This window comes from Martes martes (assembly GCF_963455335.1).
Source record: "Martes martes genome assembly, contig: scaffold_253, whole genome shotgun sequence".
NCBI lineage: Eukaryota > Metazoa > Chordata > Mammalia > Carnivora > Mustelidae > Martes > Martes martes.
The window spans coordinates 1,202-73,290 of record NW_027666686.1 but is presented as its reverse complement, the minus strand read 5'-3'; the positions used below and the strand labels follow the sequence as shown (position 1 = coordinate 73,290).

Here is a 72,089-nt window from a genome sequence, read left to right as displayed (position 1 = left end):
ACATACTTGTAAAGCTCGTAGCTGTACCCTTCTACGTGGGAGAATTGCCTGAAATGAAGGGGGCGACCTAATCAGAGAGGTTAGACACTACCATCCCCCTTCCATCCACACCCTGGACAACCTGTTAGCTGATAACAGAATGTAAGGGCCTGCTTCCTTTCCTCAAGATGAGATGACTTCCTGGCAACATCCATACTCCAGAGCTCCTTGCGGGGTCAGACTGAGGATAAACTTCATCTGGAACCCACATCTATGGCTAGCCCTTCCTCCTACCCTGTTTTTTTCTTACTGCCCTACAGGTTTCTTCTTAACATCACTCTGTCAAAAAAGAAAAAAAAAGTCAGTGGAATCCTTGTCTCAGACTCTGCTTCTTAGGAAACTGGCGAAGACAATAAGCGTATAATTTTAAAACAGTCACACAAAGACAAAAGTGGAAAAGATCAGTAATAAAAGCAAAATTGGGGCACCCTGGGTGGCTCAGTCAGTTAAGCATCTGTCTGCCTTCGGCTCAGGTCTGATCTTAGAGTCCTGGCTTTGATCTCTGTGTGGTTTTGGGCTCCCTGCTCAGGGAGGAGTCTGCTTCTCCCTTGTCCTCTGCCATCTCCCCGCCCTTGTGCACATGGGTGTCTCTTTCTCCAAATAAGTAAAATTTTTAAAAATAATTAATTTTAAAAAATAAAAGCATAAGCAACAACAAAATAGAATTTTCTTCTAGTATGGTCTGTTCTTAGCCAAAATATGTGATAAAAATGGCAGTTTAATGGGATCAAACAAGAAGTCAGCTAAAAGAATTAGCAACTACAAAGAAGACTATTTGAAATATGGGCTTCTATTCACTTTTCTAGGAAGTGAATCTTGCCTTAGTGACTAAAATGGTTTGAGATATTACCTAATAAATAAAACACTGTTAGCAAGATACTTAAAAATCTATGCATCCAGAATGTGAAGCTAAATCCCAGCAATCTTTTCAGTGATGTTTAAAATTATGGGACATGTTGGGTGCCTGGGTGGCTCAGTTGATTAAGCATCTGACTCTTGATTAAAGGCTCAGGTCTTGATCTCAGGGTCATGAGTTCAAGCCCCACAATGGGCTCCACTCTGGGCATGAAGCCTACTTAAAAAATAAAATAAAAAAATAAAATTGTGTGACATGCAACACTTTATACAATTTCACATTAAATTAAGTGATAAATGTTTAGAATTCTAAGATATCTTCTGAGGTTTCTTAACAATGAGAGACAAAACAAAAATAACATTAAAAAGAAACGAATTTACCACAACACTTACATACTGTTCCTTCTTGCCACAGTTAAAATAGCTAAAATAATGTAAAGAATTTATAAAAAGAGACAACTAACACTCATTCTTTTAGGTAACGTACACTAAAAAGAATATGCATAGAAAATATGGTGGAGAATTGAAGAAACAAGGAAACAAGCATTAGAACAAATAGTGCAGTGTGGAAAATTCCTATTAATTTGGATGAAAATAAAAGTGTTTCTAGTATGTCTCAGCATATGCTATTTGTTAAATTCAGGGTCAATAATGAAATACAGGAAGCACTGTTTTCTTAAGCCATTGAAGGAAAGATATCCTAGAGAGAGTATGTTTTTAATAATAAATGACGTCTTTAATAAAAATTTTTATGGGAAAACAAAACTAATTTTTTAAAAGATTTTATTTATTAGAAAGAGAGAGAGAGCACTAATGGAGGGGAGAGGGGAAGAGGGAGAAGCAAACTCTCCACTGAGCAGGGAGCCCCATGCAGGGCTTGATCCTAATGACCTGAACTGTAGGCAGATGCTTAACTGACTGAGCCACCAAGGGGCCCCCAAAACTGATTTTTTTTTTTTTAAAGATTTTATTTATTTATTTGACAGAAGGAGATCACAAGAAGGCAGAGAGGCAGGCAGAGAGAGAGGAGGAAGCAGGCTCCCTGCTGAGCAGAGAGCCCGATGCGGGGCTCGATCCCAGGACCGTAGGATCATGACCTGAGCCGAAGGCAGAGGCTTTAACCCACTGAGCCACCCAGGCGCCCCCTTTTTTTTTTTTAAAGATTTTATTTCAAAACTGATTTTTTTAGTGGGGCAACTGACTTCACTAGAATAAATGAATTTTCTGGAATATGGATACAGTGCTGATAACACATATGAAATTAAATCACTGGATGCATCATTAGCAAGATATAATAACAAGAAAGTTGGAGCCAGACCATACAAATTTCTACAGGATATCATCAATCTAGTATTTTAATAAAACAAGACTTTAAAATTTTAGTGCAACCCTTCATAATACTTTTTAATTATATAGAATGAGTATAAAAAATTTGTATTTTTTATAAATAGGGAGAGGTTCACTGATTTTCCTGTGGCAAAATACTTAATAGAGTTGTCAAAGTGAAGAGAAATTACACGTTTTCTTTGTACCAAAAGGAAAGGGTTTTTAATTTCCTGTGTTTCTTGTGCTGACAAGGGACTTTCTGTAAAATGCAGTGTTGGGAAATATTTTGGGGAACAGAAAAAAGGAGCAGTTGATCTGATTATTTCAGGTAACAGTGATCTTTTAACAATGAATGGGAAAGTAATTTCTTATCAAAAGCATGTATAATTTGAAAATACGTGCTTGGAAATGTTTCTGTTGTGTGATTTTATTGCTGAAAATGAGTTTTCACCCATAAAACTTCAAATACACTGAAACTTAGAAATGATTGTCAAACTTTTTTGAAACTTTTCTAACTGAAGAGTTACAGTAGATTTTTAATCTATTTGTTAGATTTAAAAAATGCAGCATCTTCTGGTTGATGTTAGGGGAGGTGGGTATTTCTAGTGGAATTTCACAGGAATCTCCATAGTTAAGATATAAGATAGAATAAATGAGTATCCTTTTTTTGGTACTCATTCCCTTTGAATCTTACTACCTTTTTGAGGTATGTTTTTCATCTATAATAACATTAATACCAAGAAGTAAAATAAATTGAATGTAAACTCATACTCACAAGTATCTTCATATCCAAGATGTTAAACCAAGATTTTCAAAAGTAATGAAATTTTCTTTATTAATATATTTTGTTAGAGCAAAATATTTGAGAAACATTAATAAGTAAAAATTATTTTAAAGATCTCATTCTTTAAAAATCCTTATTCTGTGTGTATTTTATAATATGAAGAACATTGCCATATTACATATAATTTATTAAAGACCGAGAATGGACACTTAAACAGTTTTTTTTTAAGATTTTATTTATTTATTTGACAGAGAGAGACTCAGCGAGAGAGGGAACACAAGCAGGAGGAGTGAGAGAGGGAGAAGCAAGCTTCCCATGGAGCAGGGAGCCTGATGTGGGGCTCAATCCAGGACTCTGGGATCATGACCTGAGCTGAAGGCAGATGCTTAATGACTGAGCTACCCAGGCACCCCACTTATACATTTTTTATGGTGCATGTACAGTCCACAAAGTTTAGTGAATAGTAAGTACTGCATTGAAGAATGCTTCTTATTTTTTAATCAAACTCTCCAAGCTGATACAATTAACTATTTTAATTAAATTCTAAAATAGGTGAAATTCAAGATGTAAGAATGAAAGTATAATTTTCAGGTGTTTTCCTGGCCAAACAATCTGAAATTATGCATGGAGTAATGAGTGTGTGGAACTCAAACATCCTTTCTGCAGTGGGAGAATTACTTTTTTTTTTTTTAAGATTTTTTTTTTTTTTTTTTTGAGAGTGAGAGAGCATGTACATGCAAACAGGAAGAAGCAGAGGGAGAGGGGAGAGAGAATCCTCAAGCGGACTCCCTGCTGTGTGGGGAGCCTGATGCAGGGCTCAATCCCAGGACCCTGAGATTGCAACCTGAGCCAGATCGAGAGCTGGACTCTTAACCAACTGAGCCACCCAGGCACTGCAACATATTGCATGCTGCATGGTGGATTGGGATCTGCCTTACTTGTTGATTATAGAGAGCTAAAAGAAACAGGCCACATAAGAGCTGTGGCCTTTCACATGTTAATTCTACTCAGTACAGAAAGGTGATTCAATAAATGTCATAGTCTTATCATTTCATCAAGTAGCTAGATCACTCTTGCATTTGCAGAGATAGAGAGAAGTCCGCAGCATCTCCCCTAAAATCTTCTTCCCAAAGAATGGAAGCTTTCACAGACATTCTTTCTTACCTTATTGGCTGGGGCAAAATGTATAAGAATGAAAGAATGAGTTCCCTTAAAAACAGTCAAAATTCTAAAGGCAGCTGATTACAAATTTAATACTCTAAGATCAATAGTTTTTCCTTAAATTAGAAAGACCCAGTTAGAACATAAAATGAATAAAAGATTCCATATACTATTTAAAAAATTATATACTCAGGGACAAACCAAAGAAATATGCCAGGCCTGTGTGAAGCCAGCTGGAGGGCACTGAAGATGATTTGAGTATATTTTCCAGAGTCAGCTCACTGGTCATTCAGGAGGACTGCTCAGATCCCCTGGATTATATCAGATCACTTAATGTAAATCCACTGTGGGCCCATGTATCTATCCCTTAAAGCTTGGCAATTTATGTTTATATGTGCAATTTTTGCTTAATCTTTTACTTTGCCTTCTGAATTTCATAATAGCTTTAGAAACAGATACATTACCTTAGTTACATTTACATAACTCCAGTGTCTTGTATAATTCCTGGTGTAACAGGCATTCAGTAAAGTTTCTTGAGTGAGCGATGAATGAATGATCAACATGGAAAGACATACATTGTGTTTAGTAAGAAAGCAGTTGTAAAAATACTGTTCTATGTAAACCACACATTGAATATAATAACAATCAGAATATTGGCAGCATTACTTTTTGGAACCTGACAGTAGTTCATCTAGATTCTGGAGAAGGATGATGGTGATAGTTGCACAAAATGTGAGCATGCAACAAAATTGTACACTTAAAAATGGTTAAAATGGCACATTTTATGTATATTTTGCCACAATAAAAAAATCTGGCTGGCCAAAAAAAAAAAATCCCATCTAGAAATATAAGAAAAGATGGAAAAAACCTTTTAAATTAATTTATTTATTTACTCTTAAAGATGTAGAGAGAGAGAGAGAGAGCGCATGCACAAGCAGGATGAGGAAGAGAAAGAGAGAGAGAGAATCTCAAGCAGGCTTCACGCCCAATGTGGAGCCCAAAGTGGGGCTCTATCTCAGGACACTTAGTTCGTGACCTGAGCCAAAAACCAAGAGTCAGACACTCAACTGACTGAGCCACCCAGGCGATCTGGGAAAAAAACTTTTTAAAGAAGAACATTAGTAGAGGATTGACTTAATCTTCCTAGAAATTAAAACTTATTATAAAGGTGAAGTACTTGAAACACTTGCAATCAAATAAACAAATCAACGAATCTAAGTGAAGACTACAGAAAAAGATTAATATCTGTATGGGAATTTAGTACAGATAAAGATGACATTTCAGAATGAACACAAAGGCTATTCAACATTAGTTTTGGGAAAGTAGGATAGCCAACACAAAGAAATCTACAATTCCACTTTGAATTCATGTATAAAATGTATATACAAAGATGGTCACTATTTTTAAAAACCTAGCGATATCGGGGCCCCTGTGTGGCTCAGTCTTAAGCATCTGCCTTCGGATCAGGTCATAATCCCAGGGTCCTGGGATGGAGCCCCGCATCAGGCTCCCTGCACAGTGAGAAGCCTCTCCTCCTCCCTCTCCCACTCCCCCTGCTTGTGTTCCCTCTCTCGCTGTGTGTCAGATGAATAAATAAAATCTTCTAAAAAAATAGCCATATCTTAAATGTACAAATAGAATACTAGTTACTAGAATACAATAATGCGGTGGGGGGGGGGGGGCGTGCCTGGGTGGCTCAGTGGGTTAAGCCTCTGCCTTCGGCTCGGGTCATGATCCCAGGGTCCTGGGATCGAGCCCCGCATTGGGCTCTCTGCTCTGCAGGAAGCCTGCTTCCTCCTCTCTCTCTCTTTGCCTGACTCTCTGCCTACTTGTGATCTCTCTGTCAAATAAATAAATAAATAAAATCTTTAAAAAAAAAAAGAATACAATAATGGGTGTTAAAATTAAGTAGATCCTTATCATACACATTTTTAAATGAAGAAAATTGTACAGAACCATATATATAGCTCATTTTTAAATTGTAAAAGGATATATATGCTAGTGTATACATTTTATTTAGTTTTTAAAAGTTGGGTTTTTGTTGTTATTTTTGTTGTTTGTTTGTTTGAGAGAGAGAGAATGCAGGCAACCAGGGGGAGGGGCAGAGGCAGAACAAGTGGACTTCCCATTGGGTGCAGAGCCTGATGCAGGGCTGGATCCCAGGACTCTGAGATCAAGACCTGAGCTGAAATCAAGAGTCAGCTCGCTTAACCAACTGAGCCACCCAGGCACCCCTGAACTTTTTAAAATATATTCACTAGGAGCACCTGAGTGGCTCAGTCGGTTAAGCGGTCTGACTCTTGATTTCAGCTCAGGTCTTGATCTCAGGTTTGTGAGATTGAGGCCCACATCAGGGCTAGGGTCAGGGCTAGGCACTGAACACAGAGCCTGTTTAAGATTCTTCCTTCTCAACAACAACAAAAATATTCTCCCTTTCCCTCTGGCCCTCCCCCTCTTGCACTCACTCAAGAGTGCACACTCTCTCTCTAAAACAAATTTGTGAAATTAAAAAGATTTTCATCAAAAAGTTTTTTTTTTTAATACTCAACTGATTTTTAAGAAGCTAATTAAATGGTTCATCTCAAAGAATTCTGGTGAATTTTGTTTAACTGACATTTAGCTATAAATCAATACACTTTAAAGTATAGATAATATAAAATGTTCAAATTACTGCTGATCAGTTTAGGACTTCTCAGGACAGTGAAAGTAAGTTGTTAATGTTACTTCCTGATTTTATAAACCTCCAATATATTGCTTTGAATAGCTGCAAAGGAAGAGAGAAGTTATTTCTTTGGAAAAAACAACTACTGTTTTACTCTTATGTGGTTACACACATTACTAGATTTTCAAATAGCACAAATTTTGATTCTAGTGAGAATACACTCTTCATAAGATAAAAATATTCAGACTATCCTAGAAACACCATAAACAGAAATGGAACAAAATCTTTTTAAATGCCAACCTGTATCATCAGAATTTGTATTGAGAACTTATTTGAAACATTTATATATTGTGAACCTTGAAAAAGGTAGCATATGTAGGTTAAGGTTTCACCGATATTACTAATGATATATTTGCTATGTATATAATGTTGGATATTCCTATCACTGCATTAGTCATGCTCTTTTTTAAACATGGTAGAGAGGAAGATCTGTGTAAGTCTGGCAATGATTAATTTCCAGTCTGGTAATACATAGTAGCCTTTTATACTTTGAACTGATTTATTAATTACAAAGTCTTCATCCTCTTGTTAGTTTTAGAACTAGAAAAGTGTTCCCTACGTCTCCTCAGTCCTTAATCAGATGAGATTTTTTTTACTCGAGTCTTAAACTCCAGTAACATAAGAGAGAGATGCATTTTTTTCCAATTGTTTTATTGTTTTATAATTATTAGGGTACTGATTTGTGGGATTTTTTTTTCCGGCAATACAAATGTCCTTAAATTGAAGTATTTTTTTTTATGCTTTATTTATTTATTTGAGAGAGACCAAAAGCAAGAGAGATCACAGAGAGGGAGGGAGAAGCCGACTTGCCGCTGAGCAGAGAGCCCGATGCGGGGCTAGATTCTAGGACCCTAATATCATGACCTGAGCTGAAGGCAGACACTCAACCAGCTGAGCCACCCAGGCGCCCCTGAAATGAAGTTCAGGACTTTCAAGTTCAGGACTTTCTGCTTGCACAGCAGAAAATAAAATGCTGATTTGAAATATCTGCATAAAAATAGGGAGAAGTCAAAAACTTCAGTTTGTTCAGTTTACTCTAGAAAAAACTGAAGTTATTAAATATACGTTATTGAATGCATTAGAGGTAGGTTTATATGAACTTTTGTAAACATTCTTCCTTTCTCTTTTCTTTTAAACCTATGATTTATAAGGATTATTATTTCTGAGGCAAGAGAAATTATTTTATATTTATGGTATTTCAATAAAATAATGTCAATTTAGAGCGCCTGGCTGGCTCAGTTGGTTAAGCATCTGTCTTCCACTCAGCTCATGATCCCGTCCGTGGTCCTAGGATGGAGCCCACATTGGGCTCCCTGCTCAGCGGGAGCCTACTTCTCCCTCAGCCCCTCCCCCTACTTGGGCCTCTCTCTCTCTCTCTCTCTCTCTCAAATAAATAAAATCTTTAAAAAAAAATACTGTCGGGCGCCTGGGTGGCTCAGTGGTTAAGCCGCTGCCTTCGGCTCAGGTCATGATCTCAGGGTCCTGGGATGGAGTCCCGTATCGGGCTCTCTGCTCAGCAGGGAGCCTGCTTCCTCCTCTCTCTCTGCCTGCCTCTCTGCCTACTTGTGATCTCTGTCAAATAAATAAATAAAATCTTAAAAAAATAAAAAAATAAAAATAAAAAAAATACTGTCAAGTTAAATGTTGATAAATGAAGGTTATTTGAAACACAGTAGTTTATGCTGTTGCATGATTATTAGTAAACATTAGTGATACATGATTTTTGTTGTACTAAGTGGAATGAATTGGATGTACTAATTGAAATGAAATGAATTGTTAATGATTTATTTTCAGTTCAGAAAGAGAGTTCAGAAAGTTCAGAAAGAGAAAGATGTCACTCTTAAGGTTGTTATAAACAGTGCCTTGAAACTGATGGTGCAGGTATCTATTGAACCCATAGTAGAATTTTTATTATAAATCTTGATCACTAATGGGCATTTTCTTTTTTTTTTTAAGATTTTTAATATTTATTTCAGAGAGTGTGAGCAGGGAGAGGGACAGAGGGAGGCACCCCTTTCAGTGTTGTTGTTGTTTTTTTTTAATAGGAGATTGAAAATGCCTGTTAATGGGGCGCTTGGGTGGCTCAGTCGGTTGAGCATCTAACTCTTGGTTTCAGCTCAGTTCATGATCTCAGGGTTGTGAGACTGAGCCATGAGTCGGGCTCTGCCGTGGCATGAAGCCTGCTTGGGATTCTCTCTCTGCCACCACCCCTTCTCTTTCTTTCTCTGTCCTTTTCTGAAACAAAACAAAACAAAACACTGAAAAATAAATGTTCCTTACTAGTTTTACAAATATGAATCACAAAATTATAGCTCTAAATTGTGAGGTTCTTCTATCTTAGACCTCCTTTCCTGGCATACATAGTGTTTGTAGGTGTGACATTGCCATAAAAGCCTCATGCCCGTAGCACACAGACTGACCAGTGAAGTAATCAGGATCGGTGGAAATAACCAAATCACAGTCAACAGAGAAAAGTAAGAAAGCCTTGCATAGTGAGCACAGGTTCAGCTGAGTCAGCCCTATGACGTGTAAAGACTGGCTAGATAATCGGTTTTCTGACACTAGGTTGGTATCATATGAGGAAGCCAGATTTTAATTACTTTAGGTAAAGACCTTAGATAATCACAAGACTGAAAGGGAGAACTTGGCAAGAGAAGCATGCTTTTTTAGATGGCGGGATCTTCATAAGGGATCTATTTTGAAATGCAGTATAATGTTTAATAGAGCTGTAATAGATGCACAAATAAATTGTTGTAAAAGGGAAGAATTTTTGTAGGACATGTAAATGGGTAGTGAATCAAAAATTGAAAACTGTTCCTCACAGATGAATGTGTCAAAAATTACTGTATGGAGTTTTGGTGTGTCAGGAATTGGCTCAGGGTGCCTGAGACTTCTGAGCTCAAGCCATGGGGAGTTAGGGAGAGGGCATTGGAGAGAGGAAGTTCCCTTACTTGTGGGGATTGCTGTCTCCCCCCCCCCCCCCCCCCAGTAATCATATTTCCTCCAGCTCAGAGCTTGCTTGTTTGTTTGTTTGTTTTCTCCAATGCTTCTTAATAGACCACAGCTGGTCAATAGACCACAGTACCCTTAAAAGACTTAGTTGGCTCTAACCCCTTGAAAGAGTTTGGCAGGACAGAATCTAGGTCAGGCGCACCAAGTCGATTAGTAACTTAGTAACTATGTGGCTTCTTTAATGAGAAAGTGCTGTTACAGTGCAGTAACTGGAGTGTGCATCCAAATCACCTGGTGGGCTTGTTAAGCAAATTGTTGGGTCCTGGTCCTCAAGTTTTGAATTCACAAAGCCAGAGACGGGAGCCAGGAATTTGCCTTTCCACCTGGTTCCCAGCTGCTGCTGCTGCTGCTGCTGCTGCTGGTCAGGAGACTGCGCATTGAGAATCACAGCTTCACATTGAGAATCACAGCTTTGGGGAGTTGAGCTGATCCCCTTGATGTGGTTCCCTAATGTTTTCTCTTTGTTTGACAAATGTAAAAAGCTTACTTTATCGCTTATGATCAGGTGCTACAAAGTCATTTGATGGATATTGTTAGCTTTAGGTTTTACATTCTTACTGATTCATATACAGTCTAATCTTAAGATTTAATGTAGACTTTTTAAAACTGTATGTAATATAATCAGTTCTAGCATGGAGCCTCCACCAATTTCACAAATCTGTAAACCCCAGAAATGTATTTATTGCCTCATTTCCCAGTTCCTTTTCTCCATTTAAAATAAATCATTTGGGGCGCCTGGGTGGCTTAGTGGGTTAAGCCTCTGCCTTCTGCCTGCCTCTCTGCCTACTTGTGATCTCTCTCTGTCAAAATAAATAAATAAAATTAAAAAAATAAAATAAATATTTAATCAATTATTAAAATTTGACTACTGACCCTCCCACATAACACTATTAAAATTTCTTTTGTAAAGGTAAACAATCGCTTCTCGGCCTTTTGGCTTAGATCAAGTGTGAAGGTAAACAAGACATCCATGGCTTTTTTTCCTGCCATCATCCTGAATCCTTCTAGTAGCGTTAGACACTGTCGACCTCTTTGTTCTTCTGGGAACTCTCTGCTCCTTTTCAGTCTAGATTTTAGTGTTTCTTGCGTTGGCTTCGTCTCTTCTACCTCCTCTCTCCTTTGCCCTTGGTAGACATTGACTATAGCATTCTGTTAAAAAAGCAAACCGCGGCCCCAGAGTGGTGTCACTTAGACCAGGTTCTCAAACCCGGGCTTAATTCCCGGTCTAACTGCAGTTTGAATCTCCCCCAGAAATGTGGCCTTAACTGGGCAGTCAGGAAATTTTTCTTTGTATCAGCACCAATTGAGTCTGTCACCTGGGTCCTCTCCATCCCCCAAAGAAAGATGAGGTAATCTGTTTAAGACAGTTTGCTTTTTCCCTTAGCAAGCAGCCTCCTCCGAAATAATCCTTTTCTTTTGCTAATCGATTTCTTGCCACCTCCCCCCACCTTGATCTATAAAAACACATTTTGTACAACTTCTGGAGGGCCTCTCTATGTGCTAGATGGAGTGCTGCCCAAATCATGAATTGTTTAATAAAGCCAATTAGATCTTCAAACTTACTTGGTTGAATCTTGTTATTTATCAACTCCTATCAACAGAATTTTTTTTTTTTTAAGATTTTATTTGGTAGAGAGGGAGAGAGACAGAGAAAGCAGGGGCAGGGGGGAAGGGCAGAGGGAGAAGCAGACTCCCTGCTGAGCAGGGAGCCTGAGGCGGCCTCAATCCCAGGGTCCTGAGATCATGATCTGAGATCCTGATCAAGCCTCTGAAAACAGAGGCTTAACCGACTGAGCCACCCAGGCGCCCCCTATCGACAGAATTTAAATAATTCTTCACATAGCCCTTCAGCAAAATACTTAGTTGATTGGTGTTTGTCTTTGAGATGAAACATGTTGTGAAGATTGCTCCAGAAGCAATTATATCTATTTCCATGGCTTTAGATTTCACTGGGTCAAACGTGGCCTGGAGCCCACTACTTCTAAACATTCAGTTAAACGAGACAATTACTTTTTTTTTTTTGAGATTTTATTTATTTATTCGACAGATCACAAGTAGGCAGAGAGGCAGGCAGAGAGAGAGGAAGGGAAGCAGGCTCCCCGTTGAGCAGAGATTCCAATGCGATAAGGGGCTAGATCCAAGGCCCTGGGATCATGACCTGAGCCAAAGGCAGAAGCTTTAACCCACTGAGCCACCCAGGCACCCCAATTATCTTTTTTTTTAAACTTTTTTTTTTTTTAAGATTTTATATATGTATTTGACAGATCACAAGTAGGCAGAGAGGCAGGCAGGTGGTGGGGGGGAGCAGGCTCCCTGCTGAGCAGAGAGCCCGATGCGGGGCTCCATCCCAGGACCCTGGGATCATGACCTGAGCCAAAGGCAGAGGCTGAACCCCCTGAGCCACTCAGGGTCCCCGCAATTACTTTTATTTTTAAGACCATTTTGGGATGCTAGGGGGAAAAGAGTAAGGACTACAAGAACTTACTGGCCATGAAGAACAATAGTAGCAGATCTGTTGTCTTTTAGTTCTTGCTATTATTTTTCTTAAAATGGATCATACATTTTTTTCAGTATAGTAAGTTTTTAAATATAAAAATTAATATAAAGAAGGAAAAAAATTAATGTAAATAGCAATAAATATTTAAAATGATAGTTGCACAATGTTCAGCATAGTACTTTTTAACATTCTAGTATAAATTGCTGTAGATATATAAGGCAGAGAACCAAGAGAGATGATTAAGACCATGAGATGATGAAAGATCAAACTTAAGATTATTTGCAGAGGTAATTTTAAAAGTCCTGTTCTTGGGACGCCTGGGTGGCTCAGTGGGTTAAAGCCTCTGCCTTCGGCTTAGGTCATGATCCCAGAGTCCTGGGATCAAGTCCCACATCGGGCTCCTTGCTCAGCGGGGAGCCTGCTTCTCCCTCTGCCTGCCTCTCTGTCTGCCTGTGCTCACTCTCTCTGACAAATAAATAAAATCTTAAAAATAAATAAATAAATAAATAAATAATAAAAGTCCTGTTCTTTCTTCTTATAGTCCCATGGTGATTTTTGTGATATGAGACAATTTGAAATCTAACTAGATTGGAACAGAGAATACATTTTTTTTAAAGATTTTATTTATTTATTTGACAGAACACAAGTAGACAGAGAGGCAAACAGAGAGAGAGAGGAGGAAGCAGGCTCCCCGCCGAGCAGAGAGCCTGATGCGGGGCTCGATCCCAGGACCCTGGGATGATGACCTGAGCCGAAGGCAGAGGCTTAACCCACTGAGCCACCCAGGCGCCCCTACATTCTTGATTTAAGAATGCAAGACCTTCTCTTTGGGTCTGAGCTATTAAAAAAAAACCAAACTTGTTTTATGTTTAAAATTTTGTTTGTGTATTAATGGCCCTGGGTGGGTTAAGTGTCTGATTCTTGATTGAAGCTCACATCCTAATCTCAGGGTTGTGAGTTCAAACCTGTGTTGGGCTCCATACTAGGCATGGAGCCTACTTAAAAAAATAAATAAATAAAATACATAAAAATTGTATATGAGAGCTCTTTAAATTTTTGTGAGGAAAGGAAACAAATGATGTTGGGGAAGAAGACAGCATATCATCTTATTTACTCATCTTTTGTTGGCTCCCTGCCTATATGTAGTCACGTGCAATTACAAAAAGACACAAGAAGGGGTGGCTGGGTAGCTCAGTCAGTTAAGCATTGGACTCTTGATTTTGGCCCAGGTCATGAACTCAGGGTCATGAGATGGAGCCCTGCACCCGGCTGTGTGCTGAGCACGGAGTCTCCTTGAGATTCTCCCTCTCCCTCTGCCTCCCCCCTGCTCTCATGCACATGTGCTCCCTCTCTCTCTCTCTCTCTCTAAAATAAAATTGAAAAGAAAGACACAAGAATATTCAGAGTAGCATTATTATAGCAAAAAATTAGCAGCAACCTGAAAGTCCATTAATAGCATGATGGTTAAATAAACTGTGGTAGAATTAGGTAATTATACCATGCAGCACTTTAAAATAATAAGGCAGATCCATTCAGTCATTCATAAACAAATGTGTTGAGTCCCCATGAAATCTAGGTGCTGGGAATAAAGCATAGAGTATGATAGATATGGTCTCTGCCCTCACAGAGCTTCCATGCTAGTGGGAAAAAAAATATAAAAAGCAAATAAATAAACATGGTAATTTCAGTGCTATGAACAAAAGGCAAGATGATGTGATAAAAACATGCAGGAGATGGGGGGGGGGTCTCCATTAGATAAGATGACCAAGGAGCACTTTATTGAGAAGATGCTGTTTAACTGATTGAAGAGGGGAAGGCATCCATATGAAGAGTTAAGGGGTACAGATATTCCAGGCAAGGGAGATGGCAGTGGCAAAGTCTGTGATGCTTGAGTTAGATAAATAGGCTGTTGTGATTAGAATAGAGTTTGAGTCAAAGAGGTAGATAGGGCCAGATTAGGTAGGGCCTTGATGACATTCTGAAGGTATTAGGATTTAATTTCAGTGATAGATCTTCCTTCACTTAACACAGGTTTATGTCCTGGTAAAACCCATTGTTAAGCTGAAAATATCGAAGTAAAAAATACATTTAATACACCTTACCCACTGAACATAGTTTAGCATAGCCTACCTTAAATGCGCTCAGAACATATTAGTCTCCGTTGGGCAAGATCATCCCACACAAAGCTTATTTTATAATAAAGTGGTGAATATATCATGTAAAATATTGAATACTGTACTGAAAGTGAAACACAGAATGGGTGTCTGTGGTATGTATTATCCACATCATCACTTGGCTGACTGGGAGGAATGTCTCCTGCCACTGCCCAGCATCACAAGAGTATGGTACCACCTATCAATAGCCAGAAAAGATAAAAATTCAAAATTCCATGTACAGTTTCTAATGAATAAATATCACTTTTGCTCCATCACAAAGTTGAGAAGTTGTAAGTAGAGCCATCATAAGAAAATCACTGAATGATATTCAGGAATAACGTCATGTTTTCTAACAGAACTTAGATTTTTAAAAATGCCTTTCTGCAGTAAGCATTATTAAATTTTAGAAATGTTCTGGTGAACATTTTATGGGGGGATTTTGGCTTACTTTACTTTAAAAAATTTTTATGGGGCCCCTTGGTGGCTCAGTGGGTTAAGCATCAGCCTTTATCTCAGGTCATGATCCCAGGGTCGGGGATCCAGCCCTACATCCCATCCGTGCTCAGCAGGGAGTCTGCTTCTCCCTCACCCTCTGTCTCTCACCACCACTTGTTCTCTCTCTCTTGCTCTGCTCTCTTTCTCTCAAATAAATAAAATCTTAAGGAAAATTTATAACTTGATACTGTGCTCTACAATTTTAAAATGTTTTATATTACAGGGGTCTTATTTTCAGAAATGCAGCATGAATCTTCAAGGGTCATACCAGGTTTATGCTTTAATAAGGTCATTTAACATGCCTTATCCAGCATTCTCTTCTGTTTGTTTAGTTCTGAATGAGATTCCCAAAGATTTTTTTTTTCCTTTTTCATTTACACATCCATCCCCATAGCTAGCAACATTTTTTCAAAGTATTATAGAATTACTGAGCTCTTTTGTGTCTACCGTTTCCCCCTACTTTTATTTTTTAATGAAGAACTGTTTAGGGTGATTACAATTCAGAACTATTTGGAGAATAAGTTGAATTAGGTAGTACTTCAAAGTCGCTTTAAACCTTGCCATTCAAACCAATATTATGTCCCGTGTAAAGCAATTAACTCATTGTTTCTTTTTTGAGACACTTTAACTTTTTAAAGGGGTGTATGCAAACTTTTTGTGGACAAAACAAGATATGCTCCCTCAACTCTATTTCCTTAATGGAAATGGATTAAAAGTTGTGTTTTTTTCCTTTAAATTTTAGTAGTACACACAGTAGAAATATTCCCTTTGTTTTTACTTGGTCTAATATAGTTTAATTTTAGTGTTGAAAGGGTTCGTAGAGAATATCAAGTCTGACCTCTTCATTTTATATGTGAGGCAATTGTGTCTCATAGAAGACAGAGCTAGTGCCTAAAGGTATAGCAAATTAGAGTCAAAGTCCAAAATAAAGTAAAAATAAAACTTCTGGTCTTCTGATTTCTTCATCTGTAACATACTGGCTTGAATGTGTTGCTTTTATTCCACATACATGTTTTATCACTGTGTTTTAGAGAGAACAGATGCAGAATGGGAACATGAAAGTCAATTCCAGTTTCGTACTAGCATCTTCACACAAAAGTGGAATTCATACACAACAGTTTTCACAAGAATGGACAAAAGAGGGGCGCCTGGGTGGCTCAGTGGGTTAAAGCCTCTGCCTTTGGCTCAGGTCATGATCCCAGGATCCTGGGATCGAGCCCCGCATCGGGCTCTCTGCTCAGTGGGGAGCTTGCTTCCCTCTCTCTCTCTGCCTGCCTCTCTGCCTACTTGTGATCTCTTGTCAAATAAATAAATAAAATCTTTAAAAAAAAAATGGACAAAAGAGTTCTCTGTAAAGTGTCAGAGTCAGGATTTGAGCAAAACTGCTGCTTGCAAGCCCAAAATCTGAAATGAGCTTTATGAGACATTAACATATCATGACGTGGAATGCATTAAAGTCCCCCAAAACAGAAGCCTATGATCTTTCCTTTCTACTTATAAAACCATCCCATGGAACAGTCAGCCAAGTTTCTTTGGAATGAGAACTTCAGGTGAATGATGTATATGGAATGCCTGTACTTAGAGAGCTGCAATTGTTAGTCACGCGTTGGAGGGCTAACTGTAAGGTAAATATGTCTTTTTAAAATAAGTCACAAATACCCTTAATGATAAGTCAAGAGCCTTCTTGAACAACAGTGTTGAATCAGGAAAATTAGGTGGTCATGGGTGTTGTGGGGATTACCTCATACATGGGGAACATATTTTGGTGTCTGTGATTCTACTAGCAAACACACTTTCTACACTCACCTTTCACAAGCTTCATGTCTCAAGCAGTTGGGGTTAGTCATACATGTGATAGGTTCTGACCTCAATCCATAGAAGAAATGTTACAGTCTCAGTATGATGGGATAAGAAATAAGTTGAAAAACAGCAACATTATTCCCAGAACATGGCTGGAAATCCCAGAGTGAGTCCCCTGGGGGGCAGTTCTCACTATAGAACACATAAAGGCTGCTTGTAGCTGGTGCAGCCTCGTCCTTGTCCTCATGACCCAATTCCTCATGGTCTGTTAGCAGGTTTCTGGGTATAACAGTTTGTTTTATATCCCTATAGTATAGGGATACTATAGCATATAGGCTCTCTGTCTCTCTCTGACAAATGAATAAAATCTTTTTTAAAAAGAAAAGAAAAGAAAAAACAGGGCATTGTAGGGGCCACTTGGTGGCTCAGTTGGTTAAGCAACTGTCTTCAGCTCAGGTCATGTCCTGCAGTCCTGGGATTGATTCCCACATTGGGCTCCTTGCTCAGCAGGGAGTCTGCTTCTCCCTCTGACCCTCTCCCCTCTCATGCTCTCTCTCTCACTCTTCTCCTCTCTCAAATAAATAAAACTTAAAAAACAAACAAACAAACAGGGCATTGTAATAATTACAGGCAAAACATTTCAAGAATCTAAATTATCTTTTTTTTTTTTTAAGTTTTTATTTATTTATTTGTCAGAGAGAGATTGAGAGAAAGCAGGCAGAGTGGCAGACAAAGTCAGAGGGAGAAGCAGGTTTCCTGCCAAGCAAGGACCCCGAGGCGGAACTCCATCCCAGCACCCTGTGTTCATGACTTGAGCTGAAGGCAGCGGCTTAGCCGACTGAGCCACCAAGGCCTCCCGAGAATCTAAATTATACTTTAAATATTTGCATGAGAAGTGAGAAAATTCCTAGGAGATAAGTTGGAAGCATTTATTTACAACCTGAACTTTTAAAACAGCTAAACCTTTTACAGGTAGGCTATTATGTAATTTTTATCTTTTTTTAGATCATTGATGTCTTTGAGCATCTGGTGGAAGTTGTAGAAATTTTTTCCCCCAGAAAAGTGCAAATACTGAAGCCTGTGTAGGGACTGAGTATTCATTCAACATGTATTAATTGAATGCCTCTTGTGTCCCATGTACCCAGAAGTAAACAGAAGTACAAGCTACTTTTTTATACTTTTAGTGTAGTACATAAAGCAGTTTTACAATTCATTGGCTTTCAGAAAATCAGGGGCAACCTCCTAAAGTGCAAATATATTCTGTCATATCCTATTGCTTGCAGTGCTAGGGGCTGGGCTTTTTAAACTTATCTATGGAAACTGCACCAAGACTAAAGATGATGAAAGAAAAAAGACAAAAATTAAATACCCAGTAGTTGAGTATTAAACTAGTGTTTCTGTAAATGCTTTTACTTTTAAAAATGTTTCTTCTGTTTTTCTTTGAGTTTTCCCTCCTGTGAATCTCACAAGGAAGGCATTTGTTTATAAAGATCTGTAGTGATTTGGTAGGCTGAAAAATGAAGAGTTTTCTAAAATGTCCTTTACAGTTAGCATGTTAAACTCATTTTTATTGTGCTATTTACAGCTTATGTAACCACACTTAAAATTCAAATGTAAAGAGATTTCTTTTTAACTTATGTCTACTACAGAAGAAACTGGAAGAACATGATCAGAATTTGACAAAATATCCTGCATGGTACCATCCACTATATCCAATTACAGTACTCTTCTCAAACTACTGCTTGTTCCCTTTCTCAAAAAATCCTTAGCAAACAAAAGCTCTCTTGAGAAAAACTAATTCAGCTATAAAGCTGAATCTTATTTTTTTTAAAGATTTATTTATTTTAGAGAGAGAATGCACATGCAGGTGTGGGGAAGAGCAGAGGCAGAGGGCGAGAAGCCAACTCCCCAACTTGGGCTTCATCTCAGTAACCTGAGAGAATGACTCCAGCCAAAACCAAGAGTCAGACGCTTAATAGACTGACCCACCCAGATGCCCCTAAAGCTGAATTTAAAAAATTGGTTCTTACTCATGTCTAGATTAAACAGGTTTTTAAATCTAGAGAAGACATTCTTTGTTAACAAGAATGAAATTGTTTTGCCAATAAAAAATCTTTGCTGTATAAAACTGTGTTATCATATACTCAACAACATTCTAGAATTTACTCATCCTTATAGAATTTTTTTTTTGAAATTTTCTTTTAAATTATACTTGTATCTGGCGCACCTGGGTGGCTCAGTGGGTTAAGCCTCTGCCTTCGGCTCGGGTCATGATCTCAGGGTCCTGGGATCAAGCCCCACATCCCATCAGGCTCTGCTTGGCAGGGAGCCTGCTTCCCCCTCTCTCTCTGCCTGCCTCTCTACCTACTTGTGATTTCTCTCTCAAATAAGTAAATAAAACCTTTAAATAAAATAAATTATACTTGTATCACTTTATGTTGTCTTTGAAATATTTAATAAAGATTACATATAAAGAAAGCTAATAAATAAAAATAATTATGTAAATCTACTGTAGTAGCATTGTTTTATATTAGATCTTAACGTGAGTTTCTGGCAGACCTAGTTTTGCAATTCACATTATCATGACATTTTATCTTTTTTTTTCTAATTAGGCTCCACCCCCAATGTGGGGCTTGAACTAACAACCCCGACATTAAGAGTGCTCTACCTACTGAGTCAGCCAGGCGCCCCATCACAGCATTTAAAAATTACAGAATGAAATATCCTTATGTTTATAAGCTTGGAAAAAATACCTATTCCTAATATTATGTTTAATTCCTGAAACAATGAATTAGCAGTCAACTACCTATAATACTATTGAGGCCATAGGGTACTGAAACTTATTTTATTTCTAAGTTTGTTTTTAAAAAAAAAAATTTCATTTATTTATTTATTTTTAGAGAGCAAGTGAGCATGAGTGAGTGGAGGGAGTGGGAGAGAGACAGAATCTCAAGCAGACTCCCCACTGAGCACAGGGCTGAAGGTGGGTCTTGATCTTATGACCCTGAGATGATGACCTGAGCTGAAAGAAAGAATCAGATGCTTAACCATCTGAGCCATCCGGGCACCCCTATTCATTAAGTTTCTTAAAGAGATATTATGAAACTTCTCACTAAGAGTACAGCGTCAGAATGATCATAATTGGAGCCCAAAATCAGTTGGAACCCTAAAGAACTTCTTCAGTGTCTTCTATTACTGAAAACAGTACTCTGATTTTAAATAAAATGCTTCAGAGGAAAAGCCTGCTAAGCATGAAAATCCTAGGCATATTTTATAAATCTCTATCAGATAATACAGACACAAATGCATACAAGGCAAACAAAACACCTTCAATTCTGAATTTGGCTTTTATTTTAAAATACACTTAGCATGAACTATTATAGGACAGAAAATAATAAACCACAAAGAAATGGAATATTTTCAAATACCTTTTAAGCTAGATATAAAAATTAATAAGATAGCATAGACCCAAATTATGGGCAATAGTCCCCAAAATTCGATTCATTAAACACATTTTGAAAGAAAAGTTCTTTGCACATTTTCCAATGTACCAATATGTTCCTAAGTGCCTTGGTTTCCTACTAATAGGTAAAGGTCCCAAATGTAGTTGCTTTATTTAAAATTATCAGATTCCATGTTGGTAAAAATTACCATGTCCCTAAATTCTCAATCAGAATTATAAAAATATGAGCTCAAATAGTTACGCTGTCCAAAATAGAAACATCTTAAGTGATAATTCTGGATAATCAGACAGATATTGCACTAAAGTCAGTAATTCCATACCTGATGCTCGTTTGTATGGAAAGTTAATTCTCTTCTTTATGAAAAACTTACTACAAGTAAACTTAATGTTAACCTAACTACAATTACACTTCAAAATATAAAGGCACAGACAGAAGAATAAAGAATAGTTTAATACGATACCCAAATTTTCCACTGTGAAAATAATAAAAATTGAAAAAAAAAAAGGATCTGAAATACTGATACTTTTAGATTTTATAATCTACCTTAAGTAGCTAATAAATGGGTATTAAAAGTTAACACTGCTAAATCCAATCCTTTCTAAATAATTTAGAAAAACGGTTTGTTTACAAATGAAGCATGTGCATTGTCCCATCTATAAATTTCAATTACATTTCCATTCATTGGAAATATCTACCTGCAGTATAAACAATCAAGACAATGTACAAAAAATATATCTTGTTCCTATAACTTACAATGCACAGAAAAATACCTACAAAAATGGAAATATTTATCCATTCAGCTTCCCAATAAATTAGTGAGAAAGTTTAGCCCATTCCACATTTCTTTCCAAGCAAAGGCTGAAGAATTGGGGGTGGCTTACTTCTAGCCCTGTTAGTTTGACATGTATTTTAAAAATATTTGCCTGATTATATGTAACTTAAGATAGAGTTAGCATCTTATTTTTATATCACAGTATACATGGCATTTCTTAATTCAGCAACAGAAAGGCACAATTAGCAAGCAATAAAATTCAGTACCTGAATTATTAAACTGATGTCCAGAACAACTGCAAATAAAGTACATTCAACACAGTATACAGAACTTAAAAAAAAAAAAAGGAATAAAAAACTAATTTTTCTGAAAATTTGGTCCATTAAAAATGCCTCCCATGTCCAACATCATGGGTAACATGAAAGGTGATGGCAGTGTAAAAAGAGGCAGTAAATCATTATGTGGTGGCATATGAATTCTGGCCTAGTAATTATGCAATTCAATTAGGAAATGGCTCCCATAGTAAATAAATGTTAAATATATCTGTTAATAACAACGTGCCTGTATTAAGTCAAGATATACAGGTACACTGTTTGCATATTATTATTGACTTTATAATACAGCCCCACAGTTTAAAATAACTTAGGTATATTATTTCATATATAACATATATTTGATACATAACTGTACATTATGTATCTTAATACATATTATATATAACTCCAATTCATAACAGCATAAAACTTTCCAAACATTACATGAACATTCTAAATGGCTACTTATCATTTTCTCCCTGTTAAAATAGCTCAGCTCATCTAAAACGATATCTGGATGTGCAATGAAAAAATGCACTGACTCTTACGAATTTACTTAAATAATTATTTAAGTTAAATTCCTGCAAAAGCCTAACTCTGATTTGGCTTTTAACTAGAATATATTTTTAGATATCGGAAACTGATACCCTCCTTTCTTACAAACAATATTTCTCCATCAAGAGATACCAATAAAGAAAAATATGTAAGGAACCAAAAATGTGATAGAGAAACCAACCATTCCATAGGTAATATACCGATAAGGAAGTTCAACTTCCATGTGTTGTCTTGCTTTTCGAACATCATCACATGGTATACTGAAGATTTTACAGGCTAAAGGAATTGTGATTTTTTTCATTATATCTCTGACTATTAGTACAAATACCATCCCGATGAGGATCCGCAATATGGCTTTTCCACACAGAGTCACTGTAATGGGGGGCCTAGCTAATGGTAGAACATCCAGAGAAGGATCTAATATTAGACCTATGTTATAGGTAACATGAGATCCACATGCAATTCCAGCACCACTTCCTAGAATCTCAGCTGTGTCTCCTCGGGATGTACTCCAGGTGTCAAGAGTGAAAGAAAAGATCCCCAAGGCTAAGTGAAGCCCGATGATGATGAATGGAGCATATTTGTGAGTTTGATTGAAGTTGTCAATCAGGTCCACAAATGGATAGAAGATAGCTAAGATTAAAATGGTATATAGGAATCCAGCAATAATATCCTGGGAAAAGAGAAGAGTAGAGTTGTTTACATTTTAAATGTTAATAAATATAAATTTTAAAAATGTCACAATTTCAAAATAAACTTTACTAATTGACCATATAATAAGTAATAAAACTTTTAGTGATAATAAAAAGATTAATTTGACAATACTAATGAAAGTATTGCTTTCATAATTCTACCTTTTTATAAATTATATATATATACTATACAAAAATTTATATTTAAATCCCCAATAATAAACTATGCCTAAATCACGTAGTTTTGATTTCTAGGAAAAACAAGACTACACAGCTCCTTAAACAATGTAAGGATTAGGGTCACCAATCCCAACACAGTGGAAAATTCACATAAATTCACATATTACCAGTATGAATCTTCTGGTATGCTGTCTCCCAATTCTATTACTCTGTATCCTCCAAAAAGGCATTTAGAAACCTGAGTTTTGGCTAAGTACCTGTTTTTAAAACCTTTTATCACATACTTCCAAAAAAAAAAAATCTGCTTTTCTTCTTTCTGAGCTTTAGAAAAATATTATGTAGTTTTTGGTCTCCTTTGACTTCCTTTATACAGAAGTTAACATTAAACCTTCAAGCTTCATTCATTATATGTAGTAGGTCATTCACTTTCACAACAGTGTCATACTTTGCTGTGTGATTATAAAGTTTATCCATTTTCCCACTGATGGTCATTTAAGTTGTTTATAGGTTTTGGATTAGTTTATTGGTTATGGTTGAGCTCCAGTGCTTTCTTAATTGGTATCTATTCTTAAACCAACCAGGGATACTATAAACAGTGCTACTATGTTTCTTTGTTTCAGTGTTGACTGGTCTGGGCCTGTGAGAGTTTCCTAGGAACAAAATGGCAGAATCATAGGATATATGCATGTTCAATTTTACAAGACAATAAAAAAATTTCCAAAATGTTTATGAAAGTTTACATCCCATCAACTGTTGGCATTTACTGATGTTTAACTTAGGTTTTCCTGATTATTAAGTATCTTTTCATAAGTTTATAGGTTATTCTCTGTGTAATGTATATTTGTCTTTTTGCAGCTGTTCTCTATTTTTTTTTTAAGGATTTTATTTATTTGACAGAAAGAGAAAGAGAGCACAAGGGAGAGCACAAGCAGGGGGAGTGGCAGGCAGAGGGAGAAGCAGGCTCCCCGCTGAGCAAGGAGCCCATTGTGAGACGTGATGCCAGGACCCTGGGATCATGACTTAAGGTGAAGGTGGACACTTAACCAACTGAGCCACCCAGGTGCCCCTTTTTGCAGCTGTTCTTTTATATTTTCTTTTTCCTTGCTAATTTACATGATTTTTTCATATGGCCTTCATATAAATCATTTATATAAAATCTTTTATCAATAATGTGTTCTGTAAACATCTTTTTTGGATTTTGTGGCCTGCCTTTTCATTTTCTTTATGGCATCTTTTGGTGAACAGAAGATCTAAATTTTAATATCATATTTATCATTATTTCTTGTTTAAGAAAGCCTTCCTTGCCACAAGATCATAAAGGTATGTTATTCAAAAGTTTTGAAGTTATAAAGTTTGCCTTTTATACTTAAGACTTCAGTATACTCCCCCCAAATTCCTGCCATTGTACTCACTGTGCAGCAGTTCTCTAAAAACTCTACCAAGGATCAGCAAAGTCAACAGTACAATGCATTGTTCTAAACAATATGAAATTCTACATCAGAATACAATGAAATGTAAGAATAGCTAAGGATAGAGACAATTGCTAGAGTAAGAACTGCATATGCAGCTAAAAATTTTGAGGAAATTATCCTCTTTAACCACCACCTTCCTAGGAAGCTTAGTACATTGTAGACATGCAGATATTTATTGGATGAATGAATAAATCCTTTACAGAATTTATCTGTTCTAACAAAATCTACTAAATTACTTGAAAGTGAGTATCTTTACTCTGTTTTTCAACAATTACAACTATCTTTAGGAAAGCATTTAAAAATTTTATTTCCATATAGAACAAGTTTTTGTGGCTATTTTCTGATTCTAAAATATGAAATGAGATAATTTAAAAGTAACTGTGTTCTCTTTATAGAGTGGCTGCTTTGATAGTAGGTCAAAGAAAGATATAATCACTTAGCAAAATGTTTATGAAAATATGAACTAAGGCAATAAATATCACTTGTATATTCAAACTCCTTAGAAGAACACATAGGGCATTTCACATCTGGCTTCTGTCTAGCATAATGCTCTGGTGGAGCATGTGACTCTTGATCTCAGGGTTTTGAATTTGAGCCCCACACTGGGTGCAGAGATTACTTAAAAATAAAAAACCTTAAGAGAAAAAATAACACTTCAAGGCCAGATCCCATAATGAATTTATAGACTCCATTTTCTGTCATCTCGGAATTACCTTCCCTTCTATATTTTAGGCAAACCATTACATATCCTTTGAGAGTCTGCTCAGGCACCTATCTCCTTCATAAATATTCTCTTCCAACCCCCATAATGAGGAATTTCCTCCTCTTTACCTCCATGGCATCTCCAACAAACCTGCTACTACAGTTACCACATTTCTTTGCTTTCTATTTCTGCCAGAAAACCGAGAAGGTTCACAACTCTTGTGCCCTTTAAAAATCACTCAGGAACTTGACCAATATTGAGCCTGGGCCAATCCTTAGAAAAAAAAATTTTTTTAAATGTCCTCGGACCACTTGCCAATGACTTTTTTTTTTTTTTAACATTTTATTTATTTATTTGACAGACAGAGATCACAAGTAGGCAGAGAGGCAGGCGGGGGTACCCCCCCCCCCCGCCCCGTGCCGAGAAGCAGGCTCCCTGCTGAGCAGAGAGCCCAATGCTGGGCTCGATCCCAGAAACCCGAGATCACGACCTGAACCTAATGCAGAGGCTTAACCCACTAAGCCACCCAGGTGCCCCAATCCTTAGAAATTTTGATTGAACTAAATTGAAGTAGGAGTAGGACACCAATTTTTCTTTTCTTTTTTTTTAAGCTCCCCAGTGATTCCATTTTGCAGCCCCAATTGAGAATCACTGCATTACATATTTATATTACATATTACCTATTTAGTGATTTCTCAAAGGCAAAGACTTTATCTTATTTATACATATATACCCAACGGCTGGCACATGGTAAGCAGGCAATAAACATTTGGTTAGTTAAACTGAGACAGAGTATTTCTTTAGATTCATCATATTGATTATATAATCCTGCTTGATAAGAACTCTGTAAGAGAAATAGAAGAAACTTTTCAACTTATTTCAAAAACTAGATGAAACTAATTTTTTTTAACTTAGGCTAAAGACATTTTCAGGGAATAGTATTTTCTGTACTGAAAGCACTGTTGTAATGCTTTACATTTAGTGCCATATTTGATCCTCACAAACACCCTGATATGGCTCACCTGGAACAACCTCATTTTGCTCTTTTGTCCCCTTTCAAGGAGTGTCCAAATTTGATAAAAATGTATGGTTACCTTAATTTCCATTTTTTTAATAAAGAAAACTGGACTACTATCATAGAGCTATGTATTTAATCTCATAGTTTGAAGGTGCTCAATACATTTGTTTTAAAAAATGAGTATTCTCAGCATTAGGAATTAAATACTGGAGTGAAAAACTAAATTTCCAACATTTTTTTTTGAATATGAAGTCTTCCATGAATATTCACTGATACTACTAAAAGTTACCTAAGAATTCTTATCAATTGAATTTTACTTCAGGTACTCAAAGATTCCAAAAGTGGCCTAAATTGTAACCATGCTTTTGGATATGCAGCTGTCAAATTATATGACTGTCAAACCTCTAGCCTTCATATTTCAAATCCCTAATTGACATATATTACACTTTTATGAGATCATGTTCCTTTGGTTGCTATCTTACCCTTTCTTCCCCACATAAAGGCATAGGTCTTGCGAAATAACTACAGGATTTTGGCTACCAGGATAAAAGCTGTTGGTTTATTTCTTATTAAATTTCATGACTGATTCAAAATATTCAGAATATGCTAATGTGGAAGTGTTCTGAGCCTTGTAAATCTCACAAAGAATGTGTACCAAGTTAGAAGTTTTAAATAAATAACAATGAGTTTTTTACATAAAACCATATATAATACATTTACTGTAAGGTTAAGTGAAAGGAAGAAGGGTTAAGAGCTCTGAAGTCATCTATTTTTTTAAATTATAGTTTCCATACCATACATATAAGTCCATATTCATTCCTAGAAAATGTTTTTTACAGTACCTTAAAAAATGAAAAAATAAATAAATCAATCAATCAAATGACTTTGAGACTTTTTTGCATTTGATCACTTTTTATATTATTATTACTTACTTAAGTTTTTATTTATTCATTTATTTAAGTAATCTCCACATCCAGTGTGGGGTTTAAGCTCACAACCCCAAGATCAAGAGTCACACACTCCTCTGACTGAACCAGCCAGGTGCCCCTACATTTGATCACTTTAAGAATTCCTTAAAATAATTCATAAAATTTAATTCTAGAAATATATTTCAGTACAACACAAAATACCCAGTATTTATTATCCTCTACTTTTTTTGTAGAGCTCCAGGAATATTAAACTTAGATTGTTACAAGACTCTCTATACAAATCTACCTCCTTTTCAGATTGAATTATTAATTATTTATGTAATTATTACCCTGCGTAGTTAAGGACAAACTGAACTTCCAGGCAACAGAAACAGAAGTAAGGAACAAAATGTAATTAATTCAGGACATAAACATGATGGTTATCAGTGTGATATCAATTTAATGTATAACATTAAAATGTATAGTAGGTGCTTTTAAGCATTATAGCACAAAGTATGCAATAAAGAAAAAATGTTAAAGGTAACAAAAAGAACTTAGAGTAGCAAATTTTCCAAATAAACCTTAGCAAATAATTTTAGATACCAAGTAGTTACAGATAAGTTATCTATAATAATAGATATCTATAACATAGATATCTATAATAATCTATAATAATAGTTACTATAATAATGCCCTCAAGTTAATAGATCACATTTGAATGGAATATTCAAGGTTATCAAATTTATGGTAGAAAATAGAAAATATAAAAATTCAATAAAGATTAATTACTTATTAAATCTAAAGTTTTATCCTTTTCATTTCTCCTGATCAGGAAATAGACCTAGAGAGGCTGGTGATTTGCTGAGATTAGAATTCAGGACTCCTGTCATGTCCTAGTGTGTTGTTGGGTTTTTTCAATTATAACATATTTTAGGTGTCCTACTTCTAATTTCAAAATGCCAGTGATGCCAGCAGTTTCAAACAACAAAATGTATTGTTGGAATGCATTTTATTTTATTATAAAGGGACTATTAAGGATAGATTTTGGAATGTTTTTCTTTAATAAAAATTCAAATTTAATGGAAACGCCTGGGTGGCTTGGTCGTTGGCTCAGGTCATGATCCCAGGGTCTAGGATGGAGCCCCTCAATTGGGCTCCCTGCTTGGCAGGGAGCCTGCTTCTCCCTCTCCCCCTCCCTGCTTGTGTTCCCTCTCTCACTGTATCTCTCTCTGTAAAATAAATATTTTTTTAAAAATTCAAATTTAATATGTAATTATAGAAAATACAGATTAACAATAACAAGTACTTATTACCCAGGAATAGCCACTATTAAGACTCTCAATGTTGACTGTTCTAGAACTTTCTTTATGTTTCTGGGTTTTGGGGGGTTTTTGTTTGGTTGGTTTGATGTTTATTTCTTGTTACAAAAGTGGGTTTGAGGAGTACATACTACTTTATAATCTGGTAGTATCTTTCTAAAAAGATTTTCCACATATAGACGTATAACCTTTCAGTACAATTTTGGGTTAGTGAATTTACAACACATTCATAATCTTACTAATGTAGAAACATATTAGTAGTTTGACAAGTACCCATTCTAGTAACTTAAAATGGCCTCCATTTTTATGAATTTAAATTTTGAGAGCTAGGTTTTAATAATAAAAAACAGATGTAGTAACTCCTCTATATTTTTCATGGAATTAAAATCAATTTATGAAAGTAGGTAGATGTTGAAAACAAACTAAGCTGTTAGTCTTTGTGTTGTAACAATAACAAAGATTACGGCAAATACTGAATGAAGTGTTCATTATAAATTATTTAGAACATGATCAGGACTCTTTTCTTATGTTAATGAAGACATCCGCTTAGATAATGTGGTATCTAAGCACCTATTGGAAATTCATAGGCCACATACTGCCTATAGTTCCATACTAATTTCACAATAAATAGTAAAGATACAAATTATGACTAAGAAAATTGTTCAAAACACAGGTAATTGGCTGAAACATTAAAATATAGGAAAAAGCAAAAATTGTGGGAAAACTTTAGATCCATTATGTAAAAAAAGTGGGGTTCATTATAGGTTTAATTTCATACATCAAATAGCAAATGATTAGAAGCAATGTACTATTGATTAGGAAAAACTGTGGTCATAACACAGGGCATTATTTACATGTTTGCAACTTACCCGTGATTTTACTTTTTTAAAAGGAAAACAAAAATTTATAATACTACATGTAATAAAATTCAGTAGCTAGTCAGAATAAAACTGATGAAACATTCCATAGGACAAGAAGGTTTTTGAATAAAGGACTAGCGTTATCAGATGCATGATCTGAAAAATACAACATCAATATTGTTTTCACATCAGCTGATTCAAAAACAGGGGCATCCAGTATGTAAAAACTGAACTGAACTCAGCTTGAATATTTGACCAATCCACTAAACATCTGTTTTTTTAAGAACACATCTTTTAGATTATGTATTCAATATAATCAGATGCTTACTACTCTTTTTATTATGATAATGAATCTATGGGTACTATTATCTAACATCTTTTCCTCCAAGAAATATCAGGGATCCATTTTTTATCATTCAAAGATTCATAACCATTTGGTAGTTTTTTAGGAGTAATATTACTAACTTTTGGGATTAGAAGGGAATAACTAACAAGGCAAAGAGCTGGATAACATTTTCTCTTGACAAATATTAGATCTGACTTAAAAATATGATACTTGTCTCATTATAAAATTAGTAGATATCAATCAGAATTATGTGTAAATTCACAATTTGTAATTAATACCAATAGTTATAAAATTATTGAACACAAATAATGTGCTTGCTAATTTACAACTTCTGGAAATTTACTAGTGAAGGGGCGGCTACTGAAGGTAAGCAATCTAAGTAAAAAATAGAAACCCAATATTTCTACAGCTATGAAACAGTTAAGTAGATATTTATGAGTAGAAAATTCTAAAAGGATAAGAAGAATTTGTTACCAGTTATAAATTTTTTGATTCCATGAGTTAGTTCATATTTACTTTTTTTTCTGATCCTTTATCTACAAAATACATAATACATTCAGTGTACTATGAGACACCAGACTTGATGCAAGGGACAGAGAGAAAACATAGTTACTTTTCTTCTGTTGCTTATTGTCTAGAGGGGGTGACAGATTTAAAAAAAAAAAAAAAAAGCAACTGTAGTTTAGCATTAAGTGCTACGCTAGATTTACGCTCAGGATGCTCTGGAGAAAGGTCACTTAACCAGTCTAGAGACAGGAAAGATGGGGAATGTTACAAGGCTTTTAAGAGATAAGAATGTTTTTTGTCTTTGAGGAATGGATAAGATAGTTAGCTAGACAAAGAAAAAAGGTATTCCAAGCACAAGTTACAGCATTCTTAAAGGTATAGAGATAAGGAATACAATTTACCTTTGAGTAAACATGAGTCATTCAGTATGGCCTCACATTCGTGTTTTGGGAGTAAACTATAACAGGAGACTAAACACTGTAGAGTGGTGTCAGACTGGAAGTAGGGCTACTAACGAAGCTATTACTGTAATCTGGTGAAGAGATGATACAAGCTAGAATTAAAGAAATGCCGATGGGAAGGGGAGGAGAACAGGTGAGGCAAGGCTAAAGAGTACAGGGTCCCTGTGCCACTACTTTTTAAACTGAATAGCATTCTCAAAATAAAATAACTGGTGTAAGCACTAAAATACTGTTGGGGGAAAAAAGAAAACTAGAGTTTAATATGTAAATATAAGTGATTTTTTACTAATAAGTAGAACTCTCCCTGATTTCTGTATTGCTGGCTTTCACTCAGTGGTAGAAGAGGCATAGAAAAGAATGAGAAGGAAAATCAAACTGAGACTGGAAGGAGGGAGAAATCTTATCCTGAGCATAGTATCTGGTTATTTGTGATTGCTGGGAACCGTTTTCTATAAAATACATGATTACTAAGTTAAATGTTCTTAATACATCATGTTTATATATATATACACACATTTATATATATTTTTTGCAAAGTAAGATTTAGAATAATATTTTCTCAAGTTTCCTATAAGCTTGAAAATGATTATAAAAACTATAAAACTGCCTGTCAATTTCAGAAAAAAACATAAAGCACAATGAACACAAAGTTTTCCTTACCAGAATGGAGTGCATTCCCATGTAAATTCTACTTAGGCAAACTAGAGAACACCAGCAGGGAATAAGAATCAGTCCATATATAAGAGGATACTGAAGGGGAAAAAAAGTAAAAATCAGTTAAATAAATTAGGTTAAATTTAAACAAGGAAATAAATCACTATACCACAAAACTCCACAAAAACAAGAACTGTGTCTTTACTTCCCATTGTATTCCTTGCACCTAAATCCAAGCATGGCACACAGCAGACATTTAAGAAAAACTTTTGCAGGGGTGCCTGGGTGACTCAGTTGGTTTAATGTCTGACTTTTAATTTTGGCTCAAGCCATGATCTCAGGGTTGTGACACTGAGCCCCACTTAAGATTCTCTTTGCCTCTCCCTCTGCCCCTCCTCCTTCCCCCGCCCCTCAGCTCCTCCTCCCCGGCCCCTCACTTCTCCCTCTGCCCCTCCTTCTAACCTCTGCCCCTCCTCCCCCGCCCCTCAGCTCATTGTGGAGCACGTGCTCTCTTATCAGGGGGAAAAAAAATACTTTTGCATGAGTGAACAAATGAATGAAATCTGGGGTTTCTACACTCTTCATTGTGAGAACTGGCTCGTTTTTGTTTCTATAGTAAAGACGATCACTGGCATGCTGCAGAAGAAAAACAAGTAGGAGACATTTTTCATGTAGCTCCAAAATGAAATATCTCTGGGATAGTGCTTGAATCTGATCCATGTAAGCATCCTTGCTTCCCTGGGGAGGAAGACTGAGCATTATCTCCCTCTCAGTTCTATCACTGACTGCTATTTGTAGTTTTTCTTGGTACTTCCCTATCTTGTATTCAGTATTCAACACCCTGTAATTGGTTTTCCACTTCTGCCCCTCCACTAAAATTTCAAATGGTAACCTTTTTGAGAAAAATTGTGGGGGGAAACTGGGATCACAAAGTCATAAAAATAGAAAAAAAACAAAGTGTAGATAACTCTTGGTATCAGGCACTAGCGTGACTTGGCTTTGAATCTCCTTGTGTTAGAGGGAAAGAGGAAATGATGGATGGACACAGTAGCAAGTTTGTAAAGGAGTAAGGAAGGGGACACAATTAATGCCCTATAACTTCAAATCTCTCCATGAAACTGAAGCCAAGGTGGTTCAATTTAATCAGAAATCAATGTGGTTCAATAAGAAGTGAAGTTGAAAGAAGTGAGTTAGTAGGGCTTCAAGAAGCGTGGTCAAGATTTACTACACAGTTGTTTTGATTTGACTTACCTACTGTATTTAACATGGCCACCACTTTCTTAAAAGTCTAAATACCCTGATTTCTCTAGTACCACATTCTGTTTCCTCTTTCACCATGTATTTTTTTCTGTGTTTCCCACACAAGGGCCTATCTTCTTCTTGTTCCTTAAACAGTGCATAAATAAATAAGGATTCTGCCCTTAGCAGTTCTCGGTACTCTCAGCTTTTCTTATTTTTTAACTACTTCACATGCCAAAGACCTACCTATCATTTCCTTGCGTTAAGAATCATATGGCCAATGCCTGCACTTGCACCTTCTACTGCACATCTCTCTCTCTGGAGTTAATTAAACCTACTATATTTCAAACCAATGTCATCATCCTATCACCCAAACTTGTTCCTCTTCTCATATTACTATTTCATTTAGAAACCTCATAACCCACATAATAATCTAACTGAGAAACATGAATTATCCTTGATTCCTTCCTTATCCCTCATATTCAACCAATAATCACATCTTGCTGATTTTACCTTCTAAATCCTTTTTGATTCTGTCAACTCTTTTCCACTCTTCTTAAACTGTCCTTACTCAGATCCTCATCATTTCTTTTCCAGGCTCTACCTGTTTCTCCAGTGTTCTTCCACATGCATGAGAAACTTGTTTAAGGGGGCAGACAGACACGTAACTATATAGTGAGGTAAGTGCTATGAGAATACCCTAAAAATTCCGAGGGATTCTAAGGGATGGGAACCTAATTTAAAGACGTTAACCCGGATTAAATAATATCCAAGTTGTCCTGGGAGATGAGTAGGATTTAATCTTTATAAAAAAGGAGTACAGGGCAAAAAAGATAAAAGGCATTATAAACAGCAGGAACACCATGAACAAAGGCTTGCGGGCAAGAAACTGTAAGCAGTATGGTTTTCTAGGAGAATAAGCTTACACTTTAGCTGGCGGAAGGCACTACATAGTGAACATAAAATATGCAAGTTATATGATATTTAAAGATATATAAATTATATAAGATGTGTTAAATACTATGTGTTCAAGTGTGTTAAGTGCTATGGAAAAATAAGAAGAGAACAGGTGTTGAAACAGTAATGTTCATCAAATACTCCTTATGCTCCTCCACATTTTTAGGTTCACTTGCAGTTAGATTGGGACTATGTGACTAGTTTAGCCAATGAGCTGGGTAAAAGTGATTTATGCCACTTTTAATCATTCTATGAGCTCTCTCTTCCTTATAGATGTAACCCTGGAAGCCACATGCTGACATGTACACAGGACAGGCAAACTTCCATCAGTCTGGGTCCCTGAAGTCCAGTTGGTTTCACTGGTGAATTTTACCAAACTTTTTTTTTAAGTTTTTAAAAAAGATTTTATTTATTTATTTGACAGAGAAAGATCACAAGTAGGCAGAGAGGCAGGCAGAGAGAATGGGGGAAGCAGGTTCCCTGCCGAGCAGAGAGCCCAATGTGGGGCTCAATCCCAGGACCCTGAGATCATGAACTGAGCGAGCAGAGAGCCCAATGCAGGGCTCGATCCCAGGACCCTGAGATCATGACCTGAGCCGAAGGCAGAGGCTTAACCCATTGAGCCACCCAGGCGCCCTTTACCAAACATTTATAAAAGATTTAATATCCACCTTTCTCAAGCTCTTACAAAAACAACAACAACAACAACAAAACCCAGAAGTGAACACTTCCTAACTCTGTGAAGCCACTATTACCCTGATACCAAAACCAGACAAAGACATCACAAAAAAACTACAGATCAATATCCCCTGTAAGTACAGGTGCAAAAAGCTCCTACAAAATATTAGCAAGCCAAATCCAAGAGCTCGTTAAAAGTATTATACACCACGATGTATGATACAGGATTTATCCCAGAAACGCAAGGGTGGTTCAACAAAGAAAAATTAATGTAATATATCACATTAACAGAATTAAGAAAAAAATACCCATGATCATCCTTCATAATAAAAGCACTAAAAAGGGGCACCTGGGTGGCTCAGTGGGTTAAAGCCTCTGCCTTCAGCTCAGGTCATGATCCCAGGGTCCTGGGATTGAGCCCCGCATCAGACTCTCTGCTCAGCAGGGAGCCTGCTTCCCTTCCTCTCTCTCTGCCCACCTCTCTCTCTGCCCGCCTCTCTCTGCCCACCTCTCGGCCTACTTGTGACCTCTGCCTGTCAAATAAATAAATAAAATCTTTAAAAAAAAAAAAGGCACTAAAAAACTAGGAAAGAAGGGAATTTCTTCAGCATGATAAAGTGCATTTATGAACTACCTACAGATAACACACTTAATGATGACAGACTGAAAGGTTTCTCCCCAAGATGAGAAAGACGTCTACCTCTCACCACTGCTATCTAACACTGTGTAAGTTCTAGCCAGAACAATTAGGCAAGAAAAAGAAAAGACATCTAAATTGGAAAGGACAAAGTAAAACTATCTCTACTCACAGATAACATGATTTTAAGAAAAAAGAAAAAAAAGAAAAAAAGAAAAAGAAAATCCCTTAAGAATCCACAAAAAACTAGTAGAGTTAATAAATGAATTCAGCAAAGTTGCAGGGTACAAGATCAAAACACACAAATCAGTTCTGTTTCTATACACCAGCACTTAACAATCTAAAAAGGAATTTAAGAAAATTCAATTTATGATAGCACCCAAAAGGATAAAATAACCTAGGAATAAATTTAATCAAGTAAGTAAAAGACTGGGACACTGAAAGCTACAAAACATTAATGGAAGAACTTACAGACCTTGTCTTTGACATAGGATATATTTATATATTAGGATATAATAGATATTATGTATATCTCTATATGTATGTGTGTGTGTGTATATATATGTACATATATAAAAAATCATAGTATTTATTTTAATTATTGTCTCTTTCCTCAAGAATTTAAGTTCCAGGGGCACCTGGGTGGCTCAGTGGGTTAAAGCTTCTGCCTTTGGCTCGGGTCATGATCTCAGGGTCCTGGGATTGAGCCCACATTGGGCTCTCTGCTTAGCAGGGAGCCTGCTTCCCTCTCTCTCTCTCTGCCTGCCTCTGTCTGCTTGTGATCTCTGTCAAATAAATAAATAAAATATTAAAAAAAAAATTTAAGTTCCATGGGGGCAGGAACTTGAATCTGTTTTGTTCACTACTGTATTATCAGTGACTACAACAGTGTCTACATATAGTAGCCAGTCAATAAATACTTGATAAATAAAGTAAACATAAGCCTTCAGCCACAGGAGGGTATCAGTCTTACCTTATCACATTCATGGTAACCTTAGGGTCACAGGCCCATCAGTTCCTGGCCTCAAACCTGGGCCACCTTAACCTTTAGTTCTAAGAGCATCTCCGGAATCCATCACAATAAATTGGAATCTGAAAATCCTTTTGAGTAAACTTAGGGAATTTCCAATGCTTGTTTTAGAATAATCATTGTTAGGTAAGGATTCTGTAACTTTTTTTTTTTTTTTAAGATTTATTTATTTATTTATTTGACAGAGATCACAAGTAGGTAGAGAAGAGAGGGGGATGCAGGCTCCCCACTCAGCAGAGAGCCGGATGCGGAGCTCTATCCCAGGGGATCACGACCTGAGCCGAAGGCAGAGGCTTTAACCCACTGAGCCACCCAGGCGCCCCTAACTTGAGCTTTTAAAACTAATATACACTTTCTAAAACAAAGTAACCAAATTGTATAGAAATAAAAACAATTTCCTACAATAGCACATTATGAACTGTATTTTGTATACTAAAAGTAAAACAAAGCGAAAAACTTAATCACAACAGCCTGTTTTCTTTCATAGTACTTTCCACACTGGCAGGCTAGTATAGTATATAATAATATATGGGTTCAAAAAGGTAAAATAACAAAAACTGACCCATATGCAGTCATTTAATATACACATTAAGACAAATATGTGAACTAAAGCATTTTCAACTCAATCTGTCCTTTTGACCTATTCATATCTGGTGTCATCTTACTGTTTCTTTTGAATTCTGAAGTTACAAAGTATCAATTTAGCAACAGAACTCATCAAGTAACTATTATAATTTAAGTATATTTTTTATTAAAAACCACAATAAGGAAAGTATTATTTAGGGCACCTGGGTGGCTCAGTCCATCTTCCCCTCAAGGTCATGATCCCAGGGTCCTAGGATCAAGTCCTGCATGGGCTCAACTGGAAGACTGCTTCTCCCTCTCCCACTAACCCTTACCCCACTGCATTCCCTCTCTTGCTGTCTCTGTCAAATAAATAAATAAAATCTTAAAAAAAAAAAAAAGGAAAGTACTGTTTATTACCATCTTATCTGATGTAGACTTAGGTTAACAAAATAGGATCTCTTTCCCAATTTCTGTTACAGGGAAGGGATTTGTGAAAAGGAAAGAAAAGGACTACACGTTTTAGCTTGTATCATTTTACAGCTGCAGGCAGGCAGACCACAGCTTTCCAGACAGTTAGGATGAACAAGAAATTCCTGATTCTCTCTGTGAAAACCAGAGTAGAAACAAGAGGAACTTAGTAAATTCAATCCTTCAGGCAGTTACCCATTCATTCATTCATTCATTCATTCCAATTCTAATGTATCAAAGAAATTTTTATATAACCATCTGTTGGATAATCAAGCCCTATCTGCTACAAGGCCCCAGAGAATTTCTCCAGTGTCTAATACGGATCCCATGGGGATCTGTTTCTTAAAAAATCCCTATTCAAATCTCCAGGGTTGGGAGCAAATTTAGCCTGGGGTATGAATAGCTCTTACAGAGCCGCTTCAGCACTTGGGAGGGTAAGTGGAAGAGGAGCAACTAAGTACAGTAATTTTAAAAATGGGAAGAGCATTGCAACAGAAAACTCAAACTGTCTTCTCCACATTGGCAAATTTAGCAATTCTGTAAGAGCCCTAGTTTCTATTTTTATATAAGTCCTCTTCCTCTTTTCCTCTGCAATAACAATCTAACCAACCTTTTTCTCACTTCTGATGCACACGTATTTGCAACTGTTCTGTCCTCCCCTTGACTGTCACACTCTACTAATTCCTAACCATCCCAGTCCTTTACTTGACAAATAAACTGGCTGGATTTTTTAAAGCCACAGTTCATTTCTAGGAAGATGTTACAAGAAGTAAATGTGGATTTGTTCTTTATTGAAGGGTTAACAGATTAAATAATTTTACTTGACTTACAATTTACTGTGTACCAGGCACTGTTTTAAGACCTTTGGAAATATTAGCTCATTTAATCATCAGAACAACCCTATAGGGTAGATATTCTAATTCAAATGAAACTGAGTCAAAGAGAGGTCCAGAATTAAACAGGCATTAAGTAATGGAGCTGAGATTCAAACACTGAAAGTCTAATTCCCAAATCTAAGCTCTTAACCACTATACTAAGCTGTCATTCATTAATAGCGTGTTGTTTAATTAATTCCTTGTATCCTTGTATCAAGCAGATTATCTCTCAGATCTTTTTTATTTAGGTTTTTCTTAAAATGGAGGCTAGGTACAAACTTAATTAGAGGTAGAAGGGATCTTAAAGATATTAATTCCACTCTCCTTTCTTTACAGATGAAGAAACGACCCAGGGACGCTTATTCTTCCAGTGGCCTATCCTGATGCCTTTTCCAATTTACCATGCTTGTTACTTTACACTTTTATCACTATACAAATAGGTAATAATTTTAAGTTTGGTAGGAGTTTCTAGTTTTATTTTTTTTCTTAGAGAATGTTGAGCTTTACTTGCTGAATTTATGTTATGTCCTCTAATAAGAAAGTTTTACTTAAATCTTTAGGTCTTATCAAAAAAGCGAAAGAAAAATTTATAAGTCCTTCACATTATTTTCAAATTAGAAAAAATTTACCAAACTGAGAACAGATCATATGACCTCCTAGATGCTTTTAATTTCACACCACAATCTAATCTTTTCATTGCACAGCCTATTACAGGAACACTTATCTAAACATTCCCTTCAGTTATTCTACTAAACGGTTTTATTCCTACTGATATGCTTTCCTTAACTCTTTACCACACATAATCAGAATTGGTTTTTATATTGTGTCATTTGTCATTTGCATTCATTGAGGTTAGTAAAAAAGTCAATAAAATGACCTGCAATTAAAGCAATGACAAAAACTGTCTTCAATAGAATTTAGAATTTTCATAGTAATTTAAATATGGGACAAAGTCAGGCACCAGAAAAAAACTGTATTTTGAACTCAAGAAATGGATAGTGTATATGTAAACAACAGATGACAAGGATACCACATTAATGATATATCTGCCTTGTTTTCATACCATGCTACTCGAATAAAAATTGATGCAACCTTTCTGAAAAGCATTTTGTCCATACATAAAAAAGCTCTAAGTGTTCATATACATTGACACAGTGGTCTCTCTCCTAAAAAGGCATAGAAATGTGGACCAAGGATTCATATATAAAAATGTTTATCATGCAATTATATATACCATACAATGATGAACAAATCAGTATTTATTATAATGTAGTAGTTTAAAATAAAAATGTAGATAATAGGAATTGAATTATGTAGAGAAAAAAAAGTATTGTAAGGATACAGAATATTTCACTGAGCCCTAAGGCAAAAGGAAGCTAAGGCTTAAAGAAGAAACTGGAGCTATCAACTAGACAGTCACAGGATCCTCTCTTCTTCCATATCCACTTCATCTTTTTCTGTGTGGCAGCTTTTCCGCTCTTTAGTCCACATGGTACATGTAGATTTTTTTAATTCTTCAGTGGAGAAACCTGCCCAAACTCAGTACCTGTTCTCAATTTCTTTTCTTTTTTTTAAGATTTTATTTGTCAGAGAGAGAGCGAGCACAAGCAGTGGGAGCGGCAGGGAGAGAGAGAGAAGCAGACTCCCCGCCAAGCAGGGAGCCAGACGCAGGACTCCATTCCAGGACCTCCGGATCATGACCTGAGCTGAAGGCAGATGGCTTAACCAGCAGAGCCACCCAGGTATCCCCTGTTATCAATTTCTGAGGGACAAGATTGCATAGACAAAATATTTGCCCTAAAGGTGAGGGACTCTTAGGGGGTTGTTGATGAAGTTTTAGACGATAGGTGAGGTTCAGTGGGGTGGAGGTCCAGAGCCGATGACCAAGAAAGAATTCTTGAGACATCTGTGATGCAGAATGGTGGTTTATTAAAGTATGGGGACAGGACCCGTGGGCAGAAAGAGCTGCTGCTGTGGGGTTGTGAGGGGTGGTAGGTTATGTAGGATGGGGTTGGGTAGGTAAGGAAAAGGGAGGTTTCAATAGAACTTTCATATGCTAAAGAGGACCTGTAAGATACAGGAGGCATTGAAGCCTTGCCATTGTGAAGGTCATTTTTCCCTCTAGCAAGGTATTAATATTAAGATAGGTGGGAGATTCCTAAAGAATGTCACATATGTCCCACCCAGGAGTGGGGGTGGGGGAAGGTTGCAGGGTGTCAGTTTTTGCTTTGTCCTCAGCCAGCCTTCTGTTCCCTCATCATTGTAAGCTAGGCTGACTCCCCAAAGGTGCCTACTTCTTCAGGTGTGGGACAATGGGCTAGTTTCATAATCTCTTTGTATCAGTTTCCTCATCTATAAATGGAGATAACAGTATCTATAGTAAGTACAGTCCTATAATATAAAAATTATTTTGCAAGAATATGAAAGTGTTTCATTCATTAAGAATATTTTCTAGAGGGGTGCCTGGGTAGTTCAGTTGGTTAGGTATCCAACTCTTGACTTTGGTTTAGGTCATACTCTCGGGGTCGTGGGATCAAGCCCCGCATGGGGCTCCCCACTCTGCAGGGAATCTCCTTCTCTCCATCTCCCCACTCTCCTTTTGCCTCTCCCCCACACTTGCACACACTCTCTCTCTCTCTCTCTCTCAAATGAATCAATCAATCTTAACCAAAAAAAAAAAAAAAAAAGTTTTCTGGGAATTTTTACTGATAGAGAAAAAATATTAGAGTTCTCTAGAGAAATAAAACCAGTAAGATATACACATACACACACACACACACACACACACAAATGGAGAGAGAGTCACTGCAAGGAATTGGCTTTATTACTGGATTTATTTTAAGGATCATGGAGGCTACAAATACAAAATCTGCAGGGTAGGCCAGTGGACTGGAGATCCAGGAAAAAGTTGATGTAGCTCAAGTCCACAGATAGTAGGTGAACAGAATCCCCTCTTCCTCGGGGGAAACAGTCTTTTTTTCTCTTAAGGCTTTCAATTGATTAGATAAAGCCCCACCAATATTATGTAAGATAATCTCCTCAAAATCTACTGATTGAAATGTTAATAACCACCTAAAAAATATCTTTTTTTTCCAAAGATTTTCAAATTTGTCAGAGCGTACACACAAGCAGGGGGAGTGGCAGGTAGAGGGAGAAGCAGGGTACCCAGTGAGCAAGAAGCCTGATGTGGGACTCAATCCCAGGACCCTAGCTTCATGACTGAGCTGAAGGCAGATGCTTAATTAACCTACTAAGCCCACCCAGGCATCCCTAAAAAATATCTTCACAGAAACATCTACAATAGTGTGTGCCCCAAAATCTGGGTATCGTGGCCTAGCCAAGTGTCATATAAAATTAAGTATCACACATTATATTAAATAAAAAAATAAACACCATATACAATATGGTTGAAATTATTTTCAAATTGTAAGGAAATACCAAAAAAGTTAACATTAGGTTTTTTCTATTTTTATTTTACAAGTCTTCTATAAAGCTCAGTACTTAGCTTGTCTGTCCTTTTAGCAGCATTTTACAATATTAATTAGGGTGCCTGGGTGGTTCAGCCAGGTAAGCAGCTGACTTTGGCTCAAGTCATGGTCTCAGGGTCTTGAGATCAAGCCCTGAGTCCTGCTACCCACTCGGCAGGGAGTCTGCTTGTCCTTCTTCCCCTGCCCCTAACCCCCGTTCATGTTCTCTCAACTAAATAAAATCTTCAAAACAAACAAAAAATATTACTAGCCTTTTCTAGAAACACTCTTCTACTTGTAGCTTCCCTTTATAGTATATTCTTTTTATGATACTGTCCAATTTATACTCCTGCATATATCACTGCTTAAGCCCCCCTGCAGTGTGGCCCTGGAAACATGCTAATACTGTTGTTGATCCTACTTTTTTGACTACAACTATTGGATCAGGTATGGACGCTTGGTCCTAGAGGAGCAAATCCATTGGCTGGAATGAGCTGATTAGATTGTTTTTCCTAATTGTAATTTGAATGAAAGTCAGTCATGACTCTCTGTTGTATGCTTGAAACTGAAATAATGTAGAAGTAGGGGTAAGGCTGACATGCATGCCAAAGCAGAGAGAGAAGAAAACAAATGAGAGGCCATGTAACCCCAAGAAACAGATGGACAGCACTGCTTTAGTTCTGATAGCATTCCAGGGGCCTGGCTCCATTCCCTCAGGAAGCCTGACAGCACTTTCTTGATTTTGACTTCCATAAGAAGATACTCCTTCTAGTCCTCAAATAAATTTCCTTTTTTAAATTTAAGCTGGTAGAAAGAACCACCCCCCCACACACACAGCCTTAGTTAGATAATCCCTAAGATATCTTCTTACCTCTCAAACCGCTACTTGTCAGATTCTGTTTCATTTTCTTTTTACCCTATCCATTCCTTAAATATTAATGTATTTTAAGGTTTTTTTCCTTAGACCCTCTGTTCTTCTCACTATATGTACTCTCCAAGGGCAGTACCACCCACTCTCATCATTCATTCTGCATATATATGCTGATGATACTAAACCTGTCTAGGTCTCTTTGCTTTGCTGTGCTTTTTAATTAAAAGTCAGTTCGGGGTGACTGGGTGGCTATGTTAAGCGTCTGCCTTTAGCTGATGAGGTCATGATCCCAGGATACTGGGATAGAGCCCCACATTGGGCTCCCCATTCAGTGGGAAGCCTGTTTCTCCCTCTCCCACTCCCCCTGCTTGTGTTCCCTCTCTAGGGGTATCTATCAAATAAATAAAATCTTTTAGGAAAAAAAAAGTCAATTAGCCAACATATAGTACATCAGTAGTTTCAGATGTGTTCTATTATTAGTCAGTTGCATGTAACACCCAGTGCTCATTGCATCACATGCCCTCCTTAATGCCCATCCCCCAGCTACCTCATCCCCCCACACACCTCCCCTTCAGCAACCCTCAGTTTGTTTCCTAGAGTTAAGAATCTCTCATGGTGGGCGCCTGGGTGGCTCAGTTGGTTAAGTCACTGACTTCAGCTCAAGTCAGGATCCCTGCTCAGCGAGGAGTCTGCTTCTCCCTCTCGTGCTTTCTTACTCTCTCTCTCTCAAATAAATAAAATATTAAAAAAAAAAAAAGTCTCTCATGGTTTTTCTTCACTGATGAGTTTCCATTCCATTTTCCCTCTCTTCCCCTATGATGCTCTGCAGTGTTTCTTATTTTCCACATATGAGTGAAATCATATAATTATCCTTCTCTGATTGACTTATTTCACCCAGCATAATACCCTCCAGTTCCACCCACATAGATATAAATAGTAAGTATTCATCCCTTCTGATGGCTGAGTAATACTCCATTCTATATAGGTATACCACAACTTCTTTATTCATTCATCTGTCAATGGGTATCTCAGCTCTTTCCACAGTTTGGCTATTGTGGACATTGCTGTTATAAACATTGGGGTGCCCATGTCCCTTTGGATCAATACATTTGTATCTTTGTGGTAAATATGTCTAGGTCTCTTTCATATGTAGACCTGCCTCCCAGATAGTTCTGTCTTAAAGACACCTCAAATTCAATAAAACTAAAATGGAATTCTCCTCCTGCTTTCCAGATTTTCTATTTCTATAAATTAAACTACTATTTCTGAACTTTCCAAATAGGAAATCTGGGAATAATCCTTTACTCCTGTTATTCTTCCTTACTGCCATCTGGAATTAATCACCACGTCTTGTCAATTCTACCTCTAAATATCTCTTAAAGGTATCCATTTCTTTCTACTCTCACTAGACACTATCTAGGTCAGGGGCCAGTAGAGTTTTTAAATAAAGAGCCAGATAGTAACTATTTTGGGCTTTGCGGATTATGTAGTCAGTGTCACAGTTATTCAGCTCTATTGCTGTAACACAAAAGCATCACACACAATCTAGGTATATATGAATAGATATGGCTGTGTTTCAATAAGGTTTAAGGAATCCCCACTAAAATTATTAATTTCATATAATTTGCACCTGTCATAAAATATTCTTCTTGTGGCTTTTTTCAACTATTTAAAATGTAAAAAAATCATTCACAGTTCACAAGTCATATAAAATCAGGCAGCTGGCTGCTGTTCGTATTCTCCTGAACTAGGCCTCCCATCTTTCCTCCCTTGAACTGGTGGAGTAACATCTTAGTTGGTCTGGTTTCCCTGCCTCCAGTCTTACTGCTCTCTGGTCCATTTTCTATACTATAGACACAATAGTCTTCCTAAAACAGCAATCTAATCTCCCCCAGGCAAACAGACCATATTTTGAGGTTTTTGCCCTGTTATCTGTAGGGCTTGTGATACTGGCTAGTACTTACTAAAAATGAAATGATTATATTTGTGGAATTTAATATCGTTACCTTTATTAAAGCTTTTTAGTCAAGAAAAAAGGTACACTTGCAACAGAAGAAATAAATGTCCTAATTCTCATTTGATGCGATTTTTTTCTATGAAGAACAAATGAGATTATACATATAAATTATTAAATTAAAGGAGAGTTTAAAAAAGTTGCTGTTTATCTGATCAATGCATAAATCAAGCATGTTTCTGTCTTCCAGCCCCAAAGTTAGAATATTTGATTTTTAACAAGACATCATTATAACATATAACATGTTATATATATATATACACATATAACATATAACAATAACAAAAAATATAAAGTAACTACAAATCTAACAGAATTTATACTTGATTTATATGGAGGTTATAAGACTCCATTGAAATAAGAAAACCTAAATATATAAGATTCACCATATTCACAGATACATTCAATATTGTTAGGCTATCAATTCTCTCTACATTCATTTATAAATTCACTGCAATTTCAATAAAAGTACAGAGTTTTTTATAGAAATTAAAGAACTCATTCTAAAATGTATATTGAAAGCAAATACTCAAAAACAGCCAAGACAATCTTGAAGAATATGGTAGAGAACTTTCATAAATAAGACTTACTCTAAAGCAATTAATAAGACTTACTCTAAAGCATAAATTAAATAAGACTAAAGCAATTAATAATTACTCTGAAGCAATTTCATAAATAAGATGATAAGACTTACTCTAAAGCATGACAATGATAAAGAGATAGACCAAAAAAACAGTGAGACACAACAAAGAACCCCAGAATCACACCCATACACATATGGAAACTTGATATATAACCTAAGTGGCATTACAGATAAGTGGAGAAAGGATGAATTATTCAAAAATAGTATTAGGTCAATTAATTATCAGTGTGAAAAAAATTATATCAGATCCATATCTCACAATATATACAAAACTAAAGTTAGATCAAATTTTTTAAACATGAAAGTAGTATTTTATCTTTCCTATAAAAAAATAGCAAAAGGATTTTTCTTTTAGAGCTAGAAAAACAGGGGCGCCTGAATGGCTCAGTGGGTTAAAGCCTCTGCCTTCAGCTCAGGTCATGGTCTCAGGATCCTGGGACTGAACCCTCATTGGCCTCTCTGCTCAGCAGGGGAGCCTCTTCCTCCTCTCTTTCTGCCTCTCTCTGCCTACTTGTGATCTCTGTCTGTCAAATAAATAAATAAACTTAAAGAAAAAAAAAACCTAGAAAAACAAAACCTAAAGTACATACAGAAAACTGTATAAACAAGTGAAAACAGCAAGAATAAGTAAAAAAATATTATAAAGCTACAATAAATGTAATAGTATGGAACTTGCACACAAATATCAGATGTATCAATTCTAAGTAAAAAATATGGATATAGACCCAAGTATATACCTATATTTAATATATGATAAAAGTGACAGTTCAGGTCAGTAGGGGAAAATGAGCTATTGATGCTATTGGGGAATATCAAGTGAGATTCCTTCCTCAAAGAAAGAGATGGCTAGGGGCACCTGGGTGGCTCAGTGGGTTAGGCCTCTCTGCCTTCGGCTCAGGTCATGATCCCAGAGTCCTGGGATCCAGCCCCGCATCGGGCTCTCTGCTCAGCAGGGAGCCTGCTTCTCCCTTCCTATCTGCCTGCCTCTCTGCCTACTTGTGATTTCTCTCTCTGTCAAATAAAAAAAAAAAAAGAAAGAGATGGCTAAAAGATTTAAGCATAGGGTGCCTGAGTGGCTCAGTGGGTTAAACCTCTGCCTTCCACTCAGGTCATGATCTTAGGGTCCTCAGATGGAGTCCCACATCGGGCTCTCTGTCAACAGGGAGCCTGTTCCCCCCGCCCCTGCCCACCCCTCTTCCTGCCTCTCTACTTGTGATCTCTGTTGAATAAATAAATAAAATCTTAAAAAAAAAAAAAAAGATTTAAGCATAAAAAAAAACCACAGAAGTACTGTAAGAAACAACAGTAGAAGGCTATTCTATGTATGATACAAAACCCAGAAACTATGAAACAAAAGATACCTAAAAAAAAATAATTCTGGGGCGCCTGGGTGGCTCAATGGGTTAAGCCTCTGCCTTCGGCTCAGGTCATGATCTCAGGGTCCTGGGATCGAGCCCCACATTGGGCTTTCTGCTCAGAAGGGAGCCTGCTTTCCTCTCTCTCTCTGCCTGCCTCTCTGCATACTTTGTGATCTCTGTCAAATGAATAAATAAAATCTTTAAAAAATTAATTCTGCTTGGAAAAAATGGTAAGAAGAAAATAGGAAAGCACATTTCTAAATCGTACATGGACAAAAAGCTAATTTGACCACAATATAAAGGGCTTCAAAAACCAATCAGTAACCCAAGAGAAACAAAAACATATGTCCGTGAAAAAACTTAAACAAAACTATCCGCAGCAACATTATTCAAAATAACCAAAACGTAAAACCAAATGTCCATCAACAGATGAAAGGATAAATAAAATGTATATCCATCTGATGGAATAGTACACTTCACAATAAAAAGGAATGAAAGGAATAAAGCACTGATACATGCTATAATATGGATGACTCTTAAAACATGCTAAGTGAAAGAAACCAGCCAACAGACTATATACTGTATGCTTCCATTTACATGATATGTCCAGAGTAGGCAAATCCATAGAGACAAAGTGGATTAGTGATTGTCTAGGGTTGGGGGCGGGGGGGGGGGGGGGGGGTGGATGAAGAGTGACTACTATGAGTATCGGGTTCCTTTGGGTGGTGATGAAAATTCTAAAGTTGATTGTAGTGGTGGTTGCACAACTCTATGAATATATCAGAAGCCACTGAACTGCATATTTTTTTTTAAGATTTTATTTATTTATTTGATAGAGATTACAAGTAGACAGAGAGGCAAGCAGAGAGAGAGAAGGAAGCAGGTTCCCCGCTGAGCAGAGAGCCCCCTGCAGGGCTCGATCCTAGGACCCTGAGACCATGACCTGAGCCGAAGGCAGAGGCTTCAACCTACTGAGCCACCCAAGCGCCCCTGAACTGCATATTTTAAATGGGTGAATTATATATGAATTACTTATCAGTAAGTTTTTTGTAATCTAAAAAACAAAGTAAGTAAAGGTGAGAGGATTTGTTTCTGTCCATAAAGGAGTAACAGCTATAACAACAGCCATTCCATTATAAACAGCCAGAAAACTTGACAAATTATATAAAACAACCATTTTCATATACTGGAAAACAAGCAGCACAGAACTGTAACTCAGGAGAAAAGGGAAATAAATGAAATGAGCCCTATGATTGCCCTAACTTGCTGCTGGAGGCAGTTTCCAGGCTGTAGCATGGGAGGAGGAACCAAAACAAAGGCTAGCAGTCTCACTGGGTTAAGGGAAGGAGAGTGGAACTCGCAGAGGCCAAAGCAGCCATTAATTTGCAGCACAGAGCACAAGAGAGAGGAATCCACACAGAGAATGAGCCCCAAAGATCTGTAGGGGGTCTCTGCAAATTGTTTGCTGAGTACTAATGTGTGCATGCATGGGGTGAAAATCCACCTGTCTGGGGAAAATAGTAGGCCAAACAATTCCCAAAGCTCACATAGGACTGGAATTGCTTTCCCATTAGGCAGAATACTAAGGGAATTGGGCAGTCTTTGTAAGGTTATCACCTGGAGAGCCTGGCTGCCTTAATAGAGCATGTGATTTTTTTTTTTAAAGATTTTATTTATTTATTTATTTGACAGACAGAGATTGCAACTAGTTAGAGAGGCAGGCAGGGAGAGAGAGGAGGAAGCAGGCTCCCTGCTGAGCAGAGAGCCCGATGTGGGGCTCAATCCCAGGACCCTGAGATCATGACCTGAGCCGAAGGCAGAGGCTTTAACCCACTGAGCCACCCAGGCGCCCCGAGCATGTGATTCTTGATCTCAGGGTTGTAAATTCAAGTCCCACACTGAGTGTAGAGATTACTAAAAAGTAAAATATTTTTTAAAAAGGTTATGACCTTAGCAGTGAGGCCAAATTAGCTCTAGACTAAGGTTATTCTGGACGCTCTCAGCTTAAATTGACAAGTAATTTAACTGTAACAACGATCAAGTCCAGCACTATTTAAAGGAATAAACACAATCTAAAACTATAAAAATTACTAAGCAAAGAAGCCGGAGAACATGATCCAGGAGAAATACTAGAATCACACAAAGATGACAAGGATGATGGTTAGTGGATAAGAATCTTTAAACAGCTATTAAAATCTTATACTCAAGGATGTAGAAGAAAATAGGAACATAATGAGTGGAGAAATGGAAGACTTAAAAAACACACAATTGGAGCTTCTAGATATAAAATAAACAGTATCTGAAACTATATCCCATCCTACTTGAGGAGTCTACCAGAAAATCAGACACTGCAGAAGAAAAAAATCAATGAACCTGAAGTCATAGCAATAGAAACGATCCAAAATTAATCAGAGAGCAAAAACACTGCAATCATCATCATCACATCAGTGATCTGTGAGTGACCAGTGTAAACAATTTAACATACATGAAACTGAAGTTCCAGAACAGAAGGAGATGATAGAAGAGGGGAGAAAAAAAATTTTCTAGAAATGCTGGAACATTATACAAAAATAATAATGTATTACTGTGAGTTTTATAACATGTAGATGTAAAATGTATGACAATAATATAAAGGAGGGGAGAGGGAAAAATGGAAGTATAGTCTTGAGGTTCTTAAGGTATACTCGAAGTGGTATAACATTACTTGAAGGTAGAGTAACAGTTTTTTAAAAAATCCCAAAAAGAATAGTTTCGAAAAAGGGGTGCCTGGGTGGCTCAGTGGTTAAGCATCTGCTCAGGTCATGATTCCAGGGTCCTGGATCCAGCCCCACATGGTACTTGCTCCCTGCTCAGCAGGGAATCTGCTTCCCCCTCTCCCCCTGCTTGTGTTCCCTCTCTGGCTGTCTCTCTCTCTGTCAAATAAATAAATAAAATCTTAAAAAAAAAAAAAAAAAGAGGAGCACCTGGGTGGCTCAGTGGGTTAAAGCCTCTGCCTTCGGCTCAGGTCATGATTCCAGGGTTCTGGGATCGAGCCCAAAATCGGGCTCTCTGCTCAGCAGGGAGCCTGCTTCCTCTTCTCTCTCTCCCTGCCTCTCTGCCTACTTGTGATCTCTGTCTGGCAAATAAATAAATAAAATAAAATCTTAAAAAAAAAAAAAAGAATAGTTTCAAAAAAAAAGAATCAGTAAGTAAAATGCCAGTAATCTAATGAAAAAAAAAATATGAGAAAGGTTTGAATAGGCAGTACTGGAATAGTCAACTTACCAAATAAATTATGCTACGTTAATATATTGGTGCAGGGGTGCCTGGGTGGCTCAGTTGGTTAAGCATTCAACCCTTGATTTCAGCCCAGGTTACGATCCCAGGGTTCTCGGATCAAGCCCTGTGTTGGGCTCCCTGCTCAGCTGCTTGAGCCTACTTTTCCCTCTCCTGCCCTTGCTTGTGCACTCTCTCTGTCAAATAAATAAGTAAAATCTTTAAATAAATACATACATAAATCTTTAAAAATACATATGTGTATTGGAACATAATGTAAAATGTGAAAAAATTACACAACTCTATATAATATGGAAAGTGCTGATATGGAAAGGCAATATAATATAGTAGCATAATGTAATTTTGCAGCCAAACCGGGTTTGAATCCAGGCTCTGTTATGTACTTGCAGTCATCTGGACCAAATTACTTAAGTTCCCACCACCTCAGTTTCTTCTTCTGCTAACCAGTGATAATACTCAGAGGATTTTATGGGAATCAAAAAGAATTAAGTCATGTAAAGCATTTAAAACAATTGTTAAATACAAAGTTAGTATTCACTAACTGTTGGGTAAAAGAAAAGGAAAATCTTTCTGCAATATACTTCTAAATGAGAAAAGCAGGGTCCAGAACAGTATAGTATGTTACCATTTGTATGAAAAAATAAACTATACAGATACATGTCTACAATAGTAAAGACTTTCTAGAAGGCTAAAAAAGAAACTTCTAAGAGTGAATCCCCATGGAATAGAAAAAGAAGAGAAATGCCCTCTCCTCTTCATATTTTCATGTAAATACTAAATTTTCTATGCATTCCCCATTCAAACAAATAAATTTAATTAATTTTAAATCAAGAATTAATAATAAGCACTTATAAAATAAGGGAAATATGCATTAAAAACATAAGTATGCCACTACATAAAAAGAAATCAAAGAGCAAACGAATTTGATTTTTTTTTTAATAAACTGTTTCTTGGGGCGCCTGGGTGGCTCAGTGGGTTAAAGCCTCTGCCTTCAGCTCGGGTCATGGTCCCGGGGTCTCCGGATGGAGCCCGGCATTGGGCTCTCCGCTCAGCGGGGAGCCTGCTTTCTCCTCTCTCTCTCTGCCTGCCTCTCTGCCTACTTGTGATCTTTGTCTGTCAAATAAATAAATAAATCTTAAAAAGAAATTTTTATTAAAAAATTTTTAGGGGCGCCTGGGTGGCTCAGTCGTTAAGCATCTGCAGTTGGCTCAAGTCATGATCCCAGAGTCCTGGGATCAAGTCCCACATCTGGCTCCCTGCTCCACGGGAGGCCTGCTTCTCCCTCTCCCATTCCCACTGCCCCTGCTTGTGTTCCCTCTCTCACTGTGTCTTTCTCTGTCAAATAAATAAATAAAATCTTAAAAAAAAATAAAAATAAAAAATAAACTGTTTCTTCTCAGAATTACTAGTGATCAGTTTCCATTGGCTCTTGCAGTCTTTTCTAGTCATTGTCACTTATGACCCACTTTTGTAGCTTACTTTTTCTTTTTTTCTAAGATTTTATGTATTTATTTGACAGACAGAGATCACAGGCAGGCAGAGAGAGAGGGGGAAGCAGGCTCCCTGCTGAGCAGAAGCCCCAAAGCAGGGCTTATTAACCCACTGAGCCACCCAGGCACCCCTGTAGCTCTTACTTCCTATCTTCCTTTTATCTTTTCATGATCTCAGTATCTTTATTATATACAATAAACTATATTTTAATAAAGTATATTATATGCTTTTCTTTTCCAAAGTTCTTATGTTTATGGCATTTTTTTATTTATGGTAGGAAGACAGAAGGAAATGTGAGAAAATCAGCAAAGATTTTGGTCAACAACTCAATATATGTTTAAAACAAATATTTGTAGATATTGCATATGTATGTACATACAAATTATCTTCTCAAGGCATATAAAAACTGTTTTTGTAGTTTAAGACAATCCTATTTCAAAAATATTTATCGCAACAATTCTTTAAAAATCACATTGTGTGATTTGGAATGTTTCCTGCATAAGCTCTGGAGTCTGAAAGATTTAAATTTGCCCTCTGAGACTTACCCAGAGCTATGTTACTTTGTCAAGTTACTTAACCTCCTTAACCTCCCTCTACCTTAGTTTCCTGTAAACTTCTATTAATAGTAGAACCAAACATTGGGATGTTTTAAGAGCAGAGTAAATCAGGTAATAGGCCTTTCAAAAAATGTCTGACCTCTACTAAGACCTTCGTAAATGTTAATAATGTTAATTATAGAATTACTATTATTATTATTAAAATTAGTGAAAGGATATAGATTAGTTGGGAATGGGTTTGGCTATAGTGTGGTGACAATTTTTTTAAAATGAAATTAATCTAAAACTTTCTTAATTTTATTAAATCCGGTATATAATTAGAACTTGTTATGTGCCATACTATTAAAGAAATAAGAATTTTTATTTTTTGAAAGAACATGCAAAAATAAATACAAAAGGAGTGCTTTATTTTAAGTTTTTGATTATTCTTCAAAGGACTATGTTCTTAATACCTGCTGCTCCTTATTTCTTATTTTTTCCCAATTCAGGCTACAAAAGAGTCCAACAAATAATATGAGAGCAGTAATTATTGTCCTGGCTAAATGGATCAAGTTAATACCTGGAGAAATGCCATACATTTTCTATCTTGCATCACCATGAAAAAAAAAATTCTCCTAGTATCAAATAACCACTTGGAGTCATACTATCCACATCTCTCTTTTGATATTATGACATACCTTAAAAAGATTCAAAAACTGGAATCGCAAAAAAGGTGAGACAACAATGTTGGAGAAATGTAAAATATATTTTAAGGATCAAGAGTTAATTTTACTGGAAGGGGTTTAAGAAAGTACATTTTTTTCCTCAAAAATCTTTGGGAAAGTTCAGTAAAATGCACTACACCCTCACTTAGCCAGCTAATGGATCAGAATCTCTCAAAGTAAGGTCCAGAAACCTACACTTTAAACAAGCCCCAAGTAATTTTTTTTGTCCATGGTCATTTTAAGAACAAATAAGTACTAATGAAACAAAGGGGTTAACTAAAAAGGCTCTGTGTAGGAGGTAAATCTTGAGCAGATTTCAAGTAGGAATATTAAGTGGCAGGGAGGAGTTCAGTAGTTATTTCACACCAGAGGGATGGTATGTGAGATAAGTCTGCTTCCACAGCCATTTCAGCATCCTGGGCATACAGAAGTAACCACACTTGTCCTGAATAAGCTGTAGGGGCCCAGCAGATGGACAGGACTGTCAACCAAAACTACTATTAGAAAAACACCAGGCTTTCATTGTCTAATTCTTATCCCAAGTTTCCAATATATATTTTTTAAGATTTTATTTATTAGAGAGTGAGCAAAAGTGGGGGGGCGGACAGAGGGAGAAGTAGACTCCCCACTGAGCAGGGAGCCCTATGCAGGGCTCTATCCCAGAACCCTAAGATCATGACCTGAACGGAAGGCAGAATCTTAACCAAGTGAGCCACCCAGGCGCCCCACCAATGTTTTTTTTCATTACCCACCCTGGAAATACAAGCCTCTGAAGTACAATAGTACTGACAGAGAACAGGACCGAAACAACTTAAGCAAAGGGAGGTACTTTTGTTTTCAATTCATAACAAGGATTTTTAAAAAGTAAAAAGTTAAAAAAAAAGAAAGTCATTTTGGTTTTTAAACTAGATTATTACAAATATTTAGAAATAGGACTTCCACACAAGGGAGGCTTTCTTCTCTAACAGCAAATCAAAAGATAAATAATTATTCAAACTTAGAAGTTTACTCAAATTTAGAGTAAAACATGTAAAATAAGAAATTTTAACTAATTTTACAAGACCAATTCTAATAGGTCAGTTTCCACATCTATAAAATGATAGTTTGAGAGTAGGTGATTTCTGAAGTCCTGCCTAGCTCAATTTCTAAAACTGAACAATCTACAATTTTCTCAGACTTTGAACTAAATATATTACATTGTTCAAAAACTATAATGTAAGCTTATTCGGATAATTCAAATAACCCTGAAATGTTAGAATACTAGTATCTACAATCCATAAATGATCGGCAGTGCTGTTTTCAGACTTCCTGTTAGCATGTGTTCTGAATAAATGATGAGCAAAAAATAACTTTCTCTTACTTGGACTTCTAATATTAACAGCAAGCAACATAGCTACTTATTGAGGAGTTATAAAAGGCCCTACAGTAATAGAATCCTGAAAGTCTCATGAAAATAAGAGAAACATCATTAGCTAACTAGTATCACGCCAAACATAACTCAATTGACAATCTTAAATTTGAAGTATTTAAATAAGATTTGAAATCTTTATCATTCAAAAAAGGCAGCACTACTTTATAATCTGAATAGCCTCTATATCTCCTTTGGCTAAATACAAAGAGAAAAAACTGTCCATGGTACTCTTCCCTCATAATTCTGTCATTCTTACCCTGCACATTATATACTTTCCATGTTACTGTAAGAGAGATGCACTGCACATAAGCACCCATGGGGACATGATTTTATCTATACTGGAATTAAATCTGGAATAAGAAAGCTTCTCATAATAGAGTTTTACACAGAATTGAGTATTTCTCAATATAAGATGATTTGGGGCTCTAAAGGCAAAAAAAAAAAAAATCAAGGAAGTCTGAGTCTTTAGATTCTCCATAATTACCAACTTTATTCTTAAATTAAGGGACTGGTGTGCGGGAGGAACAAAGCTCCTTACAATTTAAAAGATAAAACAAGACAGCAGTCTAAGAATAAATTTTGTTTCCATAGAGAACAATGAGTTTTCAAACCCATGTAACATTTACGGACCATGAAAAAGAGAAATGGGAGGCCAAAAGAAGCAGGGAAAATACAAAATGTTTACCATTAAAAACTCATCCCTGATTGTCAGGGTGGCCCTGCTGTCATATATAACACTTTTACAAACACACCAGTCTGACCAAGAACCCTAATTTTAAGAAAAACTTTAAAAAGTATGCATTTTTAAAGCTAATGCAACAGTAATCCCGTAGTGGCTCAACAACTAATACTACAGATCAGTGATTCAGAAAGTAATTAAGCTTTGTGTCTATCAGCAAATTAGCAACCACACCCCTTAAAAAAAGAACTCAGGCTGTGTTCCATTAACTTCCATAAACAGCGGCTCTCGTTTAAAATTCATTACTTCATTGCCTAGAACAACCATGTTTGTTTTGGAATTACACTACGGTTTTATAAACAAGCCTAAAACAGAGTTAGTTTGGGGGAAAGCAGCGGATATTATGGTAAAAGTGGGTCTTAGTTACCTAACGATTACGTATAAGAACACTATAATTAATTACAATTATATTCTGTGCATCACAAGAATTAAAACCATTTAAAAACTCAACCAAAGCCCGATGATAATATGTTACTCCACGAATAGCGTTTCCTTTGGGTTCTAAGAAAGGCATTGCTATTAGAATATAGTTTGACAGCTAAGTCTTTAGGTTTCCCCCGATCACTTTAATTTTTAAAACCTAGAAAGGGCCCATTCGCGGGGACTGTGAAAACCCGTGGAAAGAGAGGCTTGGAAGTGGAACGGCTAAATTAAAATAACTGTGCAGAGCGAAAAGAACTCTGGGTTCTCCCGCGGAGAACTCCCCTAGGCACAGCAGGCGAGAAGCGGGAACCTTACCTGCCAGCGGCCATAGGTGAGGAGGACCATGGAGATGGGGATGGCGGTGCCGGACATGGCATGGGTGGAGGGCAAGCTATACTCGGAGTTGTAGAAGACCTCCAACTTGACCACTGGCGGCGATGCGGGCCGCGGCCGGCGGATGATGTCCTTAGTGCACTGGCCCAGGTACATGACCAGCACCCAAATGACCACGAGCCTCCGGCCCACAAGGGGGTCCAGGTTCCAGATCCAGAAGGGGAAGAACAAGATGTAAAAGAGTTCGTTGCCCAGTTCCGTGCCGAAGCAGAACAGGTAGTAGAGCGGCCAGTTGCTCACGTGGGCCAGCTCGCCCTCCTCGCCCGTCAGCGAGTTGCGGCGCAGGGCCCCCACGCGCCGCGGCGAGGCCGGGCCCAGCTCGGTCGCCAGCCCGTTCCGCACGCCGTTGGGAGCGCCGCCACCGCCGCCGCCGCCGGGCTTGGCGGGACACTGATTGCGGTCGCTCCCGGGCGGCTGGGGGCCTGCGGACGCCCCTGGCTGCTGCTCTCGGCGCCGGGCGTCTCCGGCGAGGGGCGCCTCCGCCTTCTCATCCTCCCTCGGATCGGTGGCGGGAGCCGCGGAGCGGCGCGGAAGAGCTTCCACCCCGCACAGCCGCTGGAAACGGGCCACTTTCTGCGGCTCCTGCAGACGGCCAGCCAGCTGGGCCAGGCGCTGCCTCAGCGACATGATAACGGGACCAGGGCGGCCGGCGGATGGGAGGACGTCAGCTGCGGGAGGACGGGCCGGCCCCCGGCGCAGTCCCGAACCGTCCCCGCGCGCCTGGCCAGCGGCAGCGGCGCCCAGCTGGACCCGATCGGCTCTGCCGAGTGACGGCGCCACAGGCCGCAGCGCCCGCCGCGCGCCCCCGCCCCGCGCGCCCCTCCCTGGCCGCGCGCGCTCCGCCACCGCCCGCGGCCTCCACGCGCCGGCGCGCGCAGCGCCCCGCCCCGCCCCCCCCACCGCCGTTCGGGGAGAGGGCCAGGCCGCGCGGGGCCGCCGCGAGCGCATCCGGAGGCGTCTGGGTGCTGAGGCGCGGCGGGGCGGCCGCCAGGAGGTTCGCCTTCACCTCCACCAGGCGTCGCGGCGCTCGGCGACGGATGTTGCCCGCCCCGCTTCGCCAACTTCAGCCCTCGTTCCCCTCCGGCTGTGGTGCCGGCTCCCTCTGAGGAGCGCGGTCTCGGAAAGGCCACGATCCCGGTGCGGGCGTCCGCAATGCGAAGGGCCAAGCCCCCGGACATCCTGCTGGCACAGAATCAAATGTTTTACGGTGAATGAAGGCGAAACCACCACCATGGGCTCGGAATCGTTCCACTCAGGTCATCACAAGTCATTCCAGAGCTGTCTCTGACGGTTGATGTCCTGAAAGCCACGTGCCAATTGACCAATGGTGGCAAGGCTAGATGTAGGTCCCAGGACAATACTGTGCCGTGAATCAAATAAGAGATCACAGTTATTCTTGACTTAAATGTAGAATTTGCTTTTAATAAATTCTAATAGCTGGGTGGGTTTGCACAGAAGTAATCGGTGACTGTGATTTAGAGTCTCAACCTCCATGTCTTACAAGGTACAAACTTGACTTCTAGAAAATACAGTTTTTATTAGAAGATCTCTGAACTCTAAATCCAGGAAGTTACTTCAGGTAAGATGGATATCTATAATTAAAGAATATGAACCTCTTCCAAGAAACAGGCTGGAAATTTCCCCTGCCGTGTCAGTAGAAATATTTCCTTCGTTTCCCACAGAGAGTGAGTCTCCTCCTCCCACCCCACTTGCTAGACTGTAGCCAGAGAAAGATGAATAAATCATCATCCCTGATTTAAAGTTGCTCACAGTATCAATGGAGACAGAGATAGGTCTACCTCTCAAGTATGGAGCAGATGATAAATGCTAAAATGGAGACATCAACAACATGATCCGGAAAGGGGAAGAAAAGTTGACTAGGGACTGCAAGAAAGGTGAAAAGTGATCCTCTAGAGCTGGTATCCTTATTAAAGAGCAGCATAAGATTAGGTGGAGAAACTTAGGCAAAGAGAAAAGGGATAAAGACAGGATTGGAATGTGCAAAGATGTATTTGGTGAAAAATTAATAGCTCATAGAATAAGGAGTAGGAAGAGTGAGTGAGTGGAATGGGCTTAGAAGGAGGGGATAGGACCAGATTGGAAAGACCTTGAATGCCTAGTTGGAGATTTTATTTTGTAGTCGGTAGGGAGGCATGGAAGGCTTTTAACCTAGGGAGTGACACCATCACAACTGTGCTTTAGAAAGATAACTGAGAAGGAAATCAAAGATAAATTGCCAGAGGTCAGAGACCAAAGGCCAGGTAAATAATTAGAAGATGATTGCACTAGTCAGGTGAAAGAGAATGAGAGCCTGAACTAGGACTGTGGTTCTGGAAATTGAAAGGAACTGGATAGATTTGAACAGGATTTTAAAATTTTTTTATTTATTTATTTTTTATTTTTTTTTTAAAGATTTTATTTATTTGACAGAGAGAAATCAGAGCTAGGCAGACAGAGAGAAGGGGAAGCAGGCTCCCGCTGAGCAGAGAGCCCGATGCAGGGCTCGATCCCAGGACCCTGAGATCATGACCCGAGCTGAAGGCAGAGGCTTAAACCCCTGAGCCACCCAGGCGCCCCTGAACAGGATTTTAGAACTAGGAAAAAGTTAAAGCATTTCATTTGAATTCATGGGTCTGCAGGCAAATAATAGTCTGTCCTTGGTTGGAACACGTTGTGTCTAATATTGAGGAATTTATAATCTATGAGGGAGACAAAACCTGAGAAAACATGTAAGTATATTCAAAGATGTAAACCCAGGCATACCAAACAGCTCCAGGAAGTGAGACACAAGCAATCACTACATGGAGTAAGCCCAGAGGCAGCACTGGGTTATGTATGAATGGTTCTGTGAAATGGATCATTAGCTGGCATTTGGAAACAAGGAGCAACTTGTACAGACAGGTGGGAACAGCTTCAGCGAGGCAGTTTACACATGTTCTTTTGTCAAAATAATTCGTTTATAAAGGAATTATTCAGATTCATCCAAGGAATTTCCAATTCTGGAGACTCATTAACCTAAAGATAGCAAAAAAAGAAGAAAATATATAAAACAAAACAGAGGTGATATGTATATTTTATGGCTAAATTATGACCTCTTCAATAATGACATATTTTGTCAGAATGCAATATTCTCTTTAAAGGTAATAAAAAATGAAATGGGAATTTGGTCTATGACTGCACTGAGGAGAAAAAGAATGTAAGCTGACAAAATCTGAAAGGGCTGACACTATCCTGCTGATACTGTAGATCTGTTAATAAGGACAAGGTCAAAAGCACCAAAGCACCATGATGAAAAGAATAGTTCTAGTAGGTTCTATTTACACCTACCTGGAACTTTTCATCTTGAAACTTAATAGGAATTTAAACATTTTTATAACAAAGCATAAACATTTTTTAAAAAGAAAACATTGCGGGGAGGAGGTGGAAAAAAAGAAAAGGAAAGGGAAGGGAAGAAGAGAAAAGAAAAAAGAAAAGAAAAACATTGCTACCAAGTAAGGATATGACTAACTGGGTGTGATAGTCAAATGTCTTAGTTTATGTTGCATAATTAACATGTTAAATAAATTTTGTTAGATCCTCCTCTCTACTTCAGTTTAATTTAATGTAATATTAAATAAAACCTTTTTGAGATACATGAACTATAAATGCAAAGTATTGCTGTCATTTCTAAATGGACCTTTCATAAAAGTAGTAGGGAAACATGATATATACCCTTAGTCTTGGTCATTTTAACTTCCACAGCTAATTTAAGTTGTTTTTTATCATATTGGGTTGAGATAAATCATTGATTCATCTACTTTTACAAAGAAGTCCTAAGAATTTTACCTTAGAAATACATATTCTAAGTGATATATATTTAAAACTATGTTATACATATTGTATATTTGAAGGTTGCTAAGATAATAGATCTTAAAAGTCCTCATAATAAAAAAAATTGTAACTGGGGAGACGGAAGTCACTGTCTCCCGGTGAACGAGGCCGTCGCAACGAGGGGAGAAGAGTGTTTGCCATCCTTCAGACATGGGGCGCAGAAAGTCAAAACGGAAGCCACCCCCCAAAAAGAAGATGACCGGCACCCTAGAGACCCAGTTCACCTGCCCCTTCTGCAACCACGAGAAGTCTTGTGACGTAAAAATGGATCGTGCCCGCAACACTGGAGTCATCTCTTGTACCGTGTGCCTAGAGGAATTCCAGACGCCCATCACATACTTGTCAGAACCAGTGGACGTGTACAGCGACTGGATAGATGCCTGTGAGGCAGCCAATCAGTAGCGATGCAGAGGACCCGCTCCCCGGGCAGCACCGCCTGCCGTGGACCTGCCCCTTTGGCTGCCAGTCCAGAGACATTCCAGGGTCCAGGGTGTGGGTCCAGGGCCTTCCCAGCCCTCTGCGTATATGGAGTGTGTGTGGCTGTGAGTGTGTGCGGTTGTAAGTGTGGCCTTGGCAGTGTGCTTGTGGGCAGGGACTGGAGGTGAGGTGGGGCCAGCAGAGGCTGCCTCGGGACCCTCCAGCCTCCTCAGCCACCTCACCAGCACCTTGCCCATTTGTACTGGACTGCCCTCCCTCCTTCCCTGCCTTCCAAGGCCTGTGGCCTGAGATTGAGAGCCACGGTCCCGTAGCCCCCTTGGCCAGGCCCTGGCAGAACAGCCCCTTTTCATGTTCAGTTGCTTTTGTAGCCGAGGAGGGGCTGGGTCGGGGCTAGCTATCAGCCACAAGCCCTTAAATAAAGCAGCCGATGCAAAAAAAAAAAAAAAAAAAAAAAAAAAAAAATTGTAACTATGTGAGGTGATGGATGTTAACTAAAATTGTGGTATTCATTTTGTAATGCATATATCAAATCATTATATTATGCACTTTAATACAGACTTCTATGTCAATTATATCTCAATGAAACTGGAAGGGAAAAACTTACTTAATAAGAAAATGATAATATTCATTTATTATGAATATTATGTTTGATTTTCATGTAAATATTATCATCAATTTATTGTCTCTTGCCTGGAATACAACTTAATTTTTTATTTGTTAAAATACAAAATTTATATATTGCTAACTACTTGCCCTAAATTATTATTACTATTAGTAGACTATGTTTGACATGTAGGTGTCAGTACATAGCACATTATGGGCAACAATAAATGGTGAATATGAATTTAATATTTTTAAAATATTAAACCTATGTTAATTAAATTCTTTGCATATACACCTAGTGATTTTATCCTGCATCTTTGATTAGTTTTATATTTCTAAAAAATAGGACTTCCTCTGAATTCTCAAAAAGATGCCTATAATAGCACAAATATAAGTAATATGTGATAAATATACATAAAATTTTATAATTAACAGTTAAGGAGTTTTCTATGCTTTGTGTTTTCTGTACCCCAACATTTCAATCACTTTCTCCCAGAGTGAGATTCTAAGGAAAAAAAAAACAAAAAACCTTACAAAAAATTATCTGAGGGGCACCTGGGTGGCTGGTTAAGTATCAGCTTGGGTCATGATCTCAGGGTCCTGGGATCGAAGCCCACTTTGGACTCCCTGCTCAAGAGTCTGCTTCTCCCTCTGCCACTCCCCACCCCATGCTCATGCTCTCTCTCTTGCTCTCAAATAAATAAATAAAATCTTTTAAAAAAAATGATCTGAGAGTATTCTAGGCAACAAAATACATGCCTCTTACCCATGCTGACTGAGATAAACATGGAATTCTTTCCTTACCATATATACCATTTATACCAGTTTTCTTTTCTTTCTTTTTTTTTTTTTTTAATTTGCCAGAGAGAGAGAGTACACACAAGCAGGCAGAGAGGCAGGCAGAGGCAGCGAGAGAAGCAGGCTCCCTGCTGAGCAAGGAGCCCAATGCGGGACTCGATCCCAGGAGCCTGGGATCATGACCTGAGCCGAAGGCAGCGGCTTAACCAACTGAGCCACCCAGGCGTCCCAACCAGTTTTCTTTTACCCTAAATCTGTAGTACTTCTTTTTAAACCATTTTTTTTCTTCCCAAGATTCCCCCCTTTGTTTGTTAACATCTCTTTCCAGTTCCAGTTTTCTTAAAATCTGATTCATGGCTTTTTTCCCCCCAGAAATGATTGGAAATACAGGTGTGTACCCAACTCTGAAGATTTATTTTTAATTCAAGACTCGAAGTCTCCAGCCCCATCTGCCCATTGACCATTCCAGACATTTTGGTAGGTGTTGATCTGCCCTTAATATTTCTATGTTTGTAATATACTAGAATAAATTCTACATTAATCAAAATGGTTCATTTAATTTTCTAAAGGACATTAAGTGTTTTTATAAACTTTAGCTCTTGGTGCAAATATTTATAAAACGTGTTTGGTATATTTTCCTTTTCTACTTTTTTTGTTGAGGGATAATTGACAATGTTATTTTAGCTTCAGTTTTATAATTTAGTAATTCAGCATTTGGATACATTGCAAAATAATAACCACAATAAGTCTCATTACTATCCATTACTATACAAAGTTAACACAATGTTATTGACTATATTTCCCTGAACTGTACATTATATCCCCATGACTTATTTATTTTAGTACTAGAAGTTCATACTTCTTGACCCCTTCACCCATATCTCCACCCAGCAATCCTCTTCTCCTCTGGCAACCACCAATTTGTCTTCTATTCTATGAGTCTGGGCTTTGTTTTGTGTTTTAGGTTTCACATATAAGAGAAATCATGTGGTGTTTGTCTTTCTCTGTCTGACTTATTTCACTTAGCAGAATACCCTCCAGGTCCATCCATGTTGTGGCAAATGGCAAAATTTCATTCTTCTTAATAGCTGAGTAATATTCCATTGTGTATATACCATATCTTCTTTATCCATTCATCCGTCAAAGGACACTTGGGCTATTTCCACATCTTGGCTATAGTAAATAATACTGCAACAAATATATTTCTTCAAATTAGTGTTTTCTTTTTCTTCAGATAGAATACCCAGCACTGAAATTGCTTCATCACACACTAGCACTATTTTTAATTTTTTTAGGAATCTCCAGACAGTTTTCCATTATGACAGCACCAATTTACATTCTTGCCAACAGTCCACAAGAGTTTCTTTTCCTCTACCTCTTCACCTAACCATGTTATTTCTTGTCTTTTTGATAATAGCTATTCTGACAGGTATGTGGTGATATTTCGTTATGGTTTTGATTTGCATTTACCTGATGATTAGTGATATTGAGCATCTTTTCATGTATCTGTTAACCTTCTGTATGTCTTTTTTGAAGAACTATCTATTCAGATCTTCCGCCCATTTTAAAATCGGGTTGTTTGTTATTGAGTTGTATGAATTTTTTTAAAAGATATTATTTATTTATTTGACAGAGAGGTCACAAGTAGGCCGAGAGGCAGGCAGAGAGAGAGGCAGAGAGACGAGCAGGAAACAGGCTCCCCGCTGAGCAATGAGCCCCATGTGGGGCTCAATCCCAGGACCCTGAGACCATGACCCAAGCCGAATGTAGAGGCTTAACCCACTGAGCCACCCAGGCGCCCCTGAGTTGTATGAATTTTTTATATGTTTTGGATATTAGCCCTTCATCAGGTATATAATTTGCAAATATCTTCTTCCACTCGGTAAGGTGAATTTTGCCTTTTCTGCTGGTTTCCTTTGCTGATCAGAAGCTTTTCATTTTGATGTAGTCCCACTTATTTATTTTTGCTTTTATAGCCCTTGCCTTTGGAGTCAGATCCAAAAAAAAAATCACTAATACCAATGTCAAGGACATTACTACCTGTTTTATTCTGGGAGTTTTATGGTTTCAGGTCTTGCATTCAAGTTGTGTTAATTTTTATAAATGGTGCAAGATAATGGTCCAGTTTCATTCTTTTGCATGTAGCTGTCCAGTTTGTATAACATTTACTAGAGAGACTATCCTTTCCCCATTGTATATTCTTGCCTACTCTGTCATAAGTTAATTGGCCATATATGTGGGGGTTACTTCTGAGCTCTCTTTCCTGATTCACTGATCCATGTGTCTGCTTTTATTCCAATACCATACTATTTTGATTGCTATAACTTTGTAGTATTGTTTGAAACCAGGGAATGTGATACCTCTGGCTTTGTTCTTCTTTCTCAAGACTGTTTTGGCTATTTAGGGTCTTTTGTGGTTCCATATAAATTTTAGTATTGTTTGTCCTAGTCCAACTGCCACTGGAATTTTGATAAGGTTTGCATTAAATCTGAAGATTATTTTGGGTAATATGGACATTTTAATAATATTTATACTTCCAATCCATGTGCATGGAATATTTTTCAATATCTTGAATTTCTTTCATCAGTGTCTTATCTTTTTCAGTGTACAGGTCTTTCATCTCCTTGGTTAAATTTTTCCCTAGGTTTTTGGGACGCCTGGGTGGCTCAGTTGGTTAAGCCGCTGCCTTCGGCTTGGGTCATGATCTCAGCGTCCTGGGATCAAGTCCCACATCGGGCTCCTTGCTCGGCGGGGAGCCTGCTTCTCCCTCTGCCTCTGCCTACCACTCTGTCTGCCTGTGCTCACTCGCTCTCTCTCTCTAACAAATAAATAAATTAAAAAAAAAATTTTTTTTTAAATTTTTCCCTAGGTTTTTAATTTTTTCTAGTGCAGTTGTAAATGGGATTGTTTTCTTGATTTCTCTTTCTGATGATACATTATTGATATATAGAGATGCAACAGATTTTTGTACATTAATTTTATATCCTACAAATTTACCAAATTCATTATTTCGAATAGTTTTTTGGTGGTGTCTTTAGGGTTTTCCATATATAGCATTATGTCATCTGCAAGTAGTGTCAGTTTTACTTCTCCTTTCCATTTTGTATGCCTTTATTTCCTTTTCTTGCCTAGTTGCTGTGGCAAAGACTGCAAATACTATGTTGAATAAAAGTGGGGACGGTGGTACCTGGCCAGCTCAGTCAGAAGAGCATGTGACTCTCACTTTTGGGATTATGAGTTTAAGTCATATTGGGTGTAGAGATTACTGAAAAATAAATACATAAAGAGAAAAAGTGGGGAGAGTGGGCATTCTTGTTTTTTTCTGATCGTAAAGGAAAAAGCTTTCAGCTTGCAGCTTTTTACCATTAAGTGTAATATTAGCTATGCATTTGTCATATATGGTCTTTATGTATGCTGAGGTACATTCCCTCTATACTGTCTTTGTTGAGAGTTTTTAATCATAAATGAAGGTTGACTTTTGTCAAATGCTTTTTCTAAATTTATTTTTTTTTAAGATTTTATTTATTTATTTATTTGACAAAGATCACCAGTAGGCAGAGAGGCAGGCAGAGAGAGAGGAAGGGAAGCAGGCTCCCTGCCAAGCAGAGAGCCCAATGCGGGGCTTGATCCCAGGACCCTGGGATCATGACCTGAGCCAAAGGCAGAGGCTTTAACCCACTGAGCCACCTAGGTGCCCTTCTAAATTTATTGATATCATGATTATATTTTAATCTTTCATTTTTAAAATGTGGTATATCACGTTTATTGATATGAGGATATTAAACCATTCTTGGATCTCTGGACTAAATACCATTTGATCATGGTGTATGATCTTTTGAATATATGGTTGAATTCAATTTGCTAACATTTTGTTGAGGATTTTTTGTAACTATATTTATCAGGGATATCAGCCTGTAATTTATTTATCTTCTTTCTTTCTTTCTTTCTTTCTTTCTTTCTTTCTTTCTTTTTCTTTCCTTCCTTCCTTCCTTCCTTCTCTCTTTCTTGCTTTCTTTCAGATTTTATTTTTTATTGATCTCTGTACCCAGTGTGTGGCTCAAACTGAACAACCCCTAGATTAGGAATCACATGCTTTACCAACTGAGCCAGCCAGCCAGGCACCCCTGGCCTACAATTGTGTGTGTGTGTGTGTGTGTGTGTGTGGTGTCCTTGTCTGGTTTTGGTATCAGGATAATGCTGGCCTCATAAAATGAGTTTGGAAGTATTCCTTCCTCTTCAGATTTCTGGAAGAGTTTGAAAAGGATAGGTATTAAATCTTCTTTGAATAGTAGAATTCACCAGTGAAGCCATCTGGTCTTGGGCTTTTATTTGATGGGAAGTTTTTGATTAGTGATTAAAATTCCTTACTATTCAGATTTTCTATCTCTTCATGATTCAGTCTTGGAAGATTGTAAGTTTCTAGGAATGTAGCCATTTTTTCTAAGTTGTCCAATATTTTGTCATATCATTGTTCATGGTATCCCCTTATGATCCTTTGTACTTCTGTGGTATCAATTGCAACTTCTCCTCTTTCATTTCTGGTTTTATTTATTTGGGTCCTCCTTTTTCTTGGTGAGTCTAGCTTAAGGTTTGTCAGTTTTGTATATCTTTTCAAAGAACCAGATCTTAGTTCCATGTATCCTTTCTTTTACTTTTCTTATTCTTTTTCTTTTTTCTTAAGATTTTATTTATTGTGGCTCCTGGGTGGCTCAGTCAGTTAAGTGTCTGCCTTCGGCTCAGGTCATGATCCCAGGGTGCTGGGATCGAGCCCCACACTGGGCTCTCTGCTAGGCAGGAAGTCTGCTTCTCCCTCTCCCGCTGCCTCTCCCCCTGGCTCTTACTCACTCATGCTTACTCTCTCTCTGTCTCTCAAATAAATAAATAAAATTTATTTTTTTTAATTTAAATTAAATCTTTTTTAAAAATAAAGATTTTATTTATTTTTTTGAGAGCGAGACAAAGAGAGCAAGTGTTGGGGAGTGGCAGAAGGAAAGGGAGAGGGACAAGCACACTTCGTGCTCAGCAGGGAGCCTGATGGGGGGCTATATCCCAGCACCCTGGGATCATGACCTGAGCCACCCAGGCACCCCAGTTGTCTCCTTCCTTCTAATTTTTGGCTTTGCTTTTTCTTTTTTTAGTTCCCTTTTAGGTGTAAAGTTAAAATGTTTATTTGAGATTTTTCTTGTTTCTTGAGGTAGGTCTGTGTTGCTATGAACCTATGAACTTCCCTCTTAGAACCACTTTTGCTGCATCCCATAGATTATGGTATGTCATATATCTGTTTTCATTTGTCTCTGGGTGTTTTTTTTTATCTCTCCTTTGATTCCTTTTTTCACCCAGTAGTTGTTCAGGAATGGGTTGTTTAATCACCACATAGTTGTAGTTTTTTCCGTTTTTTTCTTGTAATTGAATTCTAGTTTTATTTCATTGTGGTCAGAAGAGATACTTGATATGATTTCTATCTTCTTGAATTTATTGAGATTTGTTCTGTGGCCTAACATGTGGTCTCTTCTGGAGAATATTCCATGTGCACTTGAGGAGAATGTGTATTCTGCTGCTTGTGGATGGAATGTTTTGTATATGTCTATATTAGTCCTTCTGGTCTAATTTGTCATTTAAAGTTGATGTTTTCTTATTGATTTTCTGACTGGATAATTCATCCATTGTTGTAAGTGGAGTGTGAAGGTCCTCTACTATTATCGTATTGCTGTCAGTTTCTTCCTTTAGATGTTAATATTTGCTTTATATATTTTGGTGCTCCCATGTTGGGTGCATATGTATTTATAAATCTTATATTTTCCTGCTGGATTGACCCCTTTATCATTATATAGTGCCCCTCTTTATCTTTTTTTTTTTTTTAAGATTTCATTTATTTATTTGACAGAGATCACAAGTAGGCAGAGAGATAGGCAGAGAGAGAGGGAGAAGCAGGCTCCCCGCTGAGCAGAGAGCCTGATGCGGCTCGATCCCTGGACCCTGGGATCATGACCTGAGCTGAAGACAGAGGCTTTAACCCACTGAACCACCCAGGTGCCCCCACCCCTGCTTTGTCTTTTATTACAGTATTTGTTTTAAAGTCTGTTTTGACTGGGGGCACCTGGCTGACTCAGTCAGTGGTGCATGCAACTCTTGATTTCAGGGTCATGAGCTCAAGCCCCATGGTGGACATGAAGCCTACTTTAAAAATTTTTAAATTAAAAAAAAAAGTCTATTTTGTCTAATACAAGTGTAGTTTTACCAGTTTCTTTTTGTTTCCATTAGCCTGGAATATCTTTTTCCAATCCCTTCCCTTTCAGTCTGTGTTTATTTTTACTTCTGAAGTTTCTTCTAAACAGTATATAGATGTGTCTTTTTTTAAAATAAATTTTTTTTAAGATTTTATTTATTCATTTGAGAGAGAGACAGAGACAGAGACAGAGACAGAGAGAGGACAAGCAGGGGGAGAGGCAGAGGGAGAGGGAGAAGCAGACTCTCCACAGAGCTGGGAGCCTGACATGGGGCTGGATCCCAGGACCTGAACATCATGAACTGAGTTGAAGGCAGACACCCAACCATCTGAGCCACCCAAGTGCCCCGTGTTGTGTTTTTTTAATTCATTCAGCCATCCATTCATTTTGAGTGGAGAAGTTAGTCCATATATATTTAAAGTAATTTGGATAGGTGTGTATTTATTGTCATTTGTTAATTTTTTTCTGGCTGTTTTTATTGTTCCTCTCAGTTCCTTTCTTTGACTCTTTCTTTCTTCCCTTGTGGTCTGAAACTTTCTTCAGTGTTATATTTAAATTACTTTCTCATTTTCTTTTGTGTATTTTCTATAAGATTTTTGCCTTCTCTTTATTGTGAGTCTCATATATATCATCTTATGTATATAACAGTCTATATTAAGTTGATAGTAACTTAAATATGAACACATTCTAAAACTCTACTTTTTAGTCACCCCTAACATTTTGGTTTTGATATCACATTTTACATTTTTTTATTTTATGTATCCTTTAACTATGTGGTTTAATTTTACTCTTTTTTACTTTTAACCTTCACATTAGCTTTATACATCGTTAATCCACTACCTTGTTTATATTTGCCCTTTCCAATGAGATTTTTACTTTTATATGTTGTCTTGTATTAATTAGTGCTACTTCTTTTCAGATTAAATAAGTCTCCTTAACATTTCCTATAAGGCTGATTTAGTAGTGAACTCCTTTAGTTTTCACTTCTCTGGAAATCTCTGCATCTCACCTTCATTTCTGAATGATAACCTTGCTGGATAGAGTATTCTTGGTTGGAAGTTTTTTCCTGACTTTGAATATGTCGTGTTTCTTCCTTCTGGCCTGCAGTGTTTCTGCTGGTACCTCTATAGGGTTTCATGTATAGTAACAATTTGTTTTTCTCTTGCTACTTTTAAGTCTCTCTTTATCTTTAACTTTTGTCATTTTAATTATATGTTTTCTGTGGATCTTTTTGGGTTCATCTTATTTGGAACTTTCTGGGCTTCCTGAACCTGGATGTTTTCTTTCACAGGAAGTTTTAGAGAAGTTTTTTCTTCAAATAAGTTTCTGCCCCTTTCTGTCTTCTCTTTCTGGGACCCCAATAATGTGAATGTTATTTCACATAAGTTTCTTAAGTTATCTGCATTGTTTCTTTTCTTTTCTTTAAAAATTTTATTTATTTATTTGAGAGCAAGAGAGTGAGAGAGAGCATGATGGGGAGAAGGTCAGAGGGAGAAGCAGACTTCCCACGGAGCTGGGAGCCTGATGTAGGACTCAGTCCCAGGATTCCGGGACATGACCTGAGCTGAAGGCAGTCGCTTAACCAACTGAGCCACCCAGACACCCCCTTTGTTTTCCTTTTCTTTTCTTTTTCCTATTTTTCTAAAATAGGAAAAAATATTTTCCAAATATTTCCTATTGGAAAAAAGTAGTCTGGGTGGATTCCACTGCCTTGTCTTGCAGCTTACTGATTGATTCTACTTCATCCAGTTTGCTGTTGAACCCCTCTATTAAAGTATATTTTTTCAGTTCAGTTATTGTATTCTTTACCTCTGCAATTTCTGTTGGTACTTTGTAAGTATTTTCTAGCTCCCCTTATTGAAGTTCTCCCTATATTCATTCTTCTCCCAAGTTCATTGAGTATTTTTATGGTCATTACTTTGAATTCTTTATAGCCTAGATTACTTATCTTTGTATTATTAAGGTCTTTTTCTGAGGTTTATGTTGTTCTTTCATTTGAAACATACTTTTTCATTTTGCTTGACTCTGTTTCTATGTATTAGACAAAAAAGCTACTTCTCTCAGTCTTGAAGGAGTGGCCTTGGGTAGGTGATAAATATTCTAGTTTAACTTTGCCCTCATTCTTGGTTGTCTCTGGAACCTTTGTGATAGTCTAAACTGCCTGATTTATTCAAATGTCCTGTTGTTGAGGGTGTGCCAAGACTTGTCAGTGTTCCAAGGGGAGGAATCTCATTTTGCACCTAGTTTCAAGCATATTGGAAGCAAAGCCTTCAGGTAGCAGCTTTTTTTTTCCCTTAAGATTTTATTTTTAAGTAATCTCTGCATCTAATCTGGGGCTCAAACTCACAACCCTAAGATCAAGAGTCACATGCTGTACCAGCAGAACCAGCCAGGCACCCTGGTAGCAGCTTTGAAAATATGCAAATATATATAGTCCTGTGGGGCTGCAGTCATAATCCCTGCTGGCCTCAAGACCAGGAGATCTGGAGGTACCCCCTGGGTGACAGCTGCAAAACTTGGGACTCCAAATGAGTGTATAAGCTTCCTTCTGGGAGGTCTTGTTGAGCTGTTGTGAGGCCAAGGGAGTGTAGAGGATGGTGTCTCCCTGCTTACATTCCCTGGGTGTGCCTACTTAGACTCCAGATGTTTGGGAAGCCTGAAGTATGTCCCTCAGGCTGCAGTTCCAAACTAAATAAATAGGCCTTTTTCACAAGACTGGGGCTGTGTTTCAGTCTGCTGTTTATTAATTTTTATTTTAGGGAGAGAGTGTGCAAGCAAGGGGATGGACAGAGGAGAAGGGGAGAGAATTTCAAACAGACTCCGTGCTGAGTATAGAGCCTGATGCAGGGCTCCATAACATGGCCTGAAATCATGACCTTGAGATCATGACCTGAGCTGAAACCAAGAGTCGGTCACTCAGCTGACTGACCCAACCAGATGCCTCCAGTCCACTGTCTATGCAGTGCCCTGAGCGGGGAGGGAGGTGTGGCTGGCCAAGAACTGTCTCTCTAATTGTTACATTCCTGTGGAGCTCAGATATGCCAGCCCCTTTGGCCACCAGGGCCAGGTGATCAAGGGGGCCCCCACTAGCACCCATAGTTTTAGCTAGACGGCTGGAGAGTATGAAGGGTTGGGGTGTACTCACTGGCATTGGAAAGGCAGCAGGAAAATGTCTTGACTGCACACACCTGCAAGCTTCAGGAATACACTGGGAGAATACTTTGTGTGCCTGTACTGGCTTTAGCCTGGAAGCAGGACAATGCCACAGCTGTTGGTGTCTGCCTGCCCTGGCTAGGGACCATGGGAGTGCTGCAGCCACCTGCACTCTGTAGCCTCAGCAAGGCAGTTGGATAGTGCAACTACTGTGCACTCCCAGCTGTCTTAGCATGGCAGCAGGAGAGTGCCACATGGGAGCTTGCCCACCTGCACTGGCAGGATAGGTGGAAAGTGCAAAAGTGGCATCTGCCAACACCTCCATCTCTGGGGAGGGTTTCTGCTGTTCCCTGCCCCTCAAGCAGATGCTTTTATGTTAGCAAATGAATCTCCTTCACATACAGACCTAGGCACTTTTCAAACTGCTGTTTTTTCCCTGAGTGCTATGGCAAGTGAGACCGCATGAGGGATAATTTAAAGGATAATTTAAAAGGATAATTTCAGTCCCGTATAGCACTTTGGGTCCCTTGGACATCAGCCCTGTTTGTTTTCTAAGCCAGATGCTTTGGGGACTCATCTCTCTGGTGCAGATCCCAAGGGTTAAGGTGCCTGATGGATAATACAAACACTCCTCTGGAAGAAGTACCAGGCTGGTGAGATCCCTCCCTACTGTGTGTCACTGAGCTGGGAATGAGGTTTTTGGCAAGACTATCTCCACCTCTCCTACCTGTCCCATTGTGGTTTTTATGTTTTTTTTTAATCCTTTTTTGGAGGGAGAAGCAGTTCATTTAATTTTCAGATCTTTTTCAGAGAGAAATGATCCATATGTAGCAGCAGTTTTGGTGTTTTGGAGAGAAGAGGTGAGTTCAGGATCTTCCTATGCTGCCATCTTGCCATAATTGGTATATTTTCAAATGCAGGTTTTTGAAAGTACAGTAGAATGAACAACCTATCTTTTGGGGGGGCATTTTTTTTTCATTGTGGCCCAAAATGCATAACATGGGGGTGCCTGGGTGACTCAGCCAGTTGAGTGTCTGCCTTCACCTCAGGTCATGATCCCAGGGTCCTGGGATTGAGCCCTGCATCTGACTTCCTGCTTGGTGGGGAACCTGCTTCTCCTTCTCCCTTAGCCCTGCTTGTGCTCTCTCTCTCTTCAAACAGGTAAATAAAATCTTTAAAAAAATATACACAATATAAAATTTGTCATCTTAACCTTTTAAAATAAATCTTTTTTGTATGTGGGTATTCAAGGACTTTGAAGATTTTTAAGATCAGGATGGGAGATGGACTCAGAGTTACATTGTTGGAAGGGGTTTAGAAGCCATTTTTGGAGTCATGCAATTTATTAATCTTATAATTTTTTTTTAAGATTTTATTTATTTATTTTGACAGACAGAGATCACAAGTAGGCAGAGAGGCAGGCAGAGAGAGACGAGGAAGCAGGCTCTCTGCTAAGCAGAGAGCCTGATGTGGGACTTGATCCCAGGACCCTGAGATCATGACGTGAGCCAAAGGCAGAGGCTTTAATCCACTGAGCCACCCAGGCGCCCCTAATATTATAAATTAAACACCAACGTATTAAGCACCAATGTCATTAAGACCATCTCTTGCTTTCCATAGGCACACATTCAAAGAGCCACTGAGGGTGTGATCAAGAGCTATCATCGGGGATGCCGGGTGGCTCTGCCAGTTAAACGTCTGCCTTCAGCTCAGGTCATGATCCGAGGGTCCTGGGATTGAGTCCCACATCAGGCTCCTGGCTCAGCAGGGATCCTGCTTCTCCCTCTGCCTGCCGCTACCCCTACTTGTGCTCGCTCTCTCTCTCTCTCTCTCTCTCACACACACACACGCACATGCACAAATAAATAAAGCTGTCATCGTTCTTGTGGGCTCTCAGATTGGACGACTGGGGATTTTCTTTTGAATTTTCCTCCTCTGAATTCTGTCACCCATTCCTCTTTTTTTCCTACTGCCACAACTCTAAGCCAAGTTCAGTTGACAAGGAAGGAGCATTCTAGGAAATGGTTGAGGATTTGTTTATGTTATAAAGTAGAGTTTCAAAGTCACAGTTGAATCCATACAAGAAACCTGTAACGACCACTTCAAATATAATGAATTCTGTTTGCCTTT

The 72,089-nt window shown here is 37.9% G+C and overlaps 2 protein-coding genes across 2 annotated transcripts; one reads left to right on the top strand and one right to left on the bottom strand.

Annotated features, from left to right (window-relative positions):
• Positions 1–20,175: 20,175 nt before the first annotated feature.
• SGPP1 (sphingosine-1-phosphate phosphatase 1) lies at positions 20,176–55,626 on the bottom strand. The gene is made up of 3 exons (XM_080831386.1): positions 54,793–55,626; positions 31,079–31,168; positions 20,176–22,625 (listed from the first exon to the last, which is right to left on the bottom strand). Exons 1-3 carry the CDS (start codon positions 55,495–55,497, stop codon positions 22,074–22,076), a joined length of 1,347 nt encoding a protein of 448 aa, XP_080687512.1. The 5' UTR covers positions 55,498–55,626; the 3' UTR covers positions 20,176–22,073.
• A 3,200-nt stretch (positions 55,627–58,826) lies between these two features.
• On the top strand, positions 58,827–59,603 carry LOC308337843 (transcription elongation factor 1 homolog). Its single transcript, XM_080831385.1, has one exon. The coding sequence runs from the start codon at positions 58,891–58,893 to the stop codon at positions 59,140–59,142; it is 252 nt and encodes an 83-aa protein (XP_080687511.1). The 5' UTR covers positions 58,827–58,890; the 3' UTR covers positions 59,143–59,603.
• The last annotated feature ends 12,486 nt before the right edge of the window (positions 59,604–72,089 follow it).

Coding starts and splice junctions, on each gene's coding strand:
- SGPP1 (XM_080831386.1), bottom strand. CDS start 55,497: ATGTCGCTGAGGCAGCGCCTGGCCCAGCTGGCTGGCCGTCTGCAGGAG. Junction 31,169..54,792: donor TCACCTATGGCCGCTGGCAG/GTAAGGTTCCCG, acceptor TTTCCCCTTCAG/TATCCTCTTATATATGGACT. Junction 22,626..31,078: donor TGGGAATGCACTCCATTCTG/GTAAGGAAAACT, acceptor CTCTTTTCCCAG/GATATTATTGCTGGATTCCT.
- LOC308337843 (XM_080831385.1), top strand. CDS start 58,891: ATGGGGCGCAGAAAGTCAAAACGGAAGCCACCCCCCAAAAAGAAGATG.